The sequence below is a fragment of the Xenopus tropicalis genome, chromosome 6, assembly GCF_000004195.4.
Source record: "Xenopus tropicalis strain Nigerian chromosome 6, UCB_Xtro_10.0, whole genome shotgun sequence".
NCBI lineage: Eukaryota > Metazoa > Chordata > Amphibia > Anura > Pipidae > Xenopus > Xenopus tropicalis.
In genome coordinates, this window is record NC_030682.2 from 133,650,499 (window position 1) to 133,722,587 (window position 72,089).

Below are 72,089 nucleotides of genomic sequence, written 5' to 3' on the forward strand. Positions count from 1 at the left end.
GTTAAATAGGTTGGGGCACTCTGCTCTAGAAACATACAGGTAGGCTGATTGGCTCCTGATAAACGTGACCATAGTGTGCGGGGTTAGGGACTTATGTTTATGAAGTATAATCTATATAAAGCACAGAATGGGTTGGCACTATGAAAATAATAATATAAAGTGTCAGAGGGCTGTAAATGTTTAAATGGAGGTTTTGACCAAAAAATAAGGATGGAAATGGGGCTTGAAACCTATTGAGACCCAAGTGTTGAACAGGTCAACAAAAGACACATCGGGCATCCAAACCACTATTTATAATCTGCTCCTCATCTAGTCTGGACTGACAGTCATTAGAGATTTGCCTCTTAAGAGATTATTACTAATTACATATTAACCATGAAGGGAAAAATATGACCCATCCCAATTTTTACTCTACAAATATTACATTTATCATCACACCCATCATATACTGACATTATCACTAATGTATCATAGTAGGAAGGAACCCTCGGCACGGTACAAATAAATAGCTTACACATATAAATGTGACTTTCCTTCTTTAAAATACAGTTGAAGTTGTCCACAAATGGATAGAACCACCCATGATACCCAACTCCTCAACAAGGGGATCACTGGACAGTACGTGGCATCATATACAGTATATATAATGACTTATTATTGGGACTAGAGCACCTAAATAAGGGCCATAATACATAGGGTGTGTTTTGTACCATTGCAATGGGCGTTGCACAGTCCAAGTGGCTTTCAGTGGCTACAGAAACTCCAATATCATAAAAGAAGACAGAGAAGGGGGGATGGAGGGAAAGAGGAGTTTCTGTGTTGTAAAAGTAAATGCGGGTTACTAGAGTTTAATGAAACAGGGTGGAATATAGCTTGTAGGATACTGGGACAGTACAGAGGCTTTTAGAGAACATGTAAACAGAATGGGACATTAGTAAATGTATGGGATGAAAACAAAGAATAAGCAGAGAGCCCTAAGGGGAGAAATACATATACTATTACTTTTTCCATAAATAGGCATAGACTTTTAGGGTATAGTCTGTATTGTGAGGGCACAAGATTCCATCTATGCATATATGCCTCTTACCAGATTGTACTTTCAGCAAAATGGAACAATTAACCCCTACAATTTGGTTAAGAAAGGTTTTATTATCCGTTGCAATTCATTTTTCACAGTTGTGCTTAGAATAGCGGAATGCCTATACTTACATAGTTAGATATTTCTTTGTACGCAGACTATGAGCAAACTTGGGGAGCTGTCCCTGGCATAGAGATTTGCTACTTACTTATTTATTGTATTTATTATAACACTTGTCCTCCCTGTGTGTAATTTTGTATATTGTAAAGCACTGCGTATCCTTGTAGCTCTTTATAAATAAAGTTATACATACTAACATACATACATACAATTACAGTTATAATTGGTGCTTAGTGATATAATTTTTCTTACATGACTCACAGAAACCACGTATTATAACAAAATAATGTACTACCTTTTGAAAACATTATAAGGCACCTCTTAGTTCCATGACCTGTATAAAAGAACCTTTATTTGGTCACAGAACCAAATAAGTGACTTCTAATATCCTTTTCATTTACAGTAGGGGGTACATTATCCCTTATAATACATGAGTGATACTCAGAGTTCCCTGTATAACTCAGCCTGCAGCCTTGTGCCTTTATATGGGCACAGAACCCCTCAGTGACTGCTAATATCCTTATCTTTTACAGTAGGGGGTACATTATCCCTTATAATACATGAGTGATACTCAGAGTTCCCTGTATAACTCGGCCTGCAGCCTTGTGCCTTTATATGGGCACAGAACCCCTCAGTGACTTCTAATATCCTTATCATTTACAGTAGGGGGTACATTATCCCCATAGGCGGAGGGTGACTTTTTTGTTTGGGGAGGCTAAATATGGCCCATACACAGACTGACCTACAGCTAATGTGACACTTAGTGGATTCACTGCTGGCATAAAAAGTTAACCACCCAACACCTCTTGCTGTTCCTACTGACTCCCAGGGATACTGTACAAAAGTGCGGGGGGGGGGTGCTTTTTTTTACCCTAAAATGTTTAGGATGTAAAAGTATTCATACATGCACTTCTGTTAGGGGATCTGCAAACATTTGTGTTTGGGATCAGTTAGCTTAAAGGGGTAGTTCGCATTCAAATTCACTTTTATTTTTAATGGTTTTTCAGTTATTTAGCTTTTTGTTCAGCAGCTCTCCATTTGGTATTTCAGCAGCTATCTGGTTGCTAGGGTCTTATTTACCCTAACAACCAGGTAGTGGTTTAAACAAGAGATGGGAATATGAATAGTTAAGGGGCCTACTTGGAAAAATAAGTAATACAAAATTATAATAATAATAATAATATTGTAGCCTCACAGAGCAATATTTTTTGGCCCCCATTTGAAATCTGTATAGAGGCAGAAGAGAAAGGCAAATTATTCAAAAAAATTAATTAGGAAGACCAATTGCAAAGTTGCTAGGAATAGGCCATTTTATAACATACTAAAGGTTAACTTAAAAGTGAACCACCCCTTTAGATGTGTTTATGTTAGTTTTATAGCAAGAAAGGCAGTGGGTACTGACTCCGCATTATATACAGTGAGACGCAGTCCGTATTTACAAACCCAGCACATTATATACAGTGAAACACAGTGGGTACTGAGGGCAGATATTCAGGCCCTGGCACTATAACACTGGCACTGATACACAACATTGGCTCCACTGTAACTAACTAGAAATGAACAAAACAATGACAAAAAAAAAATAGTAAGTGCAAAAAACAACAACAAATATATAAACACACAATGAGCTTTTTCAGAGGGAAAGAGTTAACTTACCCTCCTTCTGTTAGGGTAGGGGATAGATTATAAATTATTATAGATGTCAGGTCAGGAAAAAAAAATTTAATGTCAGCTAGTGATTCTTTAGAACTGTATAGTACCTGTGTATAGTACCTGTGTATAGTGCCTGTGTATAGTGCCTGGGTATAGTGCCTGTGTATAGTACCTGTGTATAGTACCTGGGTATAGTACCTGTGTATAGTGCCTGTGTATAGTGCCTGGGTATAGTGCCTGTGTATAGTGCCTGTGTATAGTGCCTGTGTATAGTGCCTGTGTATAGTGCCTGTGGGATGAAAACTGCAGCAAAAGTTGAGAGTTGGTTCTTAGGTAAAGTTACAGCTGCAGATTCTTCTTTTCAGTCTTCATTTCTGTTTCCAGTTTGCAAAATCTCCCAATCCCTGTGTGCATCTGTGCTCTGATTGGTCAATTTTACTGTCTGTCAAGAAAGCTGTGCTCTGATTGGAGAATCCACAAGAAGAAAGATCCAATCAGAGCACAGCAAAACGGGCTTGCAAGGAACAAATTTCCAGCACAGTGCAGAAACGGAGTAAGGATTTTTTTTTTGTTTTTTTTTAATGTGCCAAGCAGGTTTGGGGAGGCTTAGCCTCCCCTAGCCTTATGGAAAATCCGCCTATGATTATCCCTTATAATACATGAGTATAACTCAGCCTGCAGCCTTGCGCCTTTATATGGGCACAGAACCCCTCAGTGACTGCTAATATCCTTATCTTTTACAGTAGGGGGTACATTATCCCTTATAATACATGAGTGATACTCAGAGTTCCCTGTATAACTCGGCCTGCAGCCTTGTGCCTTTATATGGGCACAGAACCCCTCAGTGACTGCTAATATCCTTATCTTTTACAGTAGGGGGTACATTATCCCTTATAATACATGAGTGATACTCAGAGTTCCCTGTATAACTCGGCCTGCAGCCTTGTGCCTTTATATGGGCACAGAACCCCTCAGTGACTTCTAATATCCTTATCATTTACAGTAGGGGGTACATTATCCCTTATAATACATGAGTGATACTCAGAGTTCCCTGTATAACTCAGCCTGCAGCCTTGTGCCTTTATATGGGCACAGAACCCCTCAGTGACTGCTAATATCCTTATCATTTACAGTAGGGGGTACATTATCCCTTATAATACATGAGTGATACTCATCTGCTGCCTGAGAATCAGCCCTGTTTGGCATTAGCCTAAGGGCACATATGGAGTGATTGTGGGTCATTTTCCAAGTATTTCCTTTAGACAAATCCATGGGAAGATTTAAAAATAAATATATATAGTATTTAGGGCCATTAACAAGAGCCCATGACACTTAATCCTACTGATCCTCCAGTTTTACACTGAGTTTCACTAGTTGCTAAATACTAATGATGTGCATTTGTTTTCATTATCTGTCCCTCAGCCGTATTTACATTCTCACTGTTTTCTTCAATTTATACCCAAGTGTTAAGAGGTTATTGGGAATTAGCTGAGCAATTAAACAGTGGGACTGGTTACACCCAAGCGTTTGTCATTCAAATGAGCTTGTTTAGCACCTACGAGTGAATGACATTAATAGGGTAACAGCCTCAAGATAAGCTCAGCCCAAAAGGCCAATATATATATATATATATATATATATATATATATATATATATATATATATATATATATATATATAGAAAAAGGCTGAGGCACACACTTATAGGGATAACAACCTGGGTGCAAATCAGATAAACAATGTAAATATGTAAAAAATGCTGATGCACACCAGGAAAATTTTATCAAAAAAAAGATACTTAGTTTATTTAGATCTATATATCTATATATATAATACACAAAAGCCATGAAAATCCTGTAAATTATATCCTTATAAACAGTGCTTAGTGATGCACTTTCTGTCACATGATTCACTAAAACTTGTGTATTATAATAATGTATCCCCCGTTGTAAAATATGAGGATATTGGAAGTCACCTCGGAGTTTCATGACTTGTATAAAATGGTCATGGAACTCCTCTGTGACTTATAATATCCTTATATTTTAAAACAGAGGGTACATTATTCACTATATATTTATACACAAAACAATAGATGCATTAGTAAGCATTTTATTCCTGCTCCATACAATGTAAAATAAGGGCATGCATGTAAAAATATGGGTTTAGCCTTAAATACAGTGTTTATTTTACCATTTACTGCAACTTTAATCATATACTAGTGAATTACAGAGAAAAATGCTTCTATCTAGGGCACTAAAATTATTTTGGTGTAAAACTCATGTGCACAGGGAGGGCATTTGCAAGGGACCAAGGCAAGCAGGGTGTTTTATTCTACTTTAATTTGCCCAATGAAATAGCAGTAGGTAGTACTAAACAAATAGCCCTTTTCCCACTCTCTTACATTACTGTCTTAGAGTTCAGTTTAATTTTAGGTGGGGCTTATTTGATTATAAAGGCCAAGGCAAAATGCATTGTATGTATTGCATCCCCCCACCCTTTCCCAAAGTGCTAACACCTTGCCCCTGATCCAGCCACTCATATATTAGAATAGTTAACAGCATATATACAATATTTATGTCTTTTGTACTTTTATCTATCACCTCCCAGGGGGCTCATTTGATGATGAATGCCAAGGAAAATTGCCATCCCCTGTCCTTTCACTCCTACCGTAATGAAAACTATACCTCCAGAATTAATAGATAGATTATATAATATTAAGTGGCCTATTTAAAAATCTTACCAAACTGGAGTATATATATATCAGTAACTATTGCCCATTTACATCCTTTCCCTTGGGCTGTGTGCTCCCTCAGAGATCAGCTGACAGAAAGTAAAGCAGCCCAAACTATAACAGGAAGTAGTGTGGAAGCAAAAGGCAGAACTCTGTCCATTCATTGGCTGATGGGGCCTAGCATGTATGTGTGCCTTGGCTTGTTTGTGTGCACTGTGACTCCTATGATCCCAGGGGGCGGCCCTTAATACTTAAAATGGCAGTTTTCTATTTAGGATTACCCAATAGCACATACTACTAAAAAAGTATATTTCTATGAAAATGGTTTATTTAGATGAAAGCAGGGTTTTACATAAAAGCTTGTTTATGCAATATATTTTTATAGAGACCTACATTGTTCAGGGGTATGGTTTTCCTTTAAAACTGGCCCTGATACATACAGGCTTCTCTTTACAGCAACTATTTCTTCTAGATGAGGCTCGGACACCCTATGCATTCAATATTCTCCATTGGTGGTTCTTTACATTATATTTTTTTTTAACCTTAACTCTTAGACAATCTTTATCTCTTTCATGGTATCTAATGAGCTAGGCTGGGGCACCAAACCAGACATGCATTTTACATATCCCTCGGTAATGTGGACGAGTCACTATATTTTACATGAGGTCGCGTCAACATAGCCATTAGAGCAAGACTGAGAGTCTGCAGCAATCCATCCAGACTACACATGCTAATGGTCTCCCTCCGACCAACATGTACTTGCAAGGAAACCATGTGTAGATATTGAGGTTAACCACAAAGCAGAAAACATGAAATGTTTATAAAAAGATAACCCTGCTTAATTATAATTCCTCCACCCGCGCAGAAACACTGCTCACAATAACCTGTTATTTCTGCCTCAATGGAACAACAAAGGGCTCCCAAATACCAATCACATGCGAACACCAATTTATGTTACATTAGTAAAACCTGGGAATGGCCATGACTCTATCTGTATGAAAATATTGAGTTTGTAGGCCTGGAGTTGATTTAAGCCTTGCCAGATTTAGAATGGACTAATTAATTATCCTGCATGGTTTTTTTCTTCCCTGGAAAAGTGGAAAGTTAAATCTAGGTCTAGTAACCCATTGCAACCAATCAGATATTTGTATCCAAACAGCAGATCATTACACACTACCTTGGTTACTACAGGTACTAGTACAGGTATGGGATCCCTTATCCGGAAACCTGATGTCCAGAAAGCTCCAAATTACGGAAAGCCTGTCTCCCATAGACTCCATTTTAATCAAATAATTCAGATTTTTAAAAATTGATTTCATGTTTGTCTGTAATAATAAAACAGTGCTTTGTACTTGATCCCAACTAAGATATAATTACCCCTTATTGGGGGCAGAACAGCCCTATTGAGTTTATTTCATGATTAAATGATTCCCTTTTCTCTGTAATAATAAAACAGTACCTGTACTTGATCCCAACTAAGATATAATTAATCCTTATTGGGGGCAAAACAGCCCTATTGGGTTTATTTAATGGTTAAATGATTCCCTTTTCTCTGTAATAATAAAACAGTACCTGTACTTGATCCCAACTAAGATATAATTAATCCTTATTGGGGGCAGAACAGCCCTATTGGGTTTATTTAATGGTTAAAAGATTCCCTTTTCTCTGTAATAATAAAACAGTACCTGTACTTGATCCCAACTAAGATATAATTACCCCTTATTGGAGGCAGAACAGCCCTATTGGGTTTATTTAATGGTTAAATGATTCCCTTTTCTCTGTAATAATAAAACAGTACCTGTACTTGATCCCAACTAAGATATAATTACCCCTTATTGGGGGCAGAACAGCCCTATTGGGTTTATTTAATGGTTAAATGATTCCCTTTTCTCTGTAATAATAAAACAGTGCTTTGTATTTGATCCCAACTAAGATATAATTAATCCTTACTGGGTGCAAAATAATCCGATTGGGTTTAATTACTGTTTTATTGATTTTTAGTAGACTTAAGGTATGAAGATCCAAATTACGGAAATACCCCATATCAGGAATACCCTTGGTCCCGAGCATTCTGGATAACGGGTCCTATATCTGTACTCGAGTTTTATTCTGTTACAAAATTATCCTCTATATGCTAAAATGAGATTAAGAGAGGGGCTGTTTGACATATTCAGCTCTCTGTAGTTTCACCAGATCCCAGATTAGTATTTCCTTCTAATGGATTTTATCAATATAACTAGAGATTTCATAGGAACCCTGAGTTTATGTAGCAAACTTTACTTCTCAAGTTGTTAAAAGCCAGAGGGGAGGTTTCCTCCAAATAATGTACTTTCTTGGTAATTTGGAATATTGTGGAGTTCTGCATTGGGTCACATGCCCAGATAATACCCACAAAGTAGTCAGGTTTTGGGGAAAAAAGGTCCCTGATTCACTGACCAAGCAGATGGTCTGCAGGTACCCAGGTTCGATTGCCGGCTCACATATCCCCCACCTCCCAGAGTTTAAAGTTTTCCCCGACCTGGTTGATCTGCCTCTAGAGTGACAACTTCCGGTTCTGCAGGACCCAAATCGGAATAAAGTTATAGCAGGTCAACAGTCCAGGTCAGGTTGCGAGTTAACTTGCCCAGGTTTGGCTCAAGTCTGCCAAACTGGACTCTAGCACCAAGCCCTGCAAAGTAGCACTACTAGCATTTCCATGTTTCCAGGGTTGGGCTAGACCATTTAGAGCCCACTCTCACAACAAGAAGATGGAGACAGGACAGATATGAATTGACCCTCTCTTGCTTCCCTGAGCCACCGGATTCCCAATATGTTACAGGCCACACCCCAAATTGTAGACTTGGTTCAAGCCAGGGTGGGACTGGGGGGTGCAGGGCCCACCGGGGCTCCCGCCCCAGGGGTCCTGCGGGTGCCCGCGCCGGCCACGTCCCCTAACCCCCCCGCAGGGTCCCCCACCCGATGTCTTCCCCTGAGCGCGTGTAAATCTAACGCATCAGGGGAGGAACTGTCGTGCAGAGGGAACACCGGCAAGGGTAGGGTTTGGCCCGCCGGGACCCACTAGGACTGGTGCTCACCAGTCCAACCCTGGTTCAAGCTTCATGTCCAAGTGGGCAATCTCTTCCAGAGAAAACTTGGTTTGGATTCAAGCAATCTACCTTACAAGTGTACATTTGAATTATATTGAAAAAAAGTCACAAAAGGTTATTGAACATGCCCACCTCCATGTCCTATGCCCCTGCAAAGCATAGACAGAGAATAATAGAATAATGAATTGTAGGGAGGCTTCAGGTGGCCATACACGGGCCGATTGTAGCTGCCGATATCAGTCCCTTGGATCAATTCGGCAGATTATCGGCCCGTGTAGGGGCACAAACGATGGGCCTGCCCAACCGACATCTGGTCTGAAATTGGCCAGCTATTTATTAGGCAGGTTAAAAGATTCAGTCGGAACCGACTGTGCCATTGCCCCAGGGCCAAACAATCGAATTAGCCTACATTTTCCCGATATCGCCCACCCGTAGGTGGGGATATCGGGACAATATCCGCTCGTGTGGCGGCCTCGCCACCTTTATTCTCCTAAAAAAAAGAGACCAACTGCTGTATATCTTCCTATAGGACTATACGTTTTAGAAAGGACGTTTTATCCATCTGCCTTTTACATGCCAAGACCCAAGCCGTAACCAGTTTGGGACAGAAATCAATTTTTCCAAATTTCCGCGTAAACCATTATCTGATCTTCGTAGTAAAGGTGTTAAGCAGCAATAACATCTCGGCCCAATTAGTTTGTTCCATTACGGGGCAGACTTCTTTTCTTGGAAGTTCCTGTACTTGGTCAGCCATTGTATTACTCTCGAGCTAATTTTGCCTCCGTTTAATTTAGATGGCCTTTATTAAACAAACACAGTAACCGCTCCATTAAAAGTAGAAACCCATGTGTGGGTGTGTGTGTGTCACAAAAGGTTTATTATGAGTCTCCAGTCCGACGCAGACATCAGAGTCCTCTAAACACTGACAAGGATGTTAATCACTGTAAATACATTCTTTTAGGGTTTTCTGTTTGTACCCCCTGGAGTTGCCCTTTTACATGAAAGAGCATATTTCCTAGTAGGTCTTCAATTAGCGTGATGCAGTAAAATGCAGCTCTCATTCACCAGAAGACATCCTCTGTAAATTAACTTGGTTACAAAGAAGCATTTCATTAGCACGAGAGATGTCACGTTATTGCCAGGGACGGCGGAAAGTCACTTCGCCTATTGTTGTCCTACTTCATCTTTTCTCAACGAATGCCTAGAATATTGCTCTTCATCGGGGCAATAAAAGCATTATGTTGGGCCATATACCTTGGCTATAACTCGGAATGGGGGGCTAAGTGACCTTTTTATGCCTCTGCAGTTAAAACCCATTTCACTGTTTGAGCAGAAAATTCCCACAGAGATATATGGCCGCCCTACGTAAGAGCGCTGGAGGCCGTCAATACTAATGGAATCATTTAGTTGCACAAAAGGACACAAATTAGATTCTCTACACTGGGAAGAGGAGTTTATATTTAGGGCTATGACACAGTGGATGTTTTGATCAGTGCTACTAAGCAGCAGATATGAAATGCCGAGAATCTTATTGTAGCCAATTGGAAATGACCTACGGAGAGTCTTAGGCTGATGCCACACCAGGCGTAGGGCTGATTTTTTCGGCAAGCGGAAAAACGCTTGCCGAAAAAATCAGCCCTACGCCTGGTGTGGCATCAGCCTTAAAGCGGAATTCACCGCTGAATTGCTGAAGAGCCCCACACAACACAGAAACCCCTAATATACCTATCAGTGTAATCTATGCCTTCAAAAAGCATAAATAAATACTATTTTTATATGCTGAAATCCAGCTGCAAAACAGTTCTTCTCTTTCTGCATCATTTGAAATCCTGGCAGGGGAGGAGGGACTAAAACACTGATGTTACAAATTATAACATAACCCACAATGCATTGCACTGTGATGTTCCTATCCTTATTGACATCACGTGTGCAGGGAATTGTGGGATTGGGAGGATGCAGGCTGAAGGCAGGCTGAGGGCAGTCGACTACTATTACTACTGTCAGCCAGATCAGCAGGGGGAAAGGGGGCAGGGCTTAGGGAACTGTTCCAAACCATATTACATTAAAAATCATGAAAATGCTGCATATTTTTTGATCAATGTATATTGCAAAGTTGCCTGAAATTATGAAGTATCATATTGGCAAACTGCTTGTGTGCCTTGTACCATATAATAAGCTCTAACCAATTTTGTTTACCACTAGAAAGTGGCCAAACATATGGTCTGCCAATTATCTCCTACAAATTAGATCAGGGTAACAATATTTCTATATTTTCACAATGGTGCAAATAGAATAGAACTTGATCTGCCATTAGCCAATCAAGGACATGCCGATCTACCCTTTTCTATGGGCTTTAAATAAACTAGGGATGTACTGAATCCAGAATTCAGTTTGGTACTTGGCCAAGAATCGGGTGAATTCACGGTCCTGGCTGAACCGAATCCTAAAAATCACGTGACTTTTTGTCACGTAAACACAGAAGTTGAAACATGTGCTAATTAGGATTTAGTTTGGTATTTGGTCCAATTCTTTACAAAGGATTCGGGGGTTCGGCCAAATCCAAAAAAGTGATCTGCCCAAAACATTGGAGGTGCCCTGTATATCTGAAAGAGTGAGAGAAAACATCAAGTATTCCAGAAGTCCTGTAGTTTAAAACTCCATCCCACAGAATTGTACATCCATACTCTGGGTTTTCATATCGAAATATCTATTTTTTTCCATTTCATTATGCTATTGATGTATACTTATCACCAGGCAGTTTTCTGTTCTTAACCAATATACTTTGCTTTCATAAAATGTTTCACCTTGCTAAATAGTCCTCTGCTAGTTAATCCTGTTAGCCACTGAAACCAACTCATCTGTGTTTGCCGGTGACCCAAAACCATGCAGGATAATTGAATCCATCCAGGATGTGTCATCCTTGCGGGGGGAATCTGAACAAACATGCAATCTACACTCCTCAAAATAGACCTTACTGAGACAAAAAGAGAGTGTGACTAAACTGATAAAGAGTATAGAGGGAAAACATGTCCGAGTTGGGTTAGTATGCCTTGCTGAAGAGGTGCATAAGATGCATGGTGTGTGTGAGTAAAATCACAATATTTGCTATATTGCCAAAATATGCTGAGAGACTCTCTAATAAATCCCATGAACAAAGTAAGGTCCATACAGAAAGGGTTTGGGAAAACTTGGCTGGCCTGCACAGAGCCCTGTCAACCATCAACCAACTGAGCATCGATGAGATGAATTGCAACACTTTGCACTGGTGTTTTTTGCATGATTTCTTGTATGTTTAATGCATACACACTTTTTTTTGTAGAATCCTGGGGAATATGTTGGTGTTTTATATATACATAATGATAATAATACCAGTGCTAGACCCTCATCTCGGGAAGCAGATATCCGTAAATTACAAAGAGCATGGGTTTTAAGGCAACTTATTCCAAGTTACATTAAAATTGACATCTCCTAAGACGCCCTACACCAGGGGTGGTCAGACCTTTTTCATCCGCGATCGACCGATGACCGGGGAATGCGGAAGTGTGGTGTGAATGCATACATACGCGAAGCAGCGTACATACGCATTCACGCCGCACTTCCGCATCCGCGGCTTCATTGCGGTCCACCAGAAATCCGCGGGTGGACTGCGATCGACGTATTGGCCACCCCTGCCCTACACATTTCATTTCCTATGGGCACTTACTCATGGGTTACTTGCCCAACCTCTTACTGATTTCCCAGAAATGTAGAGGACCAGCTACTTATCAATACCCTTGGTTGACCATATATCAAGCTCCCCAATAACTTGATCACCAGTAGATCCTTCATGAAGGCATCTCTTGATATTCTCTTACTGAAGTGATTTTACTGCGAGGCAGATCCAGCAGTTCCAAGAAGTGGAATCCCTTTTTTTTTAATCAAATAAGAATGTGAAAAGTTGGAAATTAAGACTTTTCGGCAGTCAAATATTGTGGGATGCTTTAAAAACTAATCTCCGATGCTGTAAAATATGATTAGAGTTCCATGGTTTTAGTTTATCTACATTCAACATTGAATGAGAAACATAATCTATCCAACTGTATCTTATTCTGACAGACAGTAATGCTGTATTGAAAATAAGACTACAAGATCAGTTACATTATTAGTAGACATGGGCAACTACATCTGATTTGCAGGATGTTGATGTGAGGACATCCAGCGAGATCTCCATGAAGTCCTCCTAATACAGCGACTGGTCAAGGTTTCACTCACAATATCCTTGTTTAGTTGTAAATGATCCCAGAAAATGTTTGGAATCCTTGATACAGCATCGGACCTCTTGGATCAATGGACCTAAGATCCTGTCCAGTATGATAACCATTAGTTTAAAAACTGAACCCACAAAAGAATCTATAGGGCGAACCAGTGGATGGACAGGTTCTTAATGGCTTTTGGGAATAGTATAAAAATGGGCTCCCCTGTGAAGTGTTTAATAAAGCTCCCTGTTATAGAATGTGCAATCAACCCTCAGCAACATCATCTGCAGTGGATCTTTTCTAGACATGACATACTGTGGACAAAATTTAGTCACAGCACTGCCATTGCAGCTTCTGTAATGTCAAGCACTGTTGGAACCAGTGATTTTAGTCCTAAATTCTTTGCAATTTTAGAAGGTATTTAGGAAACTACTCAAACTGCTTTTTAAAAATTTGCTTTTTGGTTAATGCATTTTTTAAGACGTGGACCTCTGAAAAGTCATTCCTCTACCTTTTGGCCATGAATGCAAAATGCATGGTTGCTGTCCTTTTAAAAAAAAGGACATTACATTAGTCAGGCCGCTCCTCAAACAACTGACCCATGCATTAGACACCACATCAGTATCTAGGGAACAAAAATGACGTCCCATCTTAGATCTCCATGACTTTCTAAATTTCATTAAAGGCAACGCACATATGGGCAGCCCTCAGGGCTTATGAAACCACATTGGACTGAACATTATAGAACTCTATAAGAGTTTGGGTTGCTAGGGAATCTGTGGTTTGTAATGCAGTAAGAGCAGAAGGGTCAACGCTTAACTGTTGTGTGTTCAAAATGCACTTAGCCAGCAAAAAAATAAACCCCCCTAATATTTGTTTAGAAAAATAAAAGCTAAATGCAGCCCAAGGGATGATCTAAACTGATCAGAAAACACCCCAGCCCCATTCTTTCCATTACAACAAATGACAATTGATTTGGATAAGCAGTTATAAGGGAGGATTGTGCATTTGTACGGATTGCTGACTTTGGAGCAGGAAATACCATACTGTGTGGAAATGCTGAGTAATAAACAGAAAATATGCTGGGTATCCTCATGTATTGTATGTAAGAGAATTCAGAGCAACAGGGTAGGGCAATATACTGTATTAATTTCAAGAGGAATTGGGGGTTAAAAGTAGAAGTTGATAACATAAGACAATTTAGCCCAATTTATTTATCAAGCTGGCTAACATATGCCCTTAATTGCATTTTGAATTTCGAGGGAAAGCCCATTAGGGCAGTGATCATAATGTAATGTGCATTTGATCACTGGCTGAACTAATAAATGGGCCTTTAGCTTGAAACAAGTGTTGGGGAGACTGCTGAATGATCAGATCAATTCATCAAATTAGGCCACTAACCATTTTATCAGTTGTTGGGTTTATTTGGAGGAATCCATATTGTATGTATGAGCTGGCCCCTTTATGGAAGTCATATGACCTTGGTTCATTGTCTATGGTGGCCATTGGCTAAAACCTTAATGCTCGCACTGTTAGTATCAGCCTTTGCTGCATAGTCTAGACATGTGGAAGCAGAATAACTACAGTAACTGCTGAACATCCCAAGTCATGAGATGTTGTAAACAATCACTCCTACCTCCTCTCAACTGTCAATTTTTTATTTCAGATTCCTTTCTGAACCTTGTATACAGACTGCCTGAGATTAAGAGAGATTCCTTTCTGAACCTTGTATACAGACTGCCTGAGATTAAGAGAGATTCCTTTCTGAACTTTGTATACAGACTGCCTGAGATTAAGAGAGATTCCTTTCTGAACCTTGTATACAGACTGCCTGAGATTAAGAGATGCCTCCATATGGTTACCTTGACCGAATAGCTGGTGTAACCAATTGCAAGCTGGCATTATTGTTCAGAATACCTGAATACGCAGTTGTATTAATGCTGCAGGGCTTTGTACACCTCCAGGTAAGCCTAATACCTGCTGATATGTGAGGTTTCTGTCAGTAAGACTGGCTTAGGTGTCTGTAATTGAGAACTGGTATTTATTTTAGGTGAAGTTATTACATAAGTTACAGTATCTTAGTTTCATGGGAAAAAAAAAGTTGGCTGTTCCAGATATTTTAACTATGCCAGCAGTTTTACATTACCAGTAAACATTTAAAAGATATATGGAACCACTTGAATTCACCCTAAAATGATTTTCATACACACAAACTCTCTTCCCATGGATCAAGTAGTACTTGTCTTCATAGCTGGGCAGATATTAACATCTGGCTAAAGTTGTACTGCCTCCAGGCTGGCGACTCTTGTCTGTTTAATCCAATTAAATAGGTTGTTCAACTAAATGGCCCAGACCACGCGTTCCCCTTCTACACACCCTTCTTCTGCCTCCTGAGTGACCTACAGTAGCAGCCAGATAAGTTCCAGTACCCGGGGATGGGGGGGGGGGGGGGGGTGGCGTTGTTGAACATAGGTCCACTATGCCAGTCCTAACATAACATTAGCCAGCACAGATAAACAGATGTAGAAACAGTGATGGACATGGATTATACCCCATCAATGTGTCAGTATTAATGCAAATATATAGAATTTATGGGAAATCTAGGCAAGTTGTGGCAACCTTGGCAGCTAAATAGCAGAAGGCCCAGCAAAGGCCCAGTCTAGAATATTACACAGTGTTGAAAAAAAAAGTCTCTTTGTAATCTATCCTTCAGCCAGTAGATGACATCCACTGCCATTCCAGTATTGAGGTTCCTGCTCACCTCCTCATAAAAGGCAATTAAATGAGTCTATTACACAGAAAACCATGCTGGCACAAACTTATAGTACTGAGATTTGCAATGCATTCAAGTACCCTATCCCATCCCTTATTACCCCTTCCAAAAGCTTTAAAACTACTTATGTCAGACTAACTGGCCTATAGTTTTCAGGCTGAGAATGACATCCTTTTTTGAATAACAGAATCAAATTAGAAATTCGCCAATCTCTTGGCACCATGCCAGACCTCAATGAATCCTGAAAAATTGAGTGAAGAAGTTTGCCAACCACAGAGCAAAGCTCATTTAATATCCTGGGATGAATACCAGTGCTTAAAAGATATATTAAAGATGTAGACAAGATCCAAAGAACAGCTTTTAAAAGTCATGGAAAGTCTTATTTATGAGAAAAAGTTGGGATTGGTTAACTGGAGAAGATGCACGTAAAGTGATACTGACACCAAAAAATTTCTTATAAAGTATGAACCTACCTATAAGGTCATGTTGACTTTTTTTTCCTAAAAGTCCTGTTTTTCTACATAAATCCTACTAAAGATCCTGAACCCGACTGTCTGGCAACCCAACTGAAGCTTCTCAATCTGTGAAAAGGACCACGTCATAAACTGGGAGGATTCAGCTTGCCGTTTGCTTCAAGGAGCTCCCCCTCCCTCCCTCGCATAGCATGTGAACTAGATAGCAGGCAGGCTTGATCTTTCCATTGCCTGCCTACTTCAAAGGGCTGCCCCCCTTTCTGCACTTCGCACGAAGAATTAAATAGCTTTCCCGGGCCTGCCTGCTTCTAAGGGCTCTCCCTTCCCCCTCCCCATTACACATAGACAACGGAGCTGAGCTTGTCACATACCGACTGAAAGCAGAAGGGGTGTTGCAGGTTTGTGATTGGGCATATTTATTCATTTGGGAGGCATTTAAATTAAAACCCGGAATAAGGTAACAAACATGGCTGCTCCGTGGGTCTGTAATTAATGATACCATAATTATGAAGCAAAAAAACTTTGCAGATTTAGTTTATAAGGAATTTAAAGCTGATACAAATTAAAACACAACAGGTGTAAAAAATGTTTTTAAGTGGCTGTCAGTATCACTTTAAGGGGTGATATGATAATTGTATAAATATATAAGGGGATCATATAATAAATTGTCTGGCGCTTTATTCACCAGTATGTCTTTCCAGCAGACATGTGGGGTATTTTACAGTGTGAGCTGTGAAGTTGTGGAGCGGGTTGGATGCCTCTTTACCAAGTAAGAGAATACAGAGTTGCAGAAATTAGCTCTTGGTGTTGACCAAGGTTTTTCACCTTCCTCTGGATCATCTAACAAGTTGGTTTCATAAAGGCTTGATGAAGTGCCTTTTTTCAACCTCGACTACTATGTTGCTGACAGTTTGATTTCAAAGCTAAGAGATCACTACATTATAAATAAATACATAAACCCTATATATATTTGATAGTATGTGTGTTGAACAAAATGCTATGTATTTATTATATTAATATGGCAGTGGGAAATAAATTTGAAGAGCCCCGTACAATAAATGTGGTACATGAGTACTAAATCAGAAAAAAAAAAAAAATAAAAGCATAAAATAACCAATAAGTCCCAGTTAAAAGGAAGTGTACCCATTTTATTCAAACGCATGCCTTCCTTTAACCTTACAATGTGGCTTGGTTTTTGTAAGAGGAAAAGAAAGCATGGGTAACAGGGAAACTTTGAGCTGGTGTGAAGTTCAAATGAAGTCATCAATAGAATCCGGAATCCTGAGCTGCCCAGGTAGGTGCCTGCAAAATAAAAATATATATATTATATATAGGCATTGGGTCCTTCCATAATTTACATCTCCATAATTTAAGTCTACTAAAAACATGTAAGCATTAAATAAACCCAATAGGTCAGTTTTGCCTCCAATTAGATTAATTATATCTTAGTTAGGAAAACTGGTCTGTTCTTGTTAGCACTCTTTCCCCCGAAAAAACCCCTCTTAAGCTGGCCATACCCGCACCGATAATATCGTACACAACCTCGTTTCGTACGATATTCGGTGCGTATATGGCAAGTCAACCGATATCGCAGGAAGCTGCCGATATCGGTCGACTCGCCGATCGGGAAGGTTAAAAGATTTTGATCGGGCGCCATCCTATTGTTTCTACCTCCTTATCTGCCGTTTCAGCCCTGAACGGTGTGTGGCTGATTGTACGATTGCAAATCACCACGTGTGTCGCCACCTTTAGTCTGATGTGTAAAAATCTTATTTAATCATAACTTCAGGGGTGTGGCCCCTTGGGGTAATGCACTGACCTACATTATCTGGTTGGCCACAAGGTTATTGCAAAGACCAAATGGCCGATTTAGTAAAATGCCAAAAATCATTTTTCCATATCTTGACCTTGCTGTCCTTTATTTCCACTAAGAAAATGACAGAAACAGTGCAAAAATTCAACCTTAATTTGTAATAGTTTGCACCACCCCACAGCAGACAGTCAAATACTTTTAGGTGAGGGAAAAAATAAAAAAAGCTTTTAAAATCCACACAAATCAGATAAAATATTGTGCCGATATAGACTTTATCAATTAATGTACTAATGTTCATAACATATTGGCAAGCAAATTCAAGTAGAAATGGCATCTACCACAAATGCAACATTTTTTTTTTTATTTTATTTTTTTTAATTTGCTTGCCAATATATGTTATGAACATTAGTACATGAGCCATATAAGACAAGGGCAGAGACACTGCCTATTTAAAGGAAAAGTAACTCAAGTGTATCAAAGAATTTAAACTATAATGTTCGGCTACCAGACAATGGTAAAAGCAGTAGGTTTGCTTCTAAAACACTAATACAGCCCATATAAACACACTGCTGTATAGCCATGGTAGCAGACATTTAAATTGAAATAGGGCTAAATGGCACAGGTTATAGATAAGCTCTGTAAAACACCATTGCATTCTACAGAGTGAATCTGCTATGTAACCTGTTTCTTTTCACATCTTAAATGGCCGCCCTTGTTGCTATACAACAACTTTTTTACTCTGGTAAAACTTGTGTGTTTGCTTCAGAAAGACTACTATAGTCTGTATAAAAGAGCTGTTGTATAGCAACAGGGGCGGCCATTTCTAAGTGGAAATAAAAAACAGCAAGGTCAAGATACGGAACACTATTTTATTCACTTTAAAACACATTCATTTTTTGGTGTTACTGTTCCTTTAAGCCGTATCAAATCCTATATTGCTAAGAATGTTTAAATCCCAGCTCTATATAATTCTGATGTTTTTGAATATGGGGCTAGAACCTTAATCATTCTATGCCTGTGGCACGAATAGGAATTAAGCCTCACAAATAGAGCCGGGAGTGCAGAGCAAACATCTTTACCTCAGTTCTGCTGTTCTGGTTCGTTTTCTTCTCAATATTCATAGCCAGCATTTGGCTACGGAATGCAAGGCTCTTTGTCTTTTCAATCACTTGCTGATAAGGAGAGACGGCATTGTTTCCCATAACCACGTGACCCTAGAACGAGGATATAAAATATATTTTTGTATTTGGTTTATCAATATTAAACGTCAGATTTGAATAGACTCTGACAGCTCCCAGTAACACATTCCCACACAAGGTAGTATTATGGAAATCGACACAAATTAGACTTTAAAATAGAACTGCTGCATACAGAAACGGCAAGATATCCTAACCCTGCTAGCGGGTTCTACTGCTTAACTCAAACACCCACCCGCCACCTTAAATGGTCTGCAGCAATCCACAAATTATAAGCCATAAGTCAATGTCATTGCAAACAAAATGACTTCATTTGTTATGGTTCTGTCAGAATGAATGGCAGAAAATGAAAACCGTACCAGTTTGGAATCTATCTTGGCGTCCAGTCTTGCATTACGAATTAAGTTGACAATCCACCTTTCAGCTTCTTCCGGAGTCATATTCAGTTTGTCAGCCAACATGCTTTGAGGGAGAGTGGGGAGAAAAAATGTAAATTTTAACGCGACTGGATGGGATAGAGGAAAAATTATACAGTTTCATTCATAAGATCAATCTACTGATGAGAGACCATGTTGCACCCAATTATTTGCACTTTAGCAGACACTCCAAAATATGTATATGGACAGCCAACTGAAGGCTCTTCTTTATAATCTTTAATTTGTTGAGGCATTTTGGCTGGCACTGGTGCTTTGCACAGAGAATATCCGTGGTCAAAATGCCCCCTTATGGACTGTCATTGCCTCCCACACCAATGCACGGGATCTGCTCTGTCGGGCAAAGATGGCCATACATGGGCTGATAAAAGCGTTGAAGGGTGAACAGTCCGATTCGTCAGTTTATTGGCCTGGGTATAGGACCCTAAGACGGGCCTAACAAATGGGCATTTGTTAGGCCTGTCTAAGGGCTGAAAATAATCTAGATGTCGACTGGGCAGGATTCAAAATCTCGTCGGAGCAATGGGTGCATCGGCATACTGATGTGTTCCACATCACATCAATCTTATATCACTCAAGGTGGGTATATTGGGGAAAGATCTGCTTGTTTGGCGGGCTTGACAAATGAGCAGATCTTTCAGCGTAAGGCCAGCTTTAGACACCGACAGAGACAGGTAGACCCCCTTAGAGGCACTTTAGTGGTTTTAGAGTTTCTTGCATTTTTCATGGTTTAAAAAAAAAAACAGATTATCAAAAAGAATACAAACGGCCCCCTTAGAGTTGTTCGGTGTATAATGAAGTAGCAGAATTCTTAATGAATAAGATAAGTAAATGTAGGACTGGCCAGAGGGGGTGACTGTTTGGCCTGTTTGTATATATTGCAATATATGGTAAAACTATCCCTGTTTTGTTTTTAAGGGGAGGGCATTCCCCTTTGCAGAAAAACACACATTAGTTAACGGCCCCCTTAGAGTCTTTTGGTGTATAGCTTTGGTGTTACTGCCCAACACCGTTGAGTGCAAGAGAATGGACATAGTGACATTGCCCTAGGTAATAACCAGAGGACAGCTAATCTTTAAAGCCTATATTCACCTGCTCCATTTCGTATTTCGTTGCCTAAAGGCCCCCAAGGGACATTTCTGGAGTATTTGTGTGAGTTGTGCACGTTACCTCTATCCCAAAAGAAATGCCATGTTCCCACTGTCCCAAGCGCACATTTATGACAGCACTGCATTTAAGTCAGTAGCTGTTTTTAACTTTTGCCCAGACTTGCGGGAACTTTGAGATAATGGGTTAGAAACAGTGTTTCTCATTAACTCAATTAGTACCATGGTAGCACTCAGCTGGATAGTTACTTTGATGTGCCATGTCTCAGCACTTGTCCCCCAGACATCACAAGGCCTTTCATACATATATTTATGACTTTTAGTATAAAATGTGAGGAGGACATGCAACTAAATCTTACACATAAAGGAGGATCCAAAAACAACACTACACAAATCAACATATATGCATTTCCTGCCAATAATTTCCCTAATTCCCAGCGTTGCGCAATACCTGATTAAATACTATAGAGCTCCATATTCCAACGAGCAATGGTCGAGTCATCGGCTCTAGTTTTATTAGGAACTTACCGCTTCCCTGTTTCATTTATCTTTTCATTACCAAACAAAACCATGAGTAACGTGTAGACCAAATGAAGACAGTGTAACGCTCACACTTGACATACGAGTACATAAACTTGAAAGCAGGGAACTCTATATGACTCAAGGGGTAAAGCATATCAGATTTCCCAAATCCCCTTCATCTGTATGCAAATGTTGAAAACAGACATGAAAACAGAACTTCTAGAGTTAAAATTGATATTTGAAAGAGGTAGTTTAACTTTTAATATGTTATAGAACAACTAATTTTTTAATCATTTTCCTTTTACCCTTTCCAGATTTCAAGGAGGGTCACTGACCCCAACATCACAAGAAGAAAAAAAAAAGGTTTACGACCTACAATGTCTGAATTAAAAATTTGAACACAAAAACTTCTCATTAAACAAACTGTGGCCCCGATGGCGACATCTGATAGAATCGCACTAAACTGCTATGGCTATTATTCTGTCTCTTCGCGTCACACCTCCAAAATGAGAAAAATCAATGAGCTGTGAACAAAGCAGAGGGACGCGCTCAAACAGAACTCCAGCGAGAGGCAAAGTGAGCGCCCGTAATTATACAAGCTAGCACATGGTGTCCGAGAAGCTTTTAATTACAGCTATTGGGGCTATTACCTGCAAACCAGTTAGCGGCGGTGGGTTTTTTTTTCTTCTTTTTTTGCTTCGTTCCATAGCACCATATGGCAAGGAGTAAGAATATTTTAAAAAATAAATAAAATGTATGTTTATTATACAGGTATGGGATCCATTATCCAGAAAATTCCAAATTGTGGGAAGGCCATCGCCCATAGACTCCATTAAGAGCAATAATTCAGATTTTTTTTTTAAAGGATTTCCTTTTTTTTCCTGTAATAATAAAACAATACAGGTATGGGATCCCTTATCCGGAAACCCATTATCCAGAAAGCTCCGAATTACGGAAAGCCCGTCTCCCATAGAACCCATTTAATCAAATAATTCAGAATTTTAAAACTAATTTCCTTTTTCTTTGTAATAATAAAACAGAACCTTGTAATTGATCCCAACTAACATATAAATCATCCTTATTGGATGCAAAACAATCCTATTGGCTTTAATTAATGTTTTATTAATTTTTTAGTGGACTTAAGGTATGGAGATCCAAATTACGGAAAGACCCCTTATCCGGAATACCCTTGGTCCCGAGCATTCTGGATAATGGGTCCTATACCTGTACCTTCTACTTGATGCCAACTAAGTTATAATTACCCCTTATTGGGGGCAGAACAGCCCTATTGGGTTTATTTAATGGTTAAATGATTCCCTTTTCTCTGTAATAATAAAACAGTACCTGTACTTGATCCAACTAAGATATAATTACCCCTTATTGGGGCAGAACAGCCCTATTGGGTTTATTTAATGGTTAAATGATTCCCTTTTCTCTGTAATAATAAAACAGTACCTGTACTTGATCCCAACTAAGATATAATTACCCCTTATTGGGGGCAGAACAGCCCTATTGGGTTTATTTAATGGTTAAATGATTCCCTTTTCTCTGTAATAATAAAACAGTACCTGTACTTGATCCCAACTAAGATAGAATTAATCCTTATTGGATGCAGAACACTCTTGTTAAGTTTATTTAATTTTTAAATGATTTTTTTTTTAGCAGACTTAAGGTATGGAGCTCCAAATTACAGAAAGACCCCTTATCCGGAAAAGCAGAGATCCCGAGCATTCTGGATTATGGGTCCCATACCTGTATAAACCCAACAGGATTGTTTTGCCTTAACTACGATCATTTACTTTTTCTCTATAATAATAAAGCAGTTCATTTTTAAAAGTATAAATTGTTGATTTATGTTAAGTCTATGGGAAATGGTCTTCCCGTAATTTCAGAGCTTACTAGTTTATAGGTTTGTGGATAACAGATCACATCCCTGTATTATGTTGTAGAAATGTTATTTAATTCTGTTAAGCATACAAACTACATTCGATCTTTGGGATGTCTATCATTCCAGCAAAAAGAACAAACACCAAATTGTTCAGTTAATTAACGTATAATTATTAACAGGAAGCAGATACAATGGCACTAAATTGTGGGAAACTAAGGAGTAGAAAAAGCAACATACTACTAAAGATAGCCTAGAGAGGTGGAGTGGGGGGGGGGGGGGGGGGGGGGGGGGAGAGAGGAAACAAGCGGCAATTATTAGTATGATTAAAGAAGAATGGTTAAAGGACGCTCACCGATAATGTTTTGCTCCACTTTTTACACAGCATGATAAATATACCCCTTAGTTTAGATCGGTGCTGTCCAACTGGCAGCCCGAGACTCTCCTCTGTGTGGGCCCCCCACCTAGCTGCTGTGACTGCTTACCTTTGTGTAAGCCTTAAATGGTATCAGTACTGAGATTAACTGCCCCCCTGCATTGTTCACACCTCAAATTCATGCTGTAAACCCCCTGTATTGTTCATACATATGTAATGTCCAGTATTGTTCACACCCTTTAGTGTCTGCATTGTTCACCCCCTGCACATTGTTCACCTAAACACAACTCAGACTATAGCACACACAAGCAGCATAGGGCAGGCAGAGTATGGCACACACAGGCGGCATAGGACAGGCAGAGTATGGCACACACAGGCGGCATAGGACAGGCAGAGTATGGCACACACAGGCGGCATAGGGCAGGCAGAGTATGGCGCACACACAGGCGGCATAGGGCAGGCAGAGTATGGCACACACAGGCGGCATAGGACAGGCAGAGTATGGCACACACAGGCGGCATAGGACAGGCAGAGTATGGCACACACAGGTGGCATAGGACAGGCAGAGTATGGCACACACAGGCGGCATAGGGCAGGCAGAGTATGGCACACACAGGCAGCATAGGGCAGGCAGAGTATGGCACACACAGGCAGCATAGGGCAGGCAGAGTATGGCACACACAGGCAGCATATAGCAGGCAGAGTATGGCACACACAGGTGGGGTAGGGCAGGCAGAGTATGGCACAAACAGGCAGCATAGGGCTATACGCTGCATGCCCTATGCTGTGGGAGGTGAACCTGGCAGGGATTTGTTCTGGGAGTTTGTAAGCAATTAGAAATAGTCATGATATGATCCCTAAGGTGTGTAATTATATGCTGGGGGAGGTTCCTGTGCTATCCACTGGGGAGGAGAAGGCATATGGATTTAAGGGTATGTCTTGCAACCAATCATTTTCCCTTTTATGGTTCTCCCTGAAGCTCAGGTGCAAATTTACTCAGTGTTAATGAGCCCCAAGATGTCCCAAAGTGTTACACAGACAATATTTAATCCCTTCTTAAAATACAACTTATGTTGAGGTGGAAAGACAGAATTTTTGTTTTTAGTGTACAGTAGAACAGCCATCGGCAAAGGGCAAAACCTGAAGCTGGATCTCTTCTTATACTCCATAAATACAAACGCCCCAAATAAAAACCAGTTTTTAATCAAGCAGGAGTTATAGACAACACAAATCCTTCTCCCGGGTTTTATACACTGTAAAGGATATAGTGCATATTGTTTTTAGATGAACACATTTAGTATGGTATGGTTTGCTTCTATTTATACAATCCATTAGTACAAAGTCCTCCCACAGACTCCTAGGATGATGTAAAGCCATGCTACCTTAGAGTGGGTATATCAATATAGAGAAACATTTACCTGATGCTTATACACTGATGGATGCGACAGAAAGTCTCAAATATAAAGAGTCTGGCATTTTCAATGAAGTCTTCTAGGCAGGCCACAAGGAAGAAGTCATTTACCAGCACCTAATAAGAGGGAGAAAAATACAATGTTTATTATGAGTGTAATAGTGAGCAAGTGTAAGGTTTGAAGGAGAAGGAAACCCTTCTGACAAGGGTGATGCAGCATGGTTGACAAGCGCCACCCTGGATCATTCAATTTTCAATTGTTCTTCATTTTTATTATTTGTGGTTTTTGAATTAATTAGCAGCTCTCTAGTTTGGAATGTCAGCAGCTGTCTGATTGCTAGGGTTCAATTTAACTGCCTGACTAAGCAGTGGTTTGAAAGAGACTGGAATATCGATAGAGAGGGGCCTAAATAGAAAGATAAGTAATACAAATTAAAAATAACAAAGTAGTAGCCTCACGGAGCAACAGGTTTGTTTTTGGTTTCTGGGGTCAGTGACCTCCCATTTGAAAGCTGGAAAGAGTCAGTAGAGGAAGGCAAATAATTGAAAAAGTATAAAAAGTGAAGACCAAATAAAAAGTTGTTAAGAACAGGCCATGCTATACAGAAAACTACAACAAATGATAATGCCAATACCCAGTGTCTCCTATTTAATAAATCTTCATTCTTGACCATTTCTGTAATAAGACTGTACTTTATATAACCTTATAAATGATTTTAACAAAGCTGCATTGTGTTTACGGCAAAACAGTCCTATTGGGTTTTAGGTAGCCTCCAGGCACAGAGCTCCAAACTGCTCCGGAAGATCCAAGGTTCCAAGCATTCTGTCGAATACATCCCATATCTGCACAGGTCTAAAACAGTCATAACCCCCATTACATGACTAAGGGCACAAATCACTACGTCCATTTTTATGACTCAGTACACAACATCATTAAAGCCATTACAATGTTTAATAAGTCCAGCTTAATTGCACCAAAGCATATGCAGCTGCATTCCTTATGTACCTGCACAACATGAGGCACAAACACACCACAAACGTATTTCCTTTCAAGCTCTGTCACCATCATTATCAGTTGTTCTAATTAATATCAGATCCATCCTATCATCACTTCAAATGGTGTGGTTCACTGTTAACTGGGTCATGAAACTTTCAGATAAAGCTCTCCTCTGAGTAATTGAATAAAAAAGCCCCAAATCTTGAATAACATATTGAGGTTTACGGTTCTAATTATCTTGAGAGTGAACTAAGGTCTCAGGCTCTACAGTACTCTTCTGTCAGGTTTCTGTAATAACTCCTACCATTGTGGATATCTCCCTATCCCTACTTTGTCATACTAGGATCTAAAGCTAGCCATAGAACATGAAGTCAGATCATTTCAGTAACAAATAATTACAAAGAGGGGGTGTTGTACTGCCCTACTGATTCAATCACCACTAGCATCACACAAAAGTACCACTGCCTTTTCTTGACTGGCAGTCTGAATACAGGATAAGAGAATACAATAAACCACGCCACTATAATACGGTATTGGGCTCAGCCTTGGGGGGACATCCTGCATAAGCACTATATACACATATTCAACACAGCAATTTATACACTGCAATAGGCAATTTACTCACCGATTCGCATTCTCTTAACTTTTTCTGTGCTCCATCAAAGTCAAAGTTGACATATAAGCATTCCACAAACTCAGTAATCGGGTCTTTGTAAGTGTAGGATTCCTGTATTAAAAAAAAGTGAAGGCATTATGAACAACATTTACACCCACCATTCCGTTGTGTAAAATTTTAAATGGATTTACAGCATCTAAACTTTTCTCTAGAACACGAAGGCATGCAATTCAGGCATTTTAAAGGAGACATACAGGATAACTAAACGTCCCTCCAACGTTGTAGGCAATAATGGTTATATAAAATAATTCCTATTAAAAAAATACCACTTTATTGGAGCTCCCTATAGACCAGGGGTCGGGAACCTTTCTGGCTGAGAGAGCCATAAACACCACATATTTTAAAATGTAATTCCGTGAGAGCCATACAATATGTTTGGCCGCGGATTCTGCGGGGCAAGGTAGGGTGGGTCCCAAGGATGCCGGATGCAGATGAGATGCAGAGGAGGGCGTGGCCTGCGCTCGGCGGATAGAAGACGTGTTCTAAGGCTTAGAACACGTCTTCTATCCACCGAGTGCAGGCCACGCCCTCCTTATATTTTTTATTAAAGATTTGGCAGTGAGCCAGATGCAGCCATCAAAAGAGTCACATCTGGCTCCCGAGCCATAGGTTCCCTACCCCTGCCTCACTGGCCCCTGTCTGTTTCAAATGTGGAGTGGGCGTGTCCTAATTGCCCCTGCCAGAAGCACAGTAGGAGAGGGATAGCCAATCACAGCCCATCAGTCACACAAGCAAAGACAGGCTTCAGGTCAGTCTAGCAGTTGATTGGTCCCTTTTCTACAGTGCAGTGTGCTGAGTGCCAGTGGCTCCCCTGCACAGCCTGGGAAAGGAGACACAGCCATGTATTATATTATATTATATATATATTACATTAGATCTAAACACAAATTGGTGATTTACACTACCCACGTTTCAAGCAACAACTGCAAAGGTTTTTGTTGTGTCTCATATACCTGCCTATATCCCACAAGTGCAGGGATGCTGGCTGCAGTGTTGCTTAATGAAACAATGTTTTATAGGCAAGTTACAGCTATATGCAATTTGCCACTAGTCAATAAGCAAATTATAGCTGGGGCACTAGCAAAACCTTCAGCAGATACTGTTTCGTCAGCTTCCTAAAAGTTTTTTTCATAAGCAGAAATAACATTACTAAGACCTAAAAATACGTGTACTTAGTGTGAAACAAACACACTGAAGTGTTACCAATCAACTACATGTAGAAATATAATTATTCCGTTATAGACCATTTGTACAAGGTGGGAAAATGTTATTCTATGCCTACCTGTTGGATGACCTTAACCAAATCTTTTAAGACTTGTCTTCGTTTCCTCACATCTTTGTTGGTGATCACGGCAGTCGTCAGATATCGGAGAATGTGCGGACACATAGTCTGAATGGCATTCAGGTATCTAAAATTGAAAACATCAAACATTTAAAAAAGCTCCATGTTGCTAGAAGGGTATAGTTTTCTTTTAAAGGAAAACTATATCCCCAAACAGTATAGGTCTTTATACAAATATATTACATAAACATCTAAATAAACCATTTTCATAAAAAATGTAGTTTTTAGCAGTATGTGCTATTGGGTAATCCTATATAGAAAACTGCCATTTTAGGCCCCATCAGCCAATGAATGGGCAGAGTCCTGCCTTTTGCTTCCACACTACTTCCTGTTACAGTTAGAGCTGCATCACTTCCTGTCAGCTGATCACTGAGGGAGCACACAGCCCATCACAAAATGGCAGCTCAAGGAAAAGGATGTAAAAGGGCAATATTTACTGATATATGTATTCCAGTGTGGCAAGATTGTTTATATTATGTTAAGTGACCTATTAAAGAATCTGTTGGTTAAGTATTTATTCTGGGGTATACTTTTCCTTTAAGAGGAAGATCATGGAGGGTGTGTGAAATAAAGAGGAGGGGAAGGGGTCAACTTATCCACCTGTAAATTTGAGACACATATTCATACCAACTGGAAAGACAAAACAATGCTGCTAGTTGTCAATGGTACTTTGTGACCCAAACAATAGCCATTCGAGTGACATTGAGGATAACCAACTGCAGTCCCTTCCCAAAGGCTTTGACTGGTTTGTTGTGTTACAGGGACAACCCTATGCATTTGGGAAGCAAAGATTCAAAATTGCTGCCTGATTAAAAGCAATAGTCCCTTATGTATCCTTCAGGCTTCTATTTCACAATGTTTGTGAACCAACAAGAGCAAAGTTAGTAAGCCGAAAATGACTAACTACATGTACAAGCGCAGTTAAGTATAACATTTATCCTATAAATAAAAGCCAAATGTGACCCTGGTGTGTTTCGGTAGCATGTGGACATCTGCATGTGTATGTTTTCTTTTCTCGCTGCAGCAGACAAAATGCTGATGGTAACCAGATGTTCCCAGAGCCGAATGCTTAGAGAGCACGGTTACAGAAAGAAAAAACTTTGATGTGTGGTTGTTAATTGTAAGCAGTACAAGCGCTGCACAATCACGGCTCTTAATCAGATAGCCAGACCTATAAAAGCAAGATAACCCATTCTGTGCCACTGGGCACCTTACTAGTGTAGGGCAATACTTACCCTGCATTTATATCAAGCTCACACAGCAGGTTTTATATAGAAATGTACATCTACAATCAGTTTGCTGCTGCAAGATGAGAAAATGCTTTCAGGCACAAAGTCAATCTGATTCAATATTGATAAACTGCCATTAAAAACTGCTGATGTGCATAAACAACTGCACCCAGCAATTATAATGTGTATGCCAGGCCGGACTGGCAATCTGTGGGTTCTGGCAAAGCCCAGAGGGACTGCTGTAAGAAGCCATAGACACTCACTATTTATTGGGCTGGGGGGGCTGTTTGGGTCTCTGTGTACTTGAAATGCCAGGACCCAGGCCCGGGACTGGCAATCTGTGGGTTCTGGCAAATGCCAGAGGGGCTGCTGTAAGATGCCATAGACAGTCACTATTTATTGTGCTGGTGCGAGGCTGTTTAGGCCTCCATGTACTTGAAACGCCAGGGTCTATTTTTCTCAGCCAAGGCTTGGTGAATGCTTTAATATGGCTTACAAACAAATACAGGTGGGTCCAAAAGGTGAACCCTACAAAGATCCGCAATGATCCACAGAGATCCTTGCCACCATGCAGGGGTAAATACATCTGTGCTATTTGCAATAGCATTAAATTTAGCTGAAAATGGCGAACAGGACAGTTGATTACTTGACGCAGAAATCAAACATTACCTCCCATTGAAACAGATCATGGATATACTTGAGCACTGAAAAGTTAAATGTCTGTTCTGCCATCAACTTTTATACTCAAATGGAGGCCTTGCAGTTAGTCATAGGGGCTATAAGAATTTATATCTACATTTATATGTGATGTTATCACCCCCCCCTAGGATTTTACTTTTTCCCCATTGAGAAAAAGTATGCCATTTTTCTAGTTTCCTGAAAAACATAAAATGGGGGTTATTTTGTATGGGCAAATATATTTATAGCAGAAGCTCTGCCATCATTTAGAGCCCCATTTTAGCTTAAAGGAATGCTGTCATGGGAAATGCAAAACACATCAGTTAATAGAGCTTCTCCAGCAGAATCCTGCATTGTAATCTGTTTTTCAGATTAAAAAACATTTTTTAATATTTAATTTAAAAATTTCACATGGGGCTAGCCATAGTCTTCATTTCCCAGGGTGCCACGGCCATGTGACCTGTGTTCTGATAAACTTCAGTCACACTTTACTGCAAGTTGAAGTGATATACCACCCCCTCCCAGCAGCCGATCAGCGGAATCCCCCAGTTACATGGGAGTAGGAGAAACAATAGGTTAGCTGAAAGCAGTTTTAATGTGTAGCACTGGCTCCTTCTGAAAGCTCAGACTCAGGCACAATGCACTGAGATGGCTCCTACACACCAATATTACAGCTACAAATACATTTGCTGGTTCAAGAATAGAATTTTAAATGGTAGAGCGAATTATTTGCTATGTAAACAATATAATTTAGAAATAAAAAATATACCATAAAAATCATGACAGTATCTCTTTAAGATTGCACTGTAGGTTCCTGTATCCTCCACAGTAGCTGAACTTAGGTTTGGTGATAAACAGGGGTCAGAAGTTGACACCATGAACTAGTGTCACTAGTGTTAAGTTGGCCACACACTGAAAGATCCGCTTGTTTGGCAACTTCGCCCTTGAGATGGGCGATACTGGCTAATCTGAACATCTGGTCCTCGCATTGGAAGCCTGCATTCCTGAATCTGTGTGACCAAGCTGCTAAGCCAATATTTTCCACCTCAAGGGCAAAGTGGCCAAATGAGATTTTTAAACCTGCTTGATTGATATCTCACCACATATCGACCAGGGAGGGCGCTAAAGATGGGTAAATAAGATGCTGAGCTTGAATGTGCCAGATCGCCAGCTAAGATCTGCCTGTGTATGTCCCCTTTACTCCCATGACTTCCTCCACTGAGCCACATGATTCACCGCTTTTCCACACAAAAATTTGCTGTGCAGCTTGTCTTGAGGTCAGTGAGTGCATAGGATGGGTGCATAGGATTCAGTCAGGGTGGATTCATCACAAGCCTTAGCCAAATAGTATTGTTACTGGGAGAAATCCCAATAGTGTCATCAGTTTTTATTCTCACAAAAAAACAATGTTTTGCCCTTACATTAGAACAGTGATCCCCAACCAGTGTCTCAGGGGCAACATGTAGATCCCCAACCCCTTGGATGTTGCTCTCAGTGCCCCCAAACCAGGGAGTTATTTTTGAATTCCTGACTTGGGGGCAAGTGTTGGTTGAATAAAAACAAGATTTAGTACCAAATAATGCCCCTGTAAGCTGATAGGGTGCATAGAGGCCCCTAATAGCCAATCACAGCCCTTATTTGGCACCTCCATGAACTTTTATGGTGCTTGTGTTGCTCCCCAAGGCTTTTTATATTTGACTGTGGCTCACGCGTAAGAAAGTGTGGGGACCCCTGCATTAGAAGATCCAGGGAATAAAACTACAAACATACAGAGCCTGCGTATCTGCCCAAGCTCTGAGAAGACAGCAGTTAGCAGAAACGCATCTTCTTAGCACACTTATCAGCATCAATTGTCCTTTATAATCAGCAACTGTTAATCAAGGACCTCTCCACTGCCTGAAGCCAAACGCATACACAGAACATTTGCAAGTATTTATATGACCAGAAACAAAGCCTGTTGAGTTGTGAAGCAGCATATGCTCCTTATTTAGAAACTTCAGTTAGCAGTTTGGCACTTATTTACCAAGAGTAAACCACCATCCATATTATCAAGAATATTCTGCCCATGCAGGGCTAGGGACAGGCTGCCGGGGTAGCAGGGAATATCCTGATGGGCCACATTATAGTATAAATTCCCCAACAGTTATTATTTTCACCAGAAAGCCATATTGCTGTGGCAGTAGGACACACATCAGATTCTCTGGTGGGCCATTAAAGGTCCAGTCAGACAGGTACCAGAGTGCTCCCCTGAAAGGAGAACCTCTAGGCCCCCAATGTTCATATACAGACTACTTATTATCAATCTCGTTTTCTCTACTTGATTAAAACTAAAAATTTACTGAAATAAAAAAAAAGGTCCAGTCAGACACTGGTTGCTAACCAAATAAAGCAGTACAACCTGGCACCATAAACAAAGCACTTACTGAGGCTGGTAGAGGAACAAGTCAATGATGTTGTCTCTTCCTTTTGGGTGGTTGAAGAATACAAACAGAGACCAATGTATTAGCCATGTTCTGTGCTGAAGAGACTGGAGTGGAGAACTGACAGTCTGCCAGGAAGGGAAAAAAAAGTGTACATGAGTTCTCCAAGAAACAGAAGTTATTGTATCAGAATTAACTTACAAAACCAATGCAACTGAGGACTGCAACTATATTTGTTACAATAAAGCCCACATAAGGACAAACAGATATAGACTAAATGTGATCATACACTGAAAGAGCTTGTTTGCTGAGGTTGCCAACGAGCAGATCTTTCCCCCGAATAACGGATTGATCTGACTGAATGACATTGATGGGATGTAGGCTGTTGGAGTGAGGAATGCATCAGCGAGCCAATGCGCTCCTCACTCTTATGGGATTTTTAAACCTGCACAATTGACATTTGGCTAGTTTGCAGCTAGATATTGGCCGGGTAGACGTGTCTGAGAGGTATGGCCACCTTTAGCCTACTATTTCATAACAGTTATACTTCTGCTCCAAATATTGGACCTCTTATCTTAATTCAGGTCCAAAACTGGTGACCTGAATGGTATGTAACAGAATTAAACATTTACACTGAATGATTTAAGACAGAAAACTGGCTATTTTTAAAGCCTTTCACACCAAACTCCCAGTTATATCAGGCAAACTGAACATCCACCAGATGGTGATGAACTAGTACTCCCAGCACCATATGGGCAGCTGAAGGCTGAGAGACTGATGCAGTCAGCAAGATCTAAAGGGCCAGTGGCTGCCCATGATGGATTTACATTTTAAAGAGAGTAGCCTAAAGCATATCTGCCTATGCTTTGCTGTTGATCTGTACATCTATAACAACTATAGGAAAGGTTTTACAAACAGATAATTATGAATTAATTTAATGGAAAAGCACAAGCAAATTTATGACAGAATACAACTAGATCTATTCATTTAATGATTCACACATTTGTCCAGTAAATCATACAACTTACATTATTGTCTATCGTTTCTTTTAGCCTTGTGAGATCTTCCATGGCTGCATCCCAATTCTGCATCAAAATCTCCGACGCTAACTTACCCCAGAGAGAACTGAGGGCATTTCTGTCTGTAGATGGAACCTGTTGTGGAGAGATTTAATATTAAGAATGTAAGATGCTAAAGGTTGGCTTTGGCACATCAACCAGAATAAACCAGCAAGCCAGATGGAGGCTCAAAGTTTAACACACATTGGTACCAGGTTCATTCTTGAGCTACAAAGTTGTTTAAATAAACTGACAAACTGATATTTTAACGCAAGACTGACAAAAAAAAGTCATGTTTTTAGCTTAAAGGGGTTCACCATTAAATTAACTTTTAGTATGATGCAGACAGTGATATTCCGAGGCAATTTGCAATTGGTCTTTTTTTTTTTTTTTTTTTTTTTAACTCTTGTGGTTTGGGAGTTATTTAGCTATTCGTTCAGCAGCTCTTCAGGTTGGTATTTTAGCAGCTAGCTTGTTGCTAATGTCTTATTTACCCTAACAACCAGGCAGTAATTTGAGAGTAAGAGACTGAAATATGAAAAGGTGAAGTAACAATAGCAACAAAATTGTAGCCTCAGGGAGCAGCAGATTTGTGTGTGCTGGGAAAGAGGCAAGAAAGAGTCAGAAAAGGGAAATACTTCAATAACTATAATAAATAAATAATATAGAACAGCAGTAAAGTTGCTAGGAATACGACACTATAACATACTATAAGTTAACTTAAAGGTGAACCATTCCTTTAGCATGAAAGGCCATATTTACCATAAAAATACTGCTCCGATATTTGCATTGCACCCTACACTAAGAGCTTTACAGAAATTGCACATCGCTTCTACCAGTTCCTGCTCCAGTGGAGCTTACAATCTAACTCTCAATTATATTAAGACACACTAGAGAGAATATACAAATTCTTGCAGATTAGAAACCTGGTTGGAATTGAAGCTACAACGCCAGCCCTGCAAAATGCAGTGATAATAACCACTGCTCCACTGTCCTGACAAACACGTCCTTTTATCTGGGTATTAAAACTCTATGGTGCCTTCAAACATCCTTAAACGCAGGGTAAGGGCAGCTCATAATCTTACAATATTAGTTAGACATTAAAGCCCATGTCATGGACATCAGTCAAGGAGGAAGACAGAATTCAACTTCTGTCCACTAATGTACAGAATTGGGGTTGGACCCAAAAACAAACATTTTATAACACATTTGTATAGATTGTAAGTTCTACAGGGCAGGGACCTCCATCCTCTTGTCTCTTTGACTTAACTTATTGCAACTGTACCTTGTATTTATCTGTATTTATTGTTATACTTTGTATTTATCTATTTAATAACCCCCGTTTGTATTATTCTATTCTACTGTACAGCGCTGCGTACATAAGTAGTGCTTTATAAATAAAGATATACATACATACATTTCATTATTTGTGAGCAGCCTGAATGTGAAGGAGATAGAAGATGGCTGAGTAGTACAGGACTGTATGTGCTGAGCTCATACCATGTAACATCTATTAGTTCACCCATTCTTTCCAGACATATATAGCCCACCCATTCCATATAAAAACATGCCTTTCATTAAGCTGCACTTGTTGAATTAATCCTTTTTGCAAAGGGCGTCTATTTTTCCACGGTTCAACAAACTGACTTGTCCCAGGCAGCAAAATCAGTTACTGGGGAGAAGCTGGCATTTCCAATTTTCATTCAGTCGAAACTGAGCAGAAAAATGGTCGTGGGGGGTCATAATAGCACACTTTATGGCAAAGTAAATTCTCCCCCCCCCAAAGAGGTCAGCATACAGTTCTTGCTTCGAGCCAACAAATTACATTATGGGGCCCATTCATTAAAGCACGATTGAGAAAAACTTATTTTTTATAACTTCTAGAACATTTCGTAACATGCACGATAATTTTGTTACAATTTCACAACTTTTTAGTGGTACGTTAATTATTCCATGAAGAAGTCGTACTTTTCGCAACGACTATGTAAATTTCGTTATTCATTCAAACTTTGGTATCATGACTTTTTCTTTTGGCCAGGTTGGAGCTGCAGAGTGCCATTGAGCCCTATGGGAGACTTTCCTTGGGCCGGGTTGGAGCTGCAGAGTGCCATTGAGCCCTATGGGAGACTTTCCTTGGGCCAGGTTGGGGCTGCAGAGTGCCATTGAGCCCTATGGGAGACTTTCCTTGGGCCGGGTTGGAGCTGCAGAGTGCCATTGAGCCCTATGGGAGACTTTCCTTGGGCCGGGTTGGAGCTGCAGAGTGCCATTGAGCCCTATGGGAGGCTTTCCTTGGGCCGGGTTGGAGCTGCAGAGTGCCATTGAGCCCTATGGAAGGCTTCCAAAATCATGCATTGAAGTTTCAAAGCCAGAAAGGTTTTTGCGCTGTTTTCGATTGTTCGGACAAGAAAATCTTGTCACTTTCGGATCGCAACCAATATATTTTCGTACGACCAAGAAAACAATTTTCACGCAATTTTCGCACATCAGAAATTATCGTGGTTAGTCCGAATTTATGCTTTTATGTGTTCGTCATTAAACTCTGTTTCAAAAGACATGAACAACCCTATGTAGATTTCAGGCAAGCCAATCTCATACGCGCCTGCCCATTGAATTCTTTGTGGTATATAAACTTGAGGCTTCACACAAGCAAAACACTTTTATAATGAAGGCTTTCTATCTTTTGTAGGCTGAACTGGTTGTATACTCTGCAGAATGAGGGCCATTACTTGCACTCATGTACTTATTATATGCCATGATTAAAAAGAACCATTTACACATAAATAGACAAAATGAACCAATATAGCCTGAAGTTTTCCAAACTGCTAATGAGTAAAACACAATACTGCAGTGATCTAGTGGGGAACAGACAGCCCTGCAACTCCCTTTGATGCTAGATGCCTTGAAGACATCTAAGGTGACCATGCCTCCCACTGATAAAATAATTCTTAAATGTTACTTTAGATTTATTGTTAATGAACAAACTGTTTAGAGCCTTTGTTGTCAATAGAATATATAGTTTTTCGTGATTTCACATTGTTTATGCTAAGGGGACTTACTTTCTAGTCTTCATTTTAAAGCAGACCTGTCCCACAAACATAAAAAGCTGTATAATAAAAGTGCTTTAAAAATTTAATATGAAACCCAAATTCTTTAATTAAATTATCCATACCTGTTATAAAATGTATTTAAAAATCTGAGCTGTCAATCATATATTGCCTGCTCCGCATCTATTCCTGAGGCATAGAGGCGGGGCTGGCAATATATGATTGAGAGCTCAGATTTCTAATTACAATTAATTTAACTTTCTATTCAGCACTTCCTAGATATCACTTAGATGGCAAATGTAAGATTTTGGGGTGATACAAAGCTTGCCTTAATAACAGTGTTCACAAAATGATGTTGCTGAACTAACATGATAGAAAGGGATTTGGAATTGTTTTTTTAGGGCAACATGTCCCCTTTAAGCTACCTTGGTAAAAAGGATAATTTATGTGCCATTTACACAAGACTATCACTCTTATTTGGATACTATACTGAATATCCCAGCAAGAGTGAAACTGACCAAAGGGTGGTAGTTGATCCTCCTGAGAATTCCCAACTGTGCTGTAACTTTAATGTCTACAATTACCATTAATACAGGCACCTTGGTAAAAGAGCGGAGGATCTATTAAACAAATTGAAGCAGAGACAGTCAAGTATAAAGAAAAGAATGTCCCAGTGCTAGCAAAACACATTTCATATTCCAAAATCATTTTCTGCTCTGAGCTCTAACACCTCACCAAATTGTTAAAGAGATGCTGTCACTAGAATTCAAAGTGATAATCATTAACTAAAAACAATGTGGAATGTTGCATACATTTTAGTAGGTTTGCAAACAAGTGTTATTTTACCTCTTTAAAAGTCATTTAGGCATTTTCTTTACTGTGTTTTTTTTTTTTTTAACTCAGGTTCAGTGGGACAAAGTTAAACCTGTATCCGAATAGATCATAAACATTCGCCATAATGTTGCTTGGAATGCCTATGACTGGCCTAAATTGTAGGGATGACCAACAAGACCCATGAGTTTACCCTTGGAACAGGTGGGTTAGGGTTGGAATTTGGGCGACCACTAAAGTTTAAGTTTGGATCCAGGTCAGGTAGCGTATAGTGATTTAGTGCAGGTCCTACAAGGGCAACATTTTGAGTATTGGGGTTGGGCATTACGCTGAGAAAGTGGAATTTGCCGCTTTCAGCTTTACTAATGAGGAATGTTCTAACTATACAGAAGCCACCAAAAGGCCTGGTCTTCAGTGGCAAACCTCAGTGCCAATGCCTGGTTCAAGGCAATAATGGAAAGTTACATTCTAAAACCCAGAGCATCTGGCTGGAATTAACCAGGCATTGCATTACACTTTGGGTATTGTGCGCACTCTCTTAGCACTAAGGAGTCAATTTCTAACCACCAAAAAATGCTTATAAGGCCTGCACAGCCTTAGGCAAATCACTAGGTCTGCATCAACAGAAGCAGAGTAGCCATTTGTTTTGGGATGAAAGATCCCATTTAATATCAATTTAATACAAACGGCCTTGTATGCAGGAGAGATTTGAAAGTCAGTCGATTCCCCAGCAAAGTCGAACTTACAAGCAAGCCATCTGTGTCTCTGAAATGCTTTATTAAATAAAAGACTGAAAACTCTCAAACCAACAAAACCACCCACTTTGCTCAATCTTGAGAGGCTCTCTAGTTATTTTATCTAGTTCAGTGAAAGCAAGGGTAAGGCGAGGGTCAGAAAGCTGTAATTTATACAACACTGAACTACACTAGGTCATTCAGAGTGTCAAATTCTAATCTCAGAGCCGACTGACAAAGGCTCTTTCATAGCTTCTGTTTCGCCAGGCATCACTTTAAATGAGTTTTCACCCAACAAACTCTTACGAACCAGTGACACAGCATGTAGTTCCAAATTTAAATACATTTCTATAAATAAAATAGAATTAAAAAAACAAAAAATACACAAAACAATGAATTACATCTAACTTGCCCCCTTCCAATTCCTAACGGGATCTGGAGCCAACCGAAAACATTTGGTTTAAATAGAATATGCTTTTTGATCCTTTATGCAACACTTTTTATCGAACAGTTTTTAAAGGATCAAAAAGCATATTCTATTCCGACTATTCTAGTTTGTCCCATGACCAGTGTGGAAAAAAAAAAAATCAGGTAAAGATACACAGACGGCTGTCAAACACATTTATGCAACTTTTTTTTCTAACAGTTTTCAAACATGTTTGACAGCAGTCTGTGTATCTTTGCCTGATTGGTCATGGGACAAACTGGACTGGTCAGATCAATGGATTAGAGGCATAATAGAATCAGTTACAACTACCATACTCCATGATCTCGTAAGGGCAACTGTATAACCAGTGGAGCGCTAGGTGGAATCCTTACAATCCACTCTACTATTCAAAAACCACACCATAACCCTCATCCGGGAAGGTCCAAAACACTTTAGGAGAGTATAGAGTATTTTCTGTGCCTGTGACTCCTTATTTAATCTGTGACTCCTTAAGATTTAAGAGAATGATCATCAAAGCTGCAGTCAATTTTTTAAATAGTAAAGTGGCTAACACTAGAAACCTATGTAGGACCCTTGGAAGATGATCAGATACTCCATGGACAACTTGTTGAAAACTAGAGTGGCTGCTTAGTTTTATCAAGCAAGACCACAGCACCTACACAGCCAAAGAGGCCATAAACAGCGTGATCCGCAGAGATGAGGCTCCCCTTCATGATCTTTTCTCTATGATGGGTCTCATGACTGGCCATACATCCTCATATGGTCGAAGCAGCATGGAGAAAGAAACCAAGCTGGCTGACAATTGGAGCGTGTATGACCACTTTAAGATAAAGAAAAAAAACCTACTGTTACTCCAACACAATGGCTGCAGAGCTGTGTTTATTGATGAGGCTGGGTCAGCGCTACCTGAGGAAAGGGGTGTTGCAACAACAGCCACACAGAGTGGCATAACAGAGAAATACACAATACTGAATTCATTCAAAACTTGTTTTGCTTACAAAACCCCTCAACAGAAAGTGCCAGAAATGTATGTATCACAAAACTATATTAATCTTACAATGGCATCAAGTGTTGACTAAATTCTAAAGTTTCTGCGGATTTAAAAAAAAAAAAAAAAAAGTTACAAAAGTTTAAGATGAATTTGTAGATGTGAAATTGTAGATAAAATTTCATTAATGCTACACTTTTAGTGGCTGTCAATTATTTATATTTATTTAAGAGTATTATATATAGTTGTTGCTGCATCCTATTGGGTTTTTTTCAGTTTTTAAGCAAAAGGTTCCCGTGAACAGCTTTGGCCTCAGTCCATGTCATTACAGTTGGCTCTGCATACTAACCTTTCAGTCGTGGATATGGTAGAATAGTTTCAATATCTGGATTTTCCAAGGGTTACCTTAAATTTCCATTTGCTAGCAAAATGGCACATTCACTCACTGACCAGCAACAATAAATTGACTGTGCTGAGTCTCCGAACAAGACATTATATCTTCATTCTCAAAATTCACTCCCAGCATTAACAAATGATATGAATAACCAGTCTTTTCAAGGGCTTGTAATGAAACCACAGCCCTGGTTTTATTAACCTCATTTAAGCTGTTTACATTTCCCCAGTAAATGACTCTTACTCTCTTAAATCCTTGGTAATATTCAAGAAAAGCTTGATGAAAGTCACAGATAAGATAAAGCAAGGGCTGCTATGCAACATTACTTACGATTACCTTCAATTTGCCAGTCTGCTTTTCAGCACTTGAATTTTGCGTGCAAGATTTAGATTACAAACATTGATGCAGCCCCACCTGTTAGCCCCACTAGCCTGGCTCTGAGAGTATCACTGATGGGAAACTGCAAGTACCTAACAAGCTTCCAAGTCTTGCAGAACTGAACCAAAACAAAGGGCCGTTTTAGCCATCTAACCTTGAAACTCTGCTCAGGTCTCTATAGCTGTAGGGGGCAAGTTCCTCTGAAAGCCTGTGTCCACAAATAAAATTCTTCGGGTATAAAAGCATGCTGCGGTGATGCTCTTAATTTGGGAGTGCTGGGGATTACCATGATTTATTTACAAAACTCGCTTACAGCCCATTATGGATAGAAATAAAAATAGAAATACATTTACTGAGTAAAAGCTTTACCTGCTGGCAAACAGTGCCAGCAACCTGTCAGGTCTGACAAATTGCACATTTTTAGCAATGATTTACCCTCATCTATAGATAATTGCATTGGCAGCTTCAATAACAGTATATTCTGTGATACCTAGAGATTTAAAGAAGCATCACGCTTTCTAACTTATTTTTATTGTGGGAGTTTCAGTAAGTCCAAGGACTGCTGTGCACACACTCCCATATACAGAAGGCTGCTGCTTTGCACTCTGACTAATCCCAGGAAACCTACAGTCCTTACAAGAACCCAAGTGGAGTATATTTTGGTTAGGAACAAATAGGCGTAGTGATGTGATATCTAGTAAGAATGACCCTAAAGGCAAGCAGGACATTTATGAGCCTCATTTACTGGAAATAAACTTTAAAAAAATAGTCAGGGATTAATTCTGCACTATTTCTGGGGAAAAAAGCAAGTTACGCTTCACTATTCCTCTCTGAGCAATCTGTCTCTCATTCACACTACTGCCTGCCTGCTAAGGTAAATCGGACCTCAGCATCCAGAAAGCAGCTAAAATTCCAAACTAAATACTAATAACCAAAACACCACAAAAAAAAATATAACCAATTGCAAAGTGTCTCATAAGGGAAAGAACCCACAGAACAGTTCAGTCGCCCGAGATAGATCTCTGCTATTGCGGGCGACTAACCACTCCAAAGTGGCTTTCCATTGGTTATAGGAGTCGTCAGTGGAAAGCCCTCCGTATTGCTTCGGTATTCTGAAGTTGCGCTAAGTATCCTCCTGCAGGCAACTTCGGAAAAATAAAGAGATGTGAAGTGCTTTCCACCGGCAACTCCTATTGTTGCCAGTGGAAGCCAATTCAGAACTGTTAGTTGCACACGATAGATCTCTGCAACTCAACCATTCCTTGGGTTCTTACCCTAATGCTAATGCATCATTAGAACACAACAGGACAGGTGTTAATACAATAATACAAATAAATACAAAGTATAGTTACATTAAAGATTAGGTGATAATAGACAAGAGGAAGGGGGTCTCAGGCCCAAAGAGCATACAGTTTAACTAAAATAAAATCTCTAATCCTGAAAACCTGTTTCTGCGCTACTAAAACAGGGAAGCAAAACTAATGTACTCACCAGCACTCTGAAAAAGTACAAGTACTCCGCAGCTCCAGAATAGTTGCCACATTCATACTGAAACTTTGCATATCTGTAAAGAGTATCCAAGTATTCCTGTCGAAACTGTAACAATAAAAAGCAGCCGTTAGAATATGTTTCACGCTGCCTTCACACATCTTTATGGATACAACTCCAAAGTTTCTGACAGGTTTTGCTGCAATTCTTAATGGCTACAAGTTAGAAAAATGTTGTTTCTCTGTCTGATGGCAATGTGCCTATGGGTGAATTAACTCAGGTTTAATGTGAAGTTGGTTTAAACATATGGCTCCCTCCTCAACACCCAAAGAGTGTATGAGTAGGTACAAACTGAGAGAACCTGCAGCTACTGCTTATATTTAGGCCATAAGCCAAGTCTAATTATCACATATATGGCAGGTCAACCAGTATGAGTGCATGGACATCTCAATAAAACACTTTCTTTGGTTCTTTTTGATCAGGTGAAAACGGTTAACTCTACAGAACTAATGAGTGAACACCTTTCATATAAAGTAGGACATTTGCTTAGGATATTGTTTATTTGCAGGTTCTGGTTGGAGAGATACAAACTGTTAATGTGAAAAATAAATTAGTGGTGTTACCAAAATCTTTAAATTAGCCAGACTTTCAGAAAGGAACTAAGGTGAATAACGTATAAGGGATTATGTATTTTCCATTTGCTTTATTTCCCCAAAAATTCCCAAAGAACAAAGGCATAAGCAGCAGTTCTGGGCATTTGATCATCCAAGCATTGGCTGAAAACATCAGCACAGCGATGGATTGTGCCCAGAAAATGCATGCTGAAACATACAACCCACCCTGCATGCACAGTGAGAGGAGGACTGCACTTGCACTATCAATACGCACACATGTTGCAAAAAGGGGGCTGAGCTAGTACGTTCCCAGAAAATGCCGATTGTGCCATCAGCCTAAGGCTGATACACAAACTTCTGTACACAGTTTCAGGCAAAAATAGGCTGTGTGTGCCTTCACCCAAGTATATTCAATGCACCTGGGTGCAGACTCCAATCTAGAAGCCACTGAAGAGATGGCATTGCTGGTTCCCATAGAAACTCAGCTGTAGCTGTCTGCTTCAGTTTTTCTCTCCTAACCTCCTCTCCTGAGCTCAGCTCAAACAAAGCAGAACTTTTATCAGAGACAGTTCTCCCTGTGTGAGCCTGTATTCTTGATGAAATGTATGCTGAATAAGGGTCTGTGTGTGTATGCTGTTTGCATATTTAAATGTAACTGATTATGTACCAGAGGAAAAATGGCCACCCAGTGAAAGCTACTATTTGCTTTAGGAAAATGTGATGGTGCTAGCAATCGGAGGGGATATATGCAGTACAAATAATGCCATTTGGGTGGGGGAGATCTGCCCAGCTGATATACATTGTAGGCAAATGTATCCTTTACATGTCCTTTTAATAAGCAGGGTGTAATCTCAACAAGTGTTTTTTGGCTAATGATCTGCTGCCTTCTATCTTCTCTGTGTAAGCTGGCAGCCACAGTATCCGATCATGTGGATTTTGGTGCAGAAATGTCTGCATTTCTACAGCAAAATCCACTGTGTGCGCTTATGTGCTGATCCCGTGCCTGTCAGCACCCATGCATAGAAAGGACAAGGCAGCAGTGGACTGGATTTTCTGTTCTGGCATAAATACACCAGCGAAGAAAACGATCCGTGCGCCATTAGCCTAAATGGGATTCCTTATGGACTTTACAAAGATATAATAATAAGACACTGCCCTGTGCTAAGCACTTGCACTCACCCACAAAATTGGAAGTTACAGCAGCCTGCTAAATGAATAATTCATATAAACTGTAATGAAAATATTAAAACTAGTCATACCCCATGTTTTTCAGCGAGGTGATCAAACAGCATTCGGCCATCTCTGTTAAAAAATAAATAAATAAAAGACATTTATATTCGTTTATGTTGTAGAGTTAATAACCATTCCAGCAGCACATTATAGGTAGCGGGTTTTATTTGATTTTTGTTTTGGTTATAAGGTTTATATAGACAGGAGAATGAAATCACATCTCTAAATATACCTTGTAAACAGATACACACAGGGCTGAAATGCAGAGATGAAGGCTTATGCTCATTTCATGGAGAATTCCACCTGGTCTTTTCATTTGGGATTTCTCTGCATAGCCACTAAAAGCCTAAAATCTCATTAGCAAACTTTACAAGGTAAAATTCCAGCAACTCACACAGCTGCCAATGAGCTTTACTTGCCTAAAACAGAAATAGGAATGACTTCCATTACATAAAACCTTGCCCTCCAGCACTTAAAAAAAAGCAATTACTACTTCAGGACAGTTGTTATTACTGTGCATTCTGCAACAAAGTAGTAATAAAAGCAATATCCAAGAGAGAAAAAAAAATCATGGTGAGAAAGCCCAAAACACATGATACTGTAGTCCAGTGAAAGGCATTTTCAAACAAACATGTGCCTGGTATCAGTCAGTGTACAGATACAATTATCTGCCATTTTAATTGGATTGGTTTTACCTTTATCTTCTGTTAAAAAAAAAAAAAATACCCACACTGGCCTGGGGGTACTTTACCCACTGTGCTTTGGACTGCTGTCTTCAGTGACTTCCTAGTGATCCCTTTCAACTCTCCAGAACCCATTGATCCTGTTGTCATACAGACTCCAAAAAGCTATGTTTTTCTATAAATCTATCTATATCCCCTGTGTAGCTAACAAAGTTCTTTGTTGTGACCTCCCTAAGCCAATAAGGTTAAAAAAAATATGAAAACATGGTAGTAACAGTCACTCTCCTATACACACAGCATAGGGCATAAATCTTCACCCTCAAATCTCATCATACTTTGCCATCACTCTGCACTCCATGACATATTGCTTCACCTAGGGCAGCCAGACCTGCAGTTTGGGAACCACTGAAAGTCTAGAAGCAATTGCCTCACAGTATAAGTGAAATAAAATTTTATTGGGCTAACAAATAAGATGCATCATTTGCACATGTGATTTCCAAGCAGACGTCATAACATAATCATAGCCAAGATATCAGGTCAGGAAGGCCCCATAGACATGACAATCTGATAACTGGGTCTGGAGGGGCCAAGTGGGCAGCTTTTCTCAGCCTGTGTACGGTACATTTTACTATTGTTCTCTTTTTCAATAGGTTGCTTTGTTTGTATGCAGTGAACACTAAGCCCAGAGTATTCAATCATTTACTACCACACAAAAGAAACATATGCCAAACTACCCTAAATGAATGCATTTAAATAACAGGTTTCTGTATAATTCTATTAAAATTAATTCACGATGTGCAGTCTGGGAACACCCTATATTTAGTGAGAAATGGTTTATGTAAATGCAGTTCTGTTTATGTGTTGGCCAATACTTATTCCTAAAGAATCAAGCAAAATTTGACAGACTGAACAGAAATATATTCAGGAACAAATTCCGTTTGCACACACTTGAAAAATTATTTAAAGGAGAAGGAAAGTTATAATTGCTAAGGAGCAATTATAATCAATTATCACTGATACCCTCAGCTAGTGCTCCTGTTAGCAGAATACTGCACTGGCCAGGTGTACTTTTGTGTGAGCACACAAAGCAATCTTCTTCTGCTTCTTCCTTCTTGCTGCCATGGGAGCATGCCCAGTAGAGAGAAAAGATGAACTTTAAGCAAACGCCAGCTGTTCACTGTACTGCACATACATCAGCACAGGGCAACAGAAGAAAGAAAAAGCGTAAGAATTGTTCTGTGGTGCTTGCACAAAAGTACCCCGGGTTGGTGCAGTTTTTTTGCTAATAGGAGCACTGGCTTGGGGTATGAGGTAAGATATTAACATGAGAGGTGCCTTACATTTGGCACCCCCCTTTTTTTTTTTTTTTTAACTTTCCTTCTCTTTTAAGAGATTGCTGCAGCAACCCGTATCTGCCAGGCAAACTGGCTGAAGGGTTCAGCAATTCATTCTGTCAGTTGCAACTTCTGACAAATTGCATAAATTAAGCCCAAGTCAAAAGCAAATTTACTTCCACTGATTTTAAACAAGACCAAATTGTGCATGGCCAGTATATTACCTGGTGGACTGCATCTGGCGAGTGGTCTCGGGATCCTCAAACATTTTAACAATGGGCTCAGTTTCTGCCTGCAGCTGCTTCAGTTGGGCAACAACTGTGGTCCTCTTTTCCCTCAGAGCTGAACAGAAACAGAAGGAAATTTAAAAACAATCAGTTATGGTTTTTGAAAATTATCCAGGTTGAATCAAATAAAAATAATGCTGGGCATGAGAAAGTTCCTTATAAAACATATTGTACATTATATTCTTTCATTCCATGATAAACTGTTACACTGGAAACAATGGCTTATACAGCTTTTTACTTCTGCAGAGGAAGCAATAAGGAACCTCTTATAACTGTTAAATAAAAATACTTATGTTTGTGACATAAGCTATGCTTCACTTGTATTGTAATACATGAATAAAGAGGACAAGAATCCTAAATACTATACTCTTACCATAAAAAGATATAGATCATGATATAACAAATCTTCATTTATAAGCTCATGGGTAGTCTAGTCTGCCCTGGTAACCTAAGCACATTTATTTCCATACCATATCGGAAAATGTGAAATTGTTATATATATATTTATATTAAAAAAAATAATATACAGCAAATGTTTGTTCTGTTTTTTATCCCTTCAACATTTGATGATGTCTCTTCCTTCTTGCAGGTACAACTCAGAGTTTAATAGTGGTCAGTGGGTAGGGTTGCAAGTAAAGCAGTTGCATGTCAGGTAGCAGGTCCAGGTTGAGTACGGGTTTAAAAAGTTAGACCCACGCAGGAGTCTAGCCTAGCGCTTCCGTTTCAATGAATTAGAGCTGCAGGGGATGATCGCATTTCAATATGCTGGGATACAATGCACATCATGCAACATAAGCCTTGGATAACTATTAGGATCCAGCTTTACTTAAATTAAAAGTAGAAGTTCTGATTCATTGGTCAAATGTTGTTATATTCAGCTTCTAGAGGACGCACAGTTGCATATTGTGCAAAAGGTTAGCCACATGGATTGTCAGATATGTATTTGTTCAGGACAAATCTGCCTGAAAAGCTCCTCCAACTTCCCCATCTTCCTCCACCCACTAGGAACAGATGACAGCAATTACAATTTTCAGTTTGGCTCAGCATACCTGGAATGTCAGTAAGACTGTCAGCTGTCAAACTGCCCAACCAAATAAAAGTAAATGTGGAAGTAAAAATACACTGGGGTAGGCATATTGGTTGGCCATAACTTTTTTACCTATTTACAACAAAATATAAATAAAAGTCATAACAATGGCAACAAATCCTGCATTTGTGGCATGTAAAAACATTAAAATTTACCGTGAGGGATTTCTTTATCTGCATATAGGTTCTTGTATACGTCCATGGCAAAGTCAACCATGTTGGTATCACTGAGGAGGTCCAGCTTCCCCTGAAATAACTCCTTCTCATTGTAAATCTGCAAAATACAAAAAATATCAACTAAGACTCTCTGCTGTAGGATTTTCATTTTTATTAATTCTGGATCCCATGCTTTGAGTACACAGACTTTATTATTTTGGGGCTCTGTATGAGCCCAAGAAGTGAACAGATCCACCATCTTCTTTACGAACTGATTCAAAACGCTTCTGTCAGTTACCTCAGTGACCAACTCACAATATAATGTATATGTTTAAGTCATAATGCAAGGCTAAGTTGCAATTAAACCAAACTCACATTACATCGCAGCCCAGAAACCTGTGCAATTTAAAATGGATTTTTATAATCACTCCTGTAGCCTCAATTTTTGGTCGATGATTTGAGAAGACCCCTAAGCTTAGCATCTCAATACCTGTTCAGAGTATACTGAGCATTTGCAGTGTCACTGGCAAGATGGGGGGCTCCTATGACAACATAGAAAGCCTGGATCATTACTGTTATAGAGATGTTGAACCTTTAGGCTGGTGATGTACATCTAGTATATAAATCACAGAATTTCTTCCCACATTTGTCTTTATTTCTCTTTTAAACTAGGGACCCCTGGCAAGAAGGAAGATATGTTGTTCCCTTTAAGTTAAGTGGATTATTGACAGCTGACCGGCAACCCTCCAACTGCCGAGTGCTGGATGTACATCCCTGAGATTATAATATATATATTTTACACCAAGGACCTGTTATTTGTACTTTTATCACGTACTAACTTGGGGGTCAAGGGAAAACGCTCTTTAGGGCAATGGCACATGGGGAAGATTCCTAGTGTTTTGTTGTCCCCGCAATTTACAGCTTGACAGCAGCAAAACACAAGTGCAATTCTTGCCTTACTTTAATGGTTAATTTCCAGGATACTGTGAGGCAACAACCCACAAGGACCAATCAGAGATTAGCTTTTATCAGCCAGCTGCAGTTATCACTTAGCAAGCAAACATGTGATGTGGCCCCACTGTGGCCCAACAACAGCTGGAGGGCCCCACTGTGGCCCAACAACAGCTGGAGGGCCCCACTGTGGCCCAACAACAGCTGGAGGGCCCCACTGTGGCCCAACAACAGCTGGAGGGCCCCACTGTGGCCCAACAACAGCTGGAGGGCCCCACTGTGGCCCAACAACAGCTGGAGGGCCCAACAACAGCTGGAGGGCCCCACTGTGGCCCAAAAACAGCTGGAGGGCCCAACAACAGCTGGAGGGCCCCACTGTGGCCCAACAACAGCTGGAGGGCCCCACTGTGGCCCAACAACAGCTGGAGGGCCCCACTGTGGCCCAACAACAGCTGGAGGGCCCCACTGTGGCCCAACAACAGCTGGAGGGTTCCATTCTGGCCTAACAACAGCTGAGGGGTTCTATTATAGCCTAACAGCTGGAGGGTTCCAATGCAGTGTTACAACTAGAGGGTATAGGCAACAAGTCTGATATAAAGGCCCCAGCCTTCCTGCACCCCCAGGACTCACTCGCTGTAAATGAGGCCCAAGGTACAGCATGGCGGTGCCCCAGTCATCCCCAGACCCTAAAGCACAGGCCCTTCCCTACAGATGCCGCTTCCCTTGGCCAATTATTAATCCTCTGTCCGAACGGGTGTTTTACCTCTTTGACGGATAGAAATTCAAGGAGAGGGAAGACCAAATGCCGGTCCAAGAAGTGGGCGATCTTCGTGGTTAAGTCGTACTCCGCCATTGCTAGAGCCGGCGTGAGGGGAAAAGGGATGGAAGCGCGCCGCAACTTTATTAAACAAAGACAAAACGGACAAACGCACAGACAGGCTTCAGGGAAACAGGCTTCAGGCTTGGGGGCGGGGCTCGGACAACTCCAACTGGGAGGGGGGCGGTGTTTCAGAGACCGGCAACGCTGAGGGAAATGGCTACTGGGAGGCGGGCTTACTGGTCTCTAGGCAACGCTGAAGGGCGTGGCTTGCGCAATAGATACGGAAACATCTGTCAAATACAGTGGCACTATCTCCTGTGTAGTACTAATGAAATCACTTGTGAGGTGATGAGGGCAGAGTAGCACGGTCTCCTGCCTTTCCCTCACTTGCTGCAGCCCTGGGTGGGGAAACGTTTCCTGTCTGTAGAATAGTGTCATACTGACAGTTCCTGTGGAAACTTATTATGGCTCATTTACTAATATAAGAAAAGTGACAATTACAGGGCAGACAATATAAATAACTGCAAATCCTGTCTAATGTTGGACTGGGGTACCTGGGAGCCTCAAGATAACCTCACCCAGGGGGCCCACCAAGCTGCTGCACTCACCCCCTCCTATGTACATAAACAAGCAGAGTTGTCTTGTATATCTGCATTTATAAAGCGTTGCTTATGTACGCAGCGCTGTACAGTAGAATACAGTAAGGGCTCTGGCACACGGGGAGATTAGTCCGGCGAAAGTGTAAGTCGCCGGTGGGATGGCACACGCGGCGGCGCGATTTGGCAAATCTCCGAAGTTGCCTCGTGAGGCTTTTTTGGCGATTTGCCGAAATCGCGCCGCCGCGTGTGCCATCCCACCGGCGACTTTCACTTTCGCCGGTGGGATGGCAGGTGATGGCAACTCTGGGAGATTAGCGCCTGCGAACAGGGAGATTTGTCGCGGGCGACTAATCTCCCCGTGTGCCAGAGCCCTAATACAAACAGGGTTATTAAGTTAATAATAGATAAATACAAAGTATAACAATAAATACAGATAAATACAGTTGCAATAAGTTAAGAGTCAAAGACACAAGAGGATGGAGGTCCCTGCCCCGTAGAGCTTACAGTCTAGTCTTTAGGTTAGGTGATAGTGAGGCTTGAGGGCCCAAAAATACACTTTGCCACATAATATACCAGACATACCAAGACCACTACAGAAAATAAATTATTTGCACATTAAAACTTGATGGGAGCACCACAACACCGGATTAGCCTTCACTCATAAATACTGTTTGAGAGAGATCATTGGTGCAAGGGAACCAGTGTCGGACTGGCCCAGCAGGATACCAGTAAAACTCCCGGTGGGCCCAGGTGTCGGTGGGCCCAGGTGTCAGTGGGCCCTCCTGCTACTGACCTTTTGGCCAGTTTCATGGTCATTCCCTATTTTTGAATGGGAACAAAGAGGAGAAATAGACAGAAGAATATATGCTAGCATGTACATAAAAGAGACTAGGATAATAAATAGGTTGGGTGAGGAAAGGAGGAAAATCAGTTTGGAAAGTGGGCCTAGGGTCTAAATATATCTGTAGTAATTCAGAATTGAGAAAACCAGTTGGATAACTGGCGAAATGTCTTCAAGAAAAACACAGCAAGTCCAGTTGGTTTGACTTATTACTAGAGATATACCATGACCTGGATGAATGAGAACCCTCACAAACACCTAGGGTCTAAGGATTTCTGGAGGGCCCCTGGGTTCCCAGTCCGACACTGAAGGGAACCTAGGAATTACATCCAACCTGGACAATGGCGAAAGTTCCAGGATTTCACTATTGTGTTGCATCCATAGGCACCAAGCAGATATATACATAGACTGACCTACAGCTAATGTAAGACTTAGTGGATTCGCTGCTGGTGTAAAAGTATTCATACAGGCACTTCTGTGAGGGGTTCTCCAACCATTTGTGTTTGTGATCAGTAAGCTTAATATGATGTAGACGTTGATATTCTGAGACAATTGGTGCAATTGGTCTTCATTTTGTATTTTTTCTGAGTTGTACGGCTCTAGCAGGTTGTACTTTGCATGAATGGGTGAGAAGAATTGTGAAAAAAAAAGAATTTTATTTATTGGGGGTTAAAAGCACGGTCACAACTCCTGGACTCCCGTCTCAGTGTGGTGCCATGCTGTGACTGCTACGTCAGCAGTGCGTGCCACGGTCAGACACGCAGGCTGACCTCAGTAGCTTGGTTCCCGGGCCGTCCTTACCTCATCCAGCGCGTGGGATGACACTATCCATCACCCAGACTGGTTGTATTTGTTTGGCCATTGTGCTTGGCAGCACAACAACCCCTAACATGGGACACTGGGATTGTGTCCCATCTACCACATGACATTCCCTGTCACAGCATGGCATCACCCTGCCATCCAGGCGAGTGGTATTTATACTCCTGAATTCACATATATGTGTATTCACATATTTTAAAAAACAATACTCAAGGCAACCTTAAAAATTATAGTTGCTCTTGTGCTAGAAGCAGTCTTTTTTTCTGTTTTCTTATGATATCACTTACAATGATGTACCATGCCCTGCAGGTTGCATCTTGAGGTGCAGTTTTTTGTGCTCCTGGAATGGAGCAAAAAAGAGTTGTGCCCCACTTTGAATGCAGCCCTGGTACCATTTAGTGGCACTACATCTAGTATTGGTGGGCTGCATGAGGGCTTCCCCTGGAATGTTACCTAGGGAGCAGTTGGTGGTAAAAGGTGGCAAGGAACTATGTGTAGCCTGTTGCAGGCATTATACAGAGGGCTCCCTTGTGGTCAGTAGCCTTGTACTGTGCATTTTGGACTGGATTTTTAATCACGCACCAGACTGCTGGCAAGGCCATATTGAGGCCCAATATCAGACCTTTTATTGCTCTTAGGGCAGTGATCTATGAGGCCTGTCATGGTCTATGCCAGGGATCCGCAATCTTTTTTAACCGTGAGCCACATTCAAATGGAAAAAGTTTTGGAGAGCAACACAAGCATGAAAAAAGTTCCTAGTGCCAATGAGAGCTATAATTGCCTATTTGATAGCCCCTATGTTGACTGGCAGCCTACAGAAGGCTCTGTTTGGCAAATTACACTGGGTTTTTAGGCAACCAAAACTTGCCTCCTAACCAGAAATTCAAAAATGAGCACCTGCTTTGAGGACACTGGGAGCAACATCCAAAAGGTTGGTGAGCAACATTTACTTACGAGCCACTGGTTGGGGATCACTGGTCTATGCCGTGTTCTATCCAGAACCGTATTGTAAATGGCACCTCTGTTTTCCATAGTGGGTAGTGCACATAGTCTCTGGAAAACAGAGTGACTTAAAGTCCCAGAATTCTTCACATCTCTGGAAAGCAGAGGGCCTTCAAGTCCCAGAATTCTTCACATCTCTGGAAAGCAGAGGGACTTCAAGTCCCAGAATTCTTTACTTCACAGTGGAACAGGGTAAGAAGGGGTTGGATCATTCTGTGTGTCTAAGGGGGGTGCAGAGCTGATCTCTGGCATGTCTGTGTACAAAAACATACAATTATATTTATTTTAGAAAGTTCAGTGTTTACACATCCTTTTTACCTAGCCCCAAGCAAAAAGATCTCATGTCAAAAAGGGGGTGGGAGAGTGGGTGGGTATATTTTTCCCTTCAAAACATTATCAAGTGCACTATTTTTTTCCGTCACAGATCTGTTCACTTCTGCAAAATGTTTTGATGCACAAAACAAAATTATCTTGATTATAGTAAATATATAAATCAAAAGACAAGACTTATTTCAGAAGGTAGACAATTTGTAGATTCATTTGTTTGCACAACCTATAGTGAGAGTAAGAGGTTGGAAACAACCACAGTCCCAGACAGGGCTATCTTTAGAGCAGGGGGACCAGAGGTAAAACAGACTGACCTATCATCCCTCTGCTGTTGTTGGGGAGCTGTACATTGACAGCAACTGTAAGGGATGAGGTTAAGTGACACTGATACCAAGCATTACTGCAGCCATCTTGTACTACTGGCGCCAGCTTGTTCTTCTCTACCTACCATGCCTCATTCTTCCAACCTATAACCGCTCCTGTGAGGGGCCCTATTCTATGCGGCTCACTGTATAGTCACCTCAGTCTGCACAACCTCTAATGGCTCTGGTTTTGTATAACTGAGATGACTGTGAGCCCAGCACACTAGGGCAATTATTTGGAAAAATGAAATGTAATGGAACCTGAAAAAATATTCCAGTAATCTTAGACTTGTGAAATACTGGCAAAATCACAGTGCAAAAATGTCAGTCTGAGAGTGAAGTCAACATTTGGAAACTATTATGCGTTTGTTCTCGTAAGGGGTGATCTCCCGTGCCTGGCCATCACAAACACTCCTCTTGATAAATCCTTAAAACCGTTTAATCTGATCAGTTTGGACATACAGATTAACCCATCACTTCTGCAAATTGCACCTCTCTGTAACTTTCCACGCTGCTTGACTCATTCATTTCATGGAAGCCGCGGAAACTGTAAACATAGAAAAATGTAAAGACCACATTGGTCCCTCTTGACTGCAACGTTTAATAAAAAAAAGTGCCATGTTTTTTATATTTTAAAAAAGGAAATGAAAACACTGTAGCATCTGTAGCCGAATAAAAGTATCTTGTGTTAGAAGCATTTGGGGGATAGGAGAGAGAGTGGAGAGAGAGAGTGGAGAAATTATTCATAGACAGACCTTGTATTTGGATGATATAATAGGCGTAATAGGCAAAATCCAATTGCCAGTACTTACAATAACCCAAACCTATAGAATAATAATAATATACTCCAGTATTAAAGAATGGTTCACACACTGAATTTTGGTGCTCAGGTTTCCAGTTAGTCACTTTATTTATTGGTCTAAGTCAGTGGTTCTCAACCTTCCTAATGTCGCGACCCTTTAATACAGTTCCTCATGTTGTGGTGACCCCCAACCATAAAATTATTCCTGAGACCATCGGAAATATGAGTTTTCCGATGGTCTTAGGCGGCCCCTGTGAAAGCGTTGTTCGACCCCCAAAGGGGTCCCGACCCACAGGTTGAGAACCGCTGATCTAAGTTATTCCAGTTGAAGGGTTGCCAGATTTACATAGACCAACACAGATATAATGAATAATGAAAGTGAGGGTTAAGCAGGCTCTACATATAAACATATGCTTGTTTGGTGAGGTCATTAATGTCATCTAAATATTTGGTTCCAAAATGGGATTTTTAAAACAGGTCAATACCCAGCAAGCTATAAACTATGCAGATTATCGTCGTGGCCCCATATTTAGCCCAATAAGCTGCCTTCATGGTCTGAAGTGGCCGAGTCACAGCTTATGTTGCCCTATTTATGGCCTGATTTGGCCTCCCCAATAAGTTCAACTGCCATAAATAAGGGTAGGGGGCAGATTAATCAATGTTTGTTTGTTTTTCCATTCATGTTTTGGCATTTGAATAATTATTTAAAAAATGCAAAGTTACATAGTTACATAGTTACATAGGGTTGAAAAAACACCAGTGTCCATCAAGTTCAACCCATCCAAGTAAACCCAGCACACCTAACCCACACCTACCAATCTATACACTCACATACATAAAATATAAATACAACCACTAATACTAACTGTAGATATTAGTATCACAATAGCCTTGGATATTCTGATATTCTAAGAACTCATCTAGGCCCCTCTTATAGGCATTAACAGAATCTGCCATTACCCCATCTCTAGGAAGGGCATTCCCCAACCTCACTGCCCTCACCGTGAGGAACCCCCTACGCTGCTTCAAATGGAAGCTCCGTTCCTCTAATCTAAAGGGGTGACCTCTGGTGCCTTGATTGTTTTTATGGGAAAAAAGGACATCCCCCATCTGCCTATAATCCCCTCTAATGTACTTGTACAGAGTAATCATGTCCCCTCGCAAGCGCCTCTTTTCCAGAGAAAACAACCTCAACCTCGACAGTCTCACCTCATAGTTTAACCCTTCCATCCCCTTTACCAGTTTAGTTGCAGTCTCTGCACTCTCTCCAGCTCTTTAATTAAACAGTCCTTCTTAAGGACTGGAGCCCAAAACTGCCCCCCATACTCAAGGTGAGGCCTTACCAGGGACCTATAAAGGGGCAAAAATATGTTCTCATCCCTTGAGTCAATGCCCTTTTTTATACAAGACAGCACTTTATTTGCTTTAGTAGCCACAGAATGACACTGCCTGGAATTAGACAACTTGTTATCAACAAAAACCCCTAGATCCTTCTCCATTAAGGAAACCCCCAACACACTACCATTCATTAGATAGTTCGTTTTTATTATTTCTACCAAAATGCATAACTTTGCACTTATCAACATTGAACCTCATTTTCCAGTTTGCTGCCCAGTTATCTAATTTTGTCAAATCGCTCTGCAAAGCGGCAGCATCCTGCATGGAACTTATAGTTTTGCACAATTAAAGTTTGTTCTATAAAGCAAAAAAAAAAAAACAATGCAAAAACCACAAGCTTAAAACTTTGGCATCTAAATACTTGCAAGGTTATGTAAATGTAAATGTGAGCTTTCCAACTTAAAATGATAACTATTACGCAATTAAAGTTTTTTTTTTGTTTTTTTATGGTTTTATTCAGATTTTTTTGGTAAATTTTTCGTTTTTTTTTTAAATTTTGAGGTTAAGCATTGTAGCAGTGTTGCATTTGGGTCCGGTTCCACCCTAGTCAACAGACTTCTGTATGAATGACATCACACACACCATATTGAACAGCCTGCCCCATCACCCCCGGGGCCGAATTTCTGCAGAAACTTTCCAGGTGGGGCTGGAGAGGGATTTTTAAATTTAATTTGAAAAATGAAAGTCTGTTAAATATAATAAATAAGCCTCTAGAACTGAAAGCGCTGAAACGTCACACAAATAACAAAATGCAAATGGTGCTTATATATCACACTGGATAACATATCACAAGTTTTTTTTTATTTGTAACTTTTTTTTATTGGTAAAGTAAAGTTTATAGCAACATTATTACAGTTACTTTAAAAAGTACATAAGATGTAAAAGATATAACAAAAAAAAATTTTTTTTTTAAGCTGGTCCACCAATTATGTAACTATCAAACAGCAAATAATAAAAAGAAGAAAGGAAAAAGAAAAAAAGTAGAATAGAGGAAAAAAAAAAGAAAGGAGAACTGTAAGAACTTAATATAGAGGAATGCTACATAGAAGCCAGGATATTTAGAAAAAATAAAAGTAAGAGGGGGAAAAGTAAAACATCCCATAGAGGCCGTCTATATCTTGGTTTTGTTCATATTCAAGCGGCCCAGAGGCGAGTTATAGTTGTACCTATTACTCAATTGAATCTTAAGTGCCGTGCTTAGGAGAAGTCATTTTTATTATTATTATCATTTATTTATAAAGCGCCAACATATTCCGCAGCGCTGTACAATAAGTCATATAAAATTACTGACAGGATTTTTTTCAGCATATTTTCTAGTGTTCCATGAATCCCACTTTGCGTGGTTCTTGTGCAGGAGAAGGTTATTTCTGGCATTAAAATATTCCATGGTGCTGTTACTATTGATTAAAAGTAATATGTCTTTTACTGTAGGGATCAATGTCGATTTCCAGTTTCTTGCTATCAATAAGCGGGATGCCACTAGTATATATATTATAAAGCATTTTTTATTACAGGGAATATGGTCCAAGGTTTAGGAGAGCAGGTCTGGGAGATATTGCAATATTTGTTTGGGATAACTCTGTTAGGACAATAAATATTGAGGACCAAAATTCAGAAACCTTAGGACAGCCCCACCATAGGTGGATGAAGGTTTCACTCTGGTTGCAGTTTGTCCAGCATTTATTAGATGAAGTGGCTGGGAAGATTCTATAAATTTTTGCAGGGGTCAAATACCATCTGTACATTAATTTCACGCTGGATTCAAGAAGGCGGATTGATCGAATTGATGAAAAAGGTATAGAGAAGGCCATATTCCAGTTGATAAGGTCAATTGTAGTGTTAATTTCAGATTTTTTCATATAAGGATTTCTCGTGTGTTTATGTCCAAAGTATCACAAGTTTTTAGTGAAGTAATATACCCCCTTTGAAATATCTGATCACATGGTTTATACCATTTAGATATTTAGAAATAAAGCCTTACATTCATACATTCTTGAGTTTTTGCACTACTTTCATTAAGAGACCAGGCAGTGCTATTAATTAGGTTGTGCTGGCAATACAGGACTAATGAGGGATGTGGGATGCTGGGTTTGAAAAGACAGTGCAAATTCAGAGGAAAGGAGAATGAAATGAAACAAAAAGGTTTTATTTTCTTTATTGAAGATGGAATGCCAAATAAACTTGATACATTGATTTTCATGACTGGATAAGGAAATGGGAGAATTCATAAACCTTAGTGAAATGGTATATGGTTTCTTGAGTGTGCTAGCCTTAACAGTCGCTCACTTACACGACGAGTCCCGAGCCATAACGTATAAAACATATTGACTTTTCCACTTTGCATTCCAGTTCCCTTTTTCGCTAAAAAAAGTGTCTCTTACTACTTTACAAGGCTGACACAAGTGATTATAATTAAAATAAATAGTAAGTCCGAAAGAAAAAAAAAATGTGCTTTTCATTGTCACATACCAATTTTATGTTCACATCTTGTATTAAATACTGTAAAAATGAAATATAAGAATATGGGATTTATGTCTCCGTTGCCAACAAATGAGTCAGATATTGAACGGATGCAATCTGGAATTATTTTTTGGGCACAAGTTTCAGAAAACAAAGCTACAAGGTTCACGGAGCAATTAGCAGCCATTGCTCCTTCCCGTGGACAGAGGAGAGAGGCGACGTGGTTGGAAATAAAAGATGTGTTTTGAATAAATTATCGAAGTAAACGCAGGCATTTATACCTTCAACAAATAATAGGGGTATTAAAAGAATGATATTTCCTAAAGATGTTCTGTAAGACACTTTACCAATTAGTCGTCAAGTAGCACCTTCTTCTGTTCTACCCTATATTATTTTATTTTGTTAAAGGGGTTTTTTAATGAAAAAAGTGGTCCGTCGGTATCACAACAAACACTGCTTGTAGTTATGAGTCGGGAATATTCACCATCCCCATGTTCCCCTGCCCCAAGGCTTTTTCCGGTCCAGGGCTATTACCACTTTTTATGATCCAAAGCCTGATCCAATACCAGTGAATGATGCTGGTGTGAATATTGCCCATGCTAGCATTTTCACATACTTTCTGCTAGCAGTGGGTTGGATTTGGAACATTTTGATAACAAAATAATTTTGCTTTTGTACAAAGCATCTCCCAGAAATAGAATAACCTATATAAAGGAGCCTGTCGTTCAGTTTCCTCTGTTACAGGGGACCTGTCACCCTGAGAAATAATACCAAATTCTTTTTTTATTGTTTGCACTGAGCAAAATAAACTTTACTTACACTATGGGGCCCATTCATTACAGTACGATTTTTGTGTGTTTAAAAATCACGATTGGAGTAACAACAATAATTTCATATAGGGGTTGCGATCAGAAAGTCACAAAATTTTCGGATCCGAGCGATTGTAAACGGCGCAGAAACCTTTCTGGCTTTGAAACCTTCAATGCATGATTTTGGAAGCCTCCCATAGGACTCAGTGGCACTCTGCAGCTCCAACCCGGCCCAAGGAAAGCCTCCCATAGGGCTCAATGGCACTCTGCAGCTCCAACCCGGCCCAAGGAAAGTCTCCCATAGGGCTCAATGGCACTCTGCAGCTCCAACCCGGCCCAAGGAAAGCCTCCCATAGGGCTCAATGGCACTCTGCAGCTCCAACCCGGCCAAGGAAAGTCTCCCATAGGGCTCAATGGCACTCTGCAGCTCCAACCCGGCCCAAGGAAAGTCTCCCATAGGGCTCAATGGCACTCTGCAGCTCCAACCCGGCCCAAGGAAAGTCTCCCATAGGGCTCAATGGCACTCTGCAGCTCCAACCTGGCCCAAGGAAAGTCTCCCATAGGGCTCAATGGCACTCTGCAGCTCCAACCTGGCCCAAGGAAAGTCTCCCATAGGGCTCAATGGCACTCTGCAGCTCCAACCCGGCCCAAGGAAAGTCTCCCATAGGGCTCAATGGCACTCTGCAGCTCCAACCTGGCCTAAGGAAAGCTTGAATGAATTCCAAAATGTTTGTAGTTCCACTGAATGTGTCCTAGGCTACTGGGTCTACAGGCTCAAATAACTGTACAATAAGTGGGTTACATACATTGGACATACAGAGTAACATATAAAGCAATTAATAACCGATACAAGAGAGACACAAGGTGTGGGAATGGGCATGACCAGAGTTGTGAGAGGTGTGGCACAGGGTATTGCTAAACTAGATTAGGGTAAGCTTCTCTGAATAAATGTGTTTTTAGAGATCTCTTGAAGGCAGAGAGATTGGGAGAAAGTCTGACAGTTTGTGGGAGTGAATTCCAGAGAAGGAGGACAGCCCTTGCAAAGTCTTGAATGCGAGCGTGTGAGGAGGGAATGAGAGAGGAGTTGAGGAGCAGGTCAGTAGAGGAGCGTAACAAGCGGGTTGGATGGTACCTTGAGATAAGTTCAGAGATTTAGGGTGGGGCAGAGTTATGAACTGCTTTGGATGTGAGGGTCATTAGTTTGAATTTTATCCTGGATGGTAGGGGAAGCCAGTGCAGGGATTGGCAGAGTGGCACGGCAGAGGAGGAGCGGTTGGAGAGGTGTATGAGCCTGGCAGCAGTATTCATTATGGACTGGAGAGGGGACAGTCTTTGGAGGGGAAGGCCAATTAATAGGGAGTTACAGTAGTCCAGGCGAGATATTATAAGAGAGTGAATAAGAATTTTGGCAGCGTCTTGGGTGATAAATGATCGGATTTTGGAGATATTTCTTAGGTGAAAGTGACATGATTTGATAAGTGATTGGATATGAGGAGTGAAGGACAGGGCAGAGTCAAGGATAACCCCAAGGCACTGGGCCTGGGAAGATGGGGTGATGGTAGAATTGTTAACTGTTATAGATACCTTGGGAACAGTGTGGGCGTTGGATGGGGGAAAGAGAACCAGTTCAGTTTTAGAGAGGTTTAATTTAAGGTAACGTTGGGACATCCAAGTAGAGATAGTGGACAGGCAGGAAGTTAGAAGCTCTGGGTTGAGATCAGGAGAGGAAAGATAGATCTGAGTACCGTCAGCATAGAGGTGGTACTGAAAGCCAAAAGAACTGATTAGTTTGCCAAGTGAGGAGGTATAGAGAGAAAATAGTAAGGGGCCCAGGACAGAGCCTTGAGGAACCCCAACAGAAAGAGGCAAGGGAGAAGATGATTCCCCATTGTAAGAGACACTGAAGGATCGATCTGAGAGATAAGATGAAAACCAGGATAAGGCAGTGTCACGAAGGCCAAGAGAGCGGAGAGTCTGGAGGAGAAGAGGGTGATCCACAGTGTCAAAAGCAGCAGAGAGATCGAGAAGTATTAGTAGCGAGTAGTGTTTTTTGACTTTAGCCGAAAGGAGGTCATTTGTTAGTTGGGTTAGAGCAGTTTCGGTGGAGTGTTGTTGTCTAAAACCAGATTGTAGGGGATCCAGGAGGTTATTGTCAGAGAGGAATAGCGTCAGTCGGTTGTATACTAGGCGCTCAAGCAGTTTGGAGATGAATGGGAGCAGAGAGATTGGTCGGAGGTTAGTAGGATTGGAGGGATCAAGGGAGGGTTAAAAAGTAACAATAACAATAAGTGACACCCTCAACCCTAAAGGTTGGAAAGAGGCAGAAGAAGAAGAGGAAAATCATTCAAAAACTATAAAAGATAAAAAAAAATCTGCAGCTGTAAAACGAAGCAAAGTAGTATCTTTTTAAATAATAGAACTGCACCTACTCTACATAGGTATACTAGGCTGTCTGCAATTGCATTTGCTGACCCCCCCCGGTGCACCTCCTGCCTCACCCCCAGTGCATGTCCACCAGTGGCTTTATTCTACCAACTTCTGGATATAGTATGCCCATCTCAGAACGTTTAAATAAAAGCATCTCCACGCATTACAGACCATCTTATCTTGCAAAAGAACAACTGACTGGTGATGAAAGAATATTATATAATATGTATATATATAGCTTTGCTTTGCATGTTCTGTGGTTGTGTAAAGAACTCTCAACTGATACAGTGGTTAATCTGCTGGTTGGCAAGCTCTTTACTTATGAAGTGATCGAACATGTCAGGGGACATGTAATCCCAACAGAACACAGAGAGTGGTCTATCGTACATTGCAGTTCATCTGGATTTGTCTTTCATGGAAAGAACTGTAAAACAAATATGGTGTACATCTGCCGAATGCACACAGAACAAACACTCCGGCACAGGCTGATGATAAGCCGTAGAAAACATGTGCTATGGCCAGACGGCCTTGTAAATGTACTGGCTTTATTGCACAGCGTCCGGGGTGTTTATGTTTCGCTTGCATTTATGAGATACTTAAATTTACTATTGGGGGAAAAAAAGTGTTTTCATTGGGATGGAGTTTATTTTTACAAAAGTTGGGTTGGAGATTTAGTGATTTCTTTATGGTAACAACGCCAGATTAATTCTATGACCTATTAATAGTAGGTTTCTTTTTTGCCAGCTGAACAATATACTGATTTAAAGGAAAACTATGCCCCCAAACGATGTAGGGGTACAGCTCATATGTAAAACCCTGCTGCATCTAAATAAATCATTTTCATAAAAATATGCTTTTTAGTAGTAAGTGGCATTGGGTAATCCTAAATATAATATTGCCACCCCCTTGGATCATACAAATCACAGTGCACACAAACAAGCCAAGGCACACATACATGCTAGGCCCCATCAGCCAATGGATGCACAAAGTTCTGTTTTTTACTCCCACACTACTTCCTGTTACAGTTAGAGCTGCATTATTTCCTGTCAGCTGATCTCTGAGGGAACACACAGCCCATCACTAAATGGCGGCTCAAGGGGAAAGATGTAAAAGGGCAATATTTACTGATATATATATTCCAATTCGGTGAGATTTTTTTATAGGCCACTTAATTTGATATATATCTGTTGGTTAAGTGTTCATTCTGGGGGTATAGTTTTCCTGGAAAGGGGTTGTTCACATTTAAATCAACTTTTAGCATGACATAGACATTCTGAGAAAATTTGCAACTGTTTTTTATTTTTGTGGTTATTCAGTTATGTTTAAGTTTGGGTTTCTGTTAAGCAACTCTCCAGTTTGGAACTTCAGTTGCTAGGGTCTTGTTTAAATTATCAGCCAAGCAGTGGTTTGAATGAGAGACTGGAAGATGAATAGAAGAAGGGGCTGAATAGAAATATAAGGAAAAAAAAAAAAAACAACTAGAAAGGGAAGTTTGAGAACAAACGTCATGTTGGTTTGAAAAACGTGAAATCTGATCTGTTATTGGCTTGACCCACTTTTTCTAACCTTGGACCACAGTTATATAGTAAAAATCATTGTGCAAAGTTTAGGGACCCTGGTTTGAATGGCAGCAATTTAAATTTTCCCACTGAAAGTCAACGAGTGACATCTGATTGGTGGTCGGTTGCTCCGCCCACTTTTTTCTAACCTGGAACTGCAGTTACCCAGTGGCTAACTCTGCAAAGTTTAGGGACCCTAGGATTAATAGTTAAAGAACAGAAGCAGTTTAAATTTAAACCATTAAAGTAAATAGGTGAATTGTGATTGGTGGTTTGTGAATGTGCCCCAGTGAAAAACAGTGGGCAACCTGGCATAAATACTTAAATAATGGCATCAGTTTAAATATAAGCCAATTAAATTTAATAGGTGGAAATGGATTGGCTGTTGGTGTTCAGGCTGACCCCATGATTATGTTATTTAAGTTTGGAGGGTGTAGCTTTAAAGCTGTAAGTGTGGCAGCAGTTTGAAAATCTTCCCTGTCAAAGTCAATAGGAAAATTGGGGAGTTTGGAGCAGCCCCTAAAACTGTAGGAGCAGTAGTGTTTAAAAAATGGGGGGCCCTAAGAATAAGAAAAACTTGACAATTTGTGTCTGAAAACTGCATTTTGCACATTGTATTGTGTCTAAGTGAGGCTTATGATTCACATATAACCAGGCAAAGGTTACGAGATCAAGTAATTCAGCCAGATAGGCAGGTAGAATTAGATTAGTTAAGGGTTTTCAACCTAAACTGCTGTCATGAAAAGCAGATTTAAGATTAACAGGTTAGGTTCTGGGTAACGTGCAGATGGTACACAGGTGAGGTATAAACTTGAGAACTCATGTTGGGGTTTACAAGTGAATCCAGTCGTTAGCCAATGAGAGTTCATATTGGGGGTTAACAGGCCGATTCAGGTCTTAAACAATTAGAGTTCATGTTGTGGTTTACATGTCAACTGAATCCTTAGCCAATGAGAGCTCATGTTGGGATTTACAAGTCAACCCAATCCTTAGCCAATGAGAGTTCAAGGTGGGGTTTACATTAAACAAGTAAAGCCACTGGGACTTTACATCGGGGTTGACAAGGCAACTCAATCCTTGGCAACTGTCAATGATGATGAACAATAAAGGGTTTACTTACAATGAGGCAGGCCTGGTATATAAAAAGGCAGAACAAGGAATGTTTAGTGCCAGTCCATTTGCCAGAGCAGAAAAAGAATAGTAAGCAAAGTCAAGTAGGCAGGCTGTGGTCAGGACAGGTGGCAAACAGTAAACATAGTCCAATAGACATCCCAGTAACCAGTGCCAAGAAATCCAACAGATAAAGGCAAGGGCTTGGTAGGAACAAACCAGACAGGACAATTATAGGCTTATATATGCCCTTTATTAAGCAGTAGTTCTTAACAAGGAAGCAGAAACAACTACATTTTATTTAATAAGCAAGGTTAAGCATCTATACACCCTCCCTACTATGAAAATTACACTAAGGGACCAGGTAATACCCTCTGATACCCCTTTTTCAGGTTTGCTGCAATTTTCTTCATACCAAAAGGCTATAAAGAAACTGCCAAACCAATTAATTTAGGCAACAGCTTTTTCATTAATATTGTGTATTTCCCCTTTAATAATTCTGGCCATCATACTATATTCCAGAAATACCCACACTCTAGGTTTTACGTATTAGCACATTTATTTATTCTCAAAAAAAAAATAAAAATACAATAAAATATCAAGTTTAATTTGTCCCAAAAACTTTCTCTTGATGTTGATCCAGAAGGAGGCAAATAAATAAATCCAATACATTTTTAGCCTCCAACCGATTCTCCCCCAAGAGGGTAAAAACATGCAGTTTATATTCTGTTCCAAATACTTCTAGAAACAACATTCAGCCCATGTTTAAATTAATTATTGAATCTCTGAACATAATGCTCATCCAAAGAAAAAAAATATATATTTGCCAGTAAAAACTCCCCTGCTGCGAGCTTGAAGTTCCGCAGCTCTAAGTAAAGATGAAAAATAAACTGGTAGTGTCGTATTTTACTGAATAGATGATAATTCACATACAGGATTGCCATATGGCTTTAGTACCGCTCATTAACTATAAAATGCACACGCTGTAGGGCTGGTTATTAATACCATAGGGTCGCACAGGCATCGCCGCTGTCTGCAGCATGACCTGAATAACGCACAAGAGTTTTATAGGTGTCAAGTTTAATGGGAGTTTTAACCCCATTCACATAGACTAAAAATATAATGCCTTGTCTAGCAGCGCTGGGCGACGGGTTAATAGTCAGGAACTGGTCAATATGTGTATGTAAGTATATATAGTACAGGATGAGTTATCTGTGAATTCTTTATATTACTTCATGGCAGTGGTTCCCCCCAAGCCATAGTCGGCCTAGGCCAGAGTGCCTATCAGTGCTAAGTCTTTAGGCCAGTTATTATAAGAGAAGCCTTTGGGTTTGAGGCATTCTGTTTCTTTTACCCCACCAAAAACTTTGCCAATTCATTATATAAAAAGCTATTGCTGAGCTGAGCTCAGTAATTCATTTAATACTGATTCAAAAGAAGGAATAAATGTAGGAAAACATCACCAATCAGATTACAAACCTAGCAACAGCTGGCAGAGTTAGCGGTAATATATATGGCTGCATCTGCAAATGACACAGAGGGTCACATATCATGACCATGGATGCGAGTGCTAGACCACTATGGGGAACAAAAAAATCCATCTCAATGACCTGATGTTTCTGCACTTCATTTTGGTTCTGCCACTGATGGCGGGGCAGGGTGCAAAGTGTAAAACACATGGCAGCTCTACATTGAGTAAATGACCCTTATATATGAACTATATATATTTTTGTTTTAGATGGCTGTTTGTTGCTAATATCCTATAATGTATCTTAAATATACTCCATGTATAAGGTAATGCAAGATTACTTTAACATTTGTTTAATACATGTTAAAGGAGATTCACAATCACTTGGGAGTGATTGTATTCATTTGATTACTCTGTACAAATGTACATTAGAAGGGATTATATAGATAGGGGGTGTTCTTTTTTCCCATAAAAAGGATTAACAAACCAGAGACCACTCCTTTAGATTAGAGGAACAGATCTTTCATTTGAAGCAGCGTAGGTGGTTTTTCACGGTGAGGGCAGTGAGGTTGGGGAATGTCCTTCCTAGTGATGTGGTAATGGCAGATTCTGTTAATGCCTTTAAGAGGGGCCTGGATGAGTTCTTGAACAAGCAGAATATCCAAGGCTATTGTGATACTAATATCTACAGTTAGTATCGATGTTGGTATATATGGTTTATATATGTGAGTGTATAGATAGGTCAATATGGGTCTGTATGTGAGTGGATAGATAGGTCAGTATGGGTCTGTATGTAAGTGGATAGATAGGTCAGTATGGGTCTGTATGTGAGTGTATAGATAGGTCAGTATGGGTCTGTATGTGAGTGGATAGATAGGTCAGTATGGGTCTGTATGTGAGTGTATAGATAGGTCAGTATGGGTCTGTATGTGAGTGGATAGATAGGTCAGTATGGGTCTGTATGTGAGTGGATAGATAGGTCAGTATGGGTCTGTATGTGAATGGATAGATAGGTCAGTGTGGGTCTGTATGTGAGTGGATAGATAGGTCAGTATGGGTCTGTATGTGAATGGATAGATAGGTCAGTGTGGGTCTGTATGTGAGTGGATAGATAGGTCAGTGTGGGTCTGTATGTGAGTGGATAGATAGGTCAGTATGGGTCTGTATGTGAGTGGATAGATAGGTCAGTATGGGTCTGTATGTGAGTGGATAGATAGGTCAGTGTGGGTCTGTATGTGAGTGGATAGATAGGTCAGTGTGGGTCTGTATGTGAGTGTATAGATAGGTCAATATGGGTCTGTATGTGAGTGGATAGATAGGTCAGTATGGGTCTGTATGTAAGTGGATAGATAGGTCAGTATGGGTCTGTATGTGAGTGGATAGATAGGTCAGTATGGGTCTGTATGTGAGTGGATAGATAGGTCAGTGTGGGTCTGTATGTGAGTGGATAGATAGGTCAGTGTGGGTCTGTATGTGAGTGGATAGATAGGTCAGTGTGGGTCTGTATGTGAGTGGATAGATAGGTCAGTGTGGGTCTGTATGTGAGTGGATAGATAGGTCAGTGTGGGTCTGTATGTGAGTGGATAGATAGGTCAGTATGGGTCTGTATGTGAGTGGATAGATAGGTCAGTATGGGTCTGTATGTGAGTGGATAGATAGGTCAGTATGGGTCTGTATGTGAGTGGATAGATAGGTCAGTATGGGTCTGTATGTGAGTGGATAGATAGGTCAGTATGGGTCTGTATGTGAGTGTATAGATAGGTCAGTATGGGTCTGTATGTGAGTGTATAGATAGGTCAGTATGGGTCTGTATGTGAGTGGATAGATAGGTCAGTATGGGTCTGTATGTGAGTGGATAGATAGGTCAGTATGGGTCTGTATGTGAGTGTATAGATAGGTCAGTATGGGTCTGTATGTGAGTAGATAGATAGGTCAGTATGGGTCTGTATGTGAGTGGATAGATAGGTCAGTATGGGTCTGTATGTGAGTGGATAGATAGGTCAGTATGGGTCTGTATGTGAGTGGATAGATAGGTCAGTATGGGTCTGTATGTGAGTGTATAGATAGGTCAGTATGGGTCTGTATGTGAGTGGATAGATAGGTCAGTATGGGTCTGTATGTGAGTGGATAGATAGGTCAGTATGGGTCTGTATGTGAGTGTATAGATAGGTCAGTATGGGTCTGTATGTGAGTGGATAGATAGGTCAGTATGGGTCTGTATGTGAGTGTATAGATAGGTCAGTATGGGTCTGTATGTGAGTGGATAGATAGGTCAGTATGGGTCTGTATGTGAGTGGATAGATAGGTCAGTATGGGTCTGTATGTGAATGGATAGATAGGTCAGTGTGGGTCTGTATGTGAGTGGATAGATAGGTCAGTATGGGTCTGTATGTGAATGGATAGATAGGTCAGTGTGGGTCTGTATGTGAGTGGATAGATAGGTCAGTGTGGGTCTGTATGTGAGTGGATAGATAGGTCAGTATGGGTCTGTATGTGAGTGGATAGATAGGTCAGTGTGGGTCTGTATGTGAGTGGATAGATAGGTCAGTATGGGTCTGTATGTGAGTGGATAGATAGGTCAGTATGGGTCTGTATGTGAGTGGATAGATAGGTCAGTATGGGTCTGTATGTGAGTGTATAGATAGGTCAGTATGGGTCTGTATGTGAGTGGATAGATAGGTCAGTATGGGTCTGTATGTGAGTGGATAGATAGGTCAGTATGGGTCTGTATGTGAGTGTATAGATAGGTCAGTATGGGTCTGTATGTGAGTGGATAGATAGGTCAGTATGGGTCTGTATGTGAGTGTATAGATAGGTCAGTATGGGTCTGTATGTGAGTGGATAGATAGGTCAGTATGGGTCTGTATGTGAGTGGATAGATAGGTCAGTATGGGTCTGTATGTGAATGGATAGATAGGTCAGTGTGGGTCTGTATGTGAGTGGATAGATAGGTCAGTATGGGTCTGTATGTGAATGGATAGATAGGTCAGTGTGGGTCTGTATGTGAGTGGATAGATAGGTCAGTGTGGGTCTGTATGTGAGTGGATAGATAGGTCAGTATGGGTCTGTATGTGAGTGGATAGATAGGTCAGTATGGGTCTGTATGTGAGTGGATAGATAGGTCAGTGTGGGTCTGTATGTGAGTGGATAGATAGGTCAGTGTGGGTCTGTATGTGAGTGGATAGATAGGTCAGTATGGGTCTGTATGTGAGTGGATAGATAGGTCAGTATGGGTCTGTATGTGAATGGATAGATAGGTCAGTGTGGGTCTGTATGTGAGTGGATAGATAGGTCAGTGTGGGTCTGTATGTGAGTGGATAGATAGGTCAGTATGGGTCTGTATGTGAGTGGATAGATAGGTCAGTATGGGTCTGTATGTGAGTGGATAGATAGGTCAGTGTGGGTCTGTATGTGAGTGGATAGATAGGTCAGTATGGGTCTGTATGTGAGTGGATAGATAGGTCAGTATGGGTCTGTATGTGAGTGTATAGATAGGTCAGTATGGGTCTGTATGTGAGTGGATAGATAGGTCAGTGTGGGTCTGTATGTGAGTGGATAGATAGGTCAGTATGGGTCTGTATGTGAGTGGATAGATAGGTCAGTATGGGTCTGTATGTGAGTGGATAGATAGGTCAGTATGGGTCTGTATGTGAGTGGATAGATAGGTCAGTATGGGTCTGTATGTGAGTGGATAGATAGGTCAGTATGGGTCTGTATGTGAGTGGATAGATAGGTCAGTATGGGTCTGTATGTGAGTGGATAGATAGGTCAGTGTGGGTCTGTATGTGAGTGGATAGATAGGTCAGTGTGGGTCTGTATGTGAGGGGATAGATAGGTCAGTATGGGTCTGTATGTGAGTGGATAGATAGGTCAGTGTGGGTCTGTATGTGAGGGGATAGATGGGTCAGTATGGCTCTGTATGTGAGTGGATAGATAGGTCAGTATGGGTCTGTATGTGAGTGGATAGATAGGTCAAGCAATGGGGGGTGCCTAACATTTGGCTACCCCCCAGTGATTGTCAACATTCCTTCTCCTTCAAGGAAAAAAACATTGCCAATCATCATTATTTTGCACTTTCATGTTTGTACAAATAATATAAATAGAAGAGTTATTTCCCTTTAATAGCAGGGTTAATTCAAGACGTGCTGACAAATCACTAATTTTGTCTTTGACACTTTTCTTCTTGAGTGTGCATGAGTTTCCAATAAAAGTACTGATTGGTAAAAGATGTGTAAGAATCATTTTTTTTTTTTAAATCTGGCAATATTTGAAAAATGTCCTATGAGCAGGGAACCCCGGCCACATCAGAAGCGGTGGAAGATTTCTAAACAGATTCTCCTCACAGTGCAACATAAATCTGCTGCATGCAAGGAGCTGGGAGCACACCAGGCACCGGACAGCTAATGTACTGGGGGGGGGGGGGTTGGTGTGTTCCACATAGAGTGATCAGTGCCTCAGCTTTGGCCCTTTCTGCAACTCCACTTCATTCCTACATTCCTCCTTTGTCACTGGCCAAGGCTGTCATTTATCCCTTCTAAAGATACATGGTAGTTACAATATGTAATTAAAGTAGCCTCACTAAAAGTAGCCATACACAGGCCAAAAAAAGCTACTGACTTGGACCCCTGACGGTCCGACCAATATCTAGCCAAAAGTTCAAGGAAAATCAAAAGACAAGGAAATCATTGGTCAATCTGATCCTCTCCCGGCAGGTCTCCCAAGGTCCATGACTTGACCCAGCACACTGGTGCCTACTGCAAAGGTGTCCATACATGGGTAGATATCAGCTGCTAATTTGGATTCTTCCGACTGATTTGACAGCTTATCTGCCTGTGTATGGACACCCCAACAAGCCTACATGATCAATATCTGGCCTAAAATTGGCCAGATCTCAATCGGGCATGTTTGATTTTCTCTGGATTGGGGACTGTATCTGCCCGTTGACGTGGCCTTTGATCCAACGGTGCCTATGCCTGTAGTAATTTGATTGTTTGGCCCTAGGGCCAACGCTGAATTAGCCTGATATCACCCACATTAGGAGAAAATCAGCTCGTTTGGGGACCTTGCCGAATGAGCGGATCTTACCGTGTAAAGGTGCCCATATACCTTCAGATCTGCTTGCTTGGTGATGTCATCAAGCGAGCGGATCTTCTCCCGATATCCCCCACCTACGGGTGGCGATATCGGGAGAATCCAGGCTAATTTGATCATTTGGCCCTGGGATGGATATAGGCAAACGGATATAGGCAAAGTCGGTCCAGGGACCGCATCAACGAGCCAATGCGGTCCCCAATCCGACTAGATTTTTTTACCTGCCCAATCGATATCTGGCTGATTTCAGGCAGGCCCGTCAATAGTGCACATACACAGGCCGATTAGCTGCCGAATCAGTCTAAGGGATCTTACAGTGTGTGCCCAGTTTAACATGCTTCTGTAATTATTCATGAAATGTGTTTCATTTAAAAGCCATTTACACTTGTTCCTTGTACTTGATCCCATCTAGGATATAATTAATCCTTATTGGAGGCAAAACAATCCTATTGGGTTTAATTAATGTTTAAATAATTTTTACTAGACAAAGTATGGAGATCCAAATAGCAAAAAAGAAACATTCTTACCCCCCCCCCCATCCTCTGTAAATGGTGGTATATTGCAAGCTAAACCTTGGGCTGCTGCCCTCGCGATATGTTTCATGGAACGTTTGCTTTCCATTTCAATAAAATGATATTTGTGTTTAAGCGACTTGTAAAAGCAAACAATCATTTCCCATTTATTTTATGTTTCCTCTCCAAATAATGTTTTTTTTTTTTGCTTGGCTTGTGGCTCAAAAATATAACGGACATAAATCTCGAGCACACAGTGACACAGCAGGAAAGTATAATAAAAAGACTGAGAGGAAGCTGAGAGCTGAAATACTGCATGCATTTTCTGTGTTATAAAAATCTTTTTACTATTATGTTTAATTATGCCCATATTTTCATTTGAAGCATTTAATATGCTTTTCAGTTCTTTATTTAATCAGAGGCTTCAACATCAAGTATTTCATACTACTTTATTAAGAGGACAAAATGGAGTAAGCAAAATGGCCAACAAAAACTTTTTAGGCCCTACCATTCCAAAAATTTGGGGAAAGTGATGCCTGAATTTTGCTGTTAATTCTGCAATAGGTGCCATTTCTGCAGTGGTGGAGACCTTGATGCACAGCTATGGGGTATGGAGATGTGTTTCCCTATGCAGGCTGCTTGTGGGTGGATCATTATTTTGAGGCCATGCTTTTATGTCAGCCCAAAAAGTATTCAGTCACATCAGCCAGTTAACGGATAAAGGCCTTTTACTCCCACACTACTTTCTGTTACACAATGCACAATGCATATAATACATTTTTGGTGATTTGGGTGCATTTTTAGTTATTTTATTGTGATATTAGCCATTTTATTGCATTTCAAGTCCTGCACAGGTATTGTTCGCTTGTTTCTGTCCGTAGAACTTACTTGGCCAAGGCAAATTATTCAAACTGTGATTCTGACTGCTGATTACCATTTATCCCTGACCCCAAGGCCAAATGCACTAAAGGGTAGGGGTCTTCAGACCCATCTTCACCTCACAGTTGGAAGGTCCTTTTCTCTGACGAGTTCGCCAAAGCTTTGCCCAAGGAACACATTTTTCCAAGTGTACGCACACTCTTACACAAATTTTTAGCTTTTTTTTAATTGCACTGTGGATTTTTTTTCCTGAAAAAAGTTTTATTGCCATTGTGAATAGCATATTCGATAACCACACTGTACGATGCATATAATACATTTTTTTTGGTGATTTGGGTGCATTTTTAGTCATTTTATTGTGCTATTAGCCATTTTATTGCATTCCCAGTCCTGCACAGGTATTGTTCGCTTGTTTCTGTCCGTAGAACTTACTTGGCCAAGGCAAAATATTCAAACTGTGATTCTGACTGCTGATTACACTAGGCAAAAAAAAGATTGATTTTAGTGGTTTTATTGGATTTTAGTGCTTTTATTGCATTGTTCTTTGTTACTTGTTCTTGCCCATGGAAGTTTTGTCTGCTATACATCAATTTGGCTCTGTACGCCACATAGTTTGGTAAATCCATGCATATTGGGCATCAAGCTGTTCAGTAGACCCCTAGCATTCATATTTAGGATGTTCTATGTTGGTGCGTTACAAAATGTTTGGAATATAATGGGGAAAAAGGTAAACTTTGTGAGAATTTTCAGAAATTTCATAAAAACCGCTACGTTTGCTTTGTAGTTTGTTAGTTTGCAGTAGAGAGACATTTACCCATTTTGGTTTTGTCAGAATGTGTGCTACTGTGAAACTATATGGTTTTTTA

General features: G+C 40.4%; 1 protein-coding gene across 1 annotated transcript; it reads right to left on the minus strand.

Annotated features, from left to right (window-relative positions):
- Window positions 1–17,276: 17,276 nt before the first annotated feature.
- On the minus strand, window positions 17,277–48,805 carry eif3e (eukaryotic translation initiation factor 3 subunit E). The gene is made up of 13 exons (NM_203816.1): window positions 48,702–48,805; window positions 46,988–47,105; window positions 45,683–45,800; window positions 43,471–43,513; window positions 41,601–41,705; window positions 33,263–33,388; window positions 32,238–32,362; window positions 27,848–27,974; window positions 26,515–26,616; window positions 24,900–25,009; window positions 19,518–19,620; window positions 19,042–19,176; window positions 17,277–17,451 (listed from the first exon to the last, which is right to left on the minus strand). The coding sequence occupies exons 1-13, from the start codon at window positions 48,789–48,791 to the stop codon at window positions 17,413–17,415; spliced, it is 1,341 nt and encodes a 446-aa protein (NP_989147.1). The 5' UTR covers window positions 48,792–48,805; the 3' UTR covers window positions 17,277–17,412.
- Window positions 48,806–72,089: the final 23,284 nt, after the last annotated feature.

Excerpts from the sequence above, each read along its gene's own strand:
- eif3e (NM_203816.1), bottom strand. The coding sequence starts at position 48,791 with ATGGCGGAGTACGACTTAACCACGAAGATCGCCCACTTCTTGGACCGG. Across the intron at positions 43,514-45,682 it reads CGCCAGATGCAGTCCACCAG|AGATGGCCGAATGCTGTTTG; the intron begins GTAATATACTGG and ends ATTTTTTAACAG. Across the intron at positions 32,363-33,262 it reads AAGAAACGATAGACAATAAT|ACTGTCAGTTCTCCACTCCA; the intron begins GTAAGTTGTATG and ends CCTTCCTGGCAG.